We start from the raw sequence: 68,758 nt of genomic DNA, 5'->3' as shown, positions 1-68,758 counted from the left end.
CAAGTTTAACTCAGTTTATAATATCCACTTCTTGTGATTTGAGTGAGGAATTTTTGTTGTGGTGTCAAATGTGATCTCCTTAAATGTCGGAACACAATGATCCTATTCCCGGAAAGAAAATTGCACTGAATGACTGCACATCTTAAAATTGGAACAAACATTCGAAATATAATGCTTTGTATATCTGAGTACTTGAGGAAAATGTGAAAATATTAAGACAACGAAATAAGCAATTCATTAATTTCAGGGATTGACACGAAGGCATTTGCCAATGCAAAATTTAAAACAACAATTACACTCTATGATGTTAAAACTGCGATATTCGTTAGAACGTTTCCCCTTTAAACGTTTGTAATTCGGCGCTGATGAACATTTCCGCTTTTTCTTCGAAATGAACCAGCAGATTGTTTTAAACTGTGAGGTATCCCCTATTAAACACCGATTTAATTGCATGATTTTTATGGTTGTCTGGTTCTGCTTGACCTTGTGGTAGAATTTGCTTCACCTTTTTCAAATTAAATGCAGGCTTCAAAACAAACGTTTCCTTTTCTTTTTGTTTCGTCCCTCCGACTCCACTCCAACTGGTCAAACTGCTGGAGAACGGCTCAGCTTTCCCTCTAACTCTTCTTTGCACAACTGCTGCATTTTCCCCAGACAACCTGAATATCACGTGGTACAAAAATGATTCAGAAATTGCAACCGGGATGGAACATGTCAAATTGCAGAATGCAATCGGCCTCTATGAGGTTTCCAGCAAACTGACTGAGACAGAACCCGTTCAGAGCGGTACCGTTTACACTTGTGAAGTGTCTCACATCTCACTGCAGACGCCAGTCAATGTCAGCTACACTTTCAATAAATAGGGTAGGTTCATTCAATTATATTAATTTTGTTGTATTCTAATTTGCTTAGAAAATGAGCATACCACCAATCCCGCTTTGCAACAAGAGACTGTGATGGGTGAGGGGTGTTTATCCGACTAAACGTCAATTTTTATAGGGTTATCCCAGAGAGGTGAGTGTGGGGTACCTTGCTGTTTGTGGATTATAGAAAAGATTTAGACTTGAATCAGTAACTTCTCAGATGACACAGAATTTGGTGGGTGAGTTAATGAAGAGGATAACCGCAGATTGCAAGAATGAATGGAATACAATACAATGCAACGAAAAGCTGCCATTTGTTGCCATAACCCGGCGCTATTTTTATAGTTGAAGAATAAGAGAAAATTGAAAGAGGATAGAGGGGTGTTGGTTCAATGGCCTGGAAAATGTGACGTGACGTCTTTGGGATGGACTAACGGGCAAGGGGATACAGGACATGTTGAGCGGTATGAACTTGGAATTAGAGGGACCTTGTTGTGCATTTTCAGCCGGTTCCTGAATGTATCAGTGCAATTGGAAAACGTGGTTAAGAAAATATTTAGGATACTTGCTGTTCTTAGTGGAGACATGAGTTTAAGAGAGGGGAGGCTGTAGTGGAACTGTCTGAACCGTTGTTGAAGCCACTGCTCGAGTATTGTGGACAGTTCTGAATCGATATTACACCAGCGATGTTATCGGGCTGGGGAGATTGCAGAAGAGATCTACCAGGATGTTGCCTGGACTGGACAGTTTCGCTTATGAATGGAGATTGGACAGACTTCGTATGTTTTCCTTCGAGCAGAAGAAATGGAGATGTGACATGATGGAGATGTATAAAATTATGAGGAGCGAAGATAGGGTAAACAGGAAGACATTTTTTCCCCTTGATACAGGGATTATTAAGCAGGGAGACATCGATTAAAAGTAGAGAGGAGATGTGAGGAAAATGTTTGTTTCACCCAAAGGGTGGTGGGAATCTAGAACTGGTTGCCTGGAAGGGCGGTACAGACAGATATCCTCAAAACATCTAAGAAGTATTTAGATATACTTTTGCGATGCCAGCTGCTGGGAAATGGGATGAGAGTGATGAGGTGGCAATTTTTGACAAGGGCGGGCATGATGAGTGACTTAACAGCTTTTTCACTGTGCTGCAGACTTGTATGATTCTATGTCATTCAAACATTAGCTGACACCCAGGAATACCACGCATGAGTCATTTTTACACCCATTGGTTATTATTTGCCCGATCGATTAGATCACAGATTAACTTGGTACGAGTCCATCATTTTGAAATTTAAGTTTGGTGCGTCTCATTAGGAAAGGTTATTAAGGGCCATTGTGGAGACAAGTACTTGCAGTTGATGTTAGTTATGAGTCAATCCCCAACCACTGTTCGTCTGTATTGAAAATCTATGAAAGTTGTAAGTTTCATGGGAAATTGAAAAGAATTCATCTTCTAAAAAATATATTAGCAAAGTTTCTCATCCTCTCAGATACAGATATCGACCTGGTGTATTCGTTTCAAAGTCTCAGCTTTCTATATGTAAAAAAAGCTTTTCCACTCTTCGGCAATTGCATCATCAGAGGTTAGCCTCAGAGTGCCCAGGGCTCGGTTATAGTAATCAAGTTCGAATTCTAGCTGCAAAGTTAAGGGGGGGGGGGGGGGGAGTGTTGGGGAGGGGGATGGGAGCTCAATAACTTTGGTAATAACCTTTCAGTGTGGCTTTTTCTCGACTTCCTAATAATATAATATTATTATATTATTCGAAAGCTTAACACTGGATATGGCAATTGCAGCAGCTCATTTTGAGCAAAGACGAAATGTCGAGTTTTAATAACAGCCTGCACTAGAAAATGCCTGAATCCAAATCAGACAAGTCGATATGAATACTCAGACTTGACAGCGTTTGATATGAAGCCTATTTGTACAGCTATCAGTTCCATGCAAAGGGAGGACTAATTCATGTTTCAGATGTGACACTCGCTTTTCCCTGTCATGGAACTATTTAGCCTACTGTAGAAATATCAGGGACGACTCTCCATTCAGAAAAGTCATTTCCGGTTTAAAATTTTCCTTTTCAATTTCTTTTCTTTCCAGGAAAGGCTATTTTTCTTCCATGACCTGAATGTATCCTGACTTCATTTCCCTTGCCAATGAGACCGTTGGCTCAGATTTTGCCTTTGCTGCCTGTTTACCCCATACCCGAGGTGCTGTGCAGCAAATAAAAGGTCCGTTATACTGACTCTAAAATGAACAGTGATTAGATCCCAGTCTCAATTATGTTTGAATTGGCGGCACACACTGGAACGTAATGGCCTTCCCAACGTAAATGTTTCCTATCTCTTCCCAATGTCTATGCTAGGTGTAAGGAATGTGAATTTGAAAGATGTTCTTGAACCAGATAACACGAGTTGTCGCAGTGCCTTATGTAGATTGTGCTCACTACAGTCTAATGTGTTTCCATGGCAAAGGAAGTCTTTAGGAAGGCCAAAAGTATTTCGGCTTTAATTGAACGGGGAACAGAGCATAAAAAAAGTGGTGCTTTGTGTGGTGATGTGCATGGGTGCAGGGGGTAGGAGTGGTTGCAGCGTCAGGGATTTTTCTTGACTTGTCAGACTGTATTTTGAATTTTAGTCTCCACAGTGGAAAAAGTGTACAATTGCTTTAAAATCAGCTCAGATAATGTCCAGTCAACTAATTCCTGATTAAAACGGTTACCACACGAGATAAGGTGATTTACCCATTTGAGTTTAGAAGGATAAGAATTAATTAGATTGAAAGGCCGGTGAGTCTCACTTCTCACTTCTGTTGTGGGCAAAGTCTTAGAGAGAATTGTAAGGGATAGGATTTATGAACATCTGGATAGGAATAATGTGATCAAGGAGAGTCAGCATGGTTTTGTGAAGGGCAGGTCGTGCCTCACAAACCTTATTGAATTCTTTGAGAAGGTGACGAAGGAGGTGGACGAGGGGAAAGCGGTAGATGTGGTGTATATGGATTTTAGTAAGGCTTTTGATAAGGTTCCCCATGGTAGGCTACTTCAAAAAATACGGAGATATGGCATTGAGGGGGAGTTGGAGGTTTGGATTAGGAGTTGGCTGGCTGGAAGAAGACAGAGGGTAGTAGTTGATGGCAAAGGTTCATCTTGGAGTGCCGTCACTAGCGGTGTTCCGCAAGGATCTGTTTTGGGACCATTGCTGTTTGTCATTTTTATAAATGACCTGGAGGAGGGGTTAGAAGGTTGGGTGAGCAAGTTTGCAGATGATACGAAAGTCGGAGGAGTTGTAGACAGTGAGGAAGGACGTGGCAGGTTACAGCGGGATATAGATAAGCTGCAGAACTGGGCAGAAAGGTGGCAAATGGAGTTCAATGTAGCTAAGTGTGAGGTGATTCACTTTGGTAAGAGTAACAAAAAGATGGAGTACTGGGCTAATGGTCGGATACTTGGTAGTGTGGATGAGCAGAGGGATCTTGGTGTCCATGTACACAGATCCTTAAAAGTTGCCACCCAGGTAAATAGTGCGGTGAAGAAGGCATATGGCGTACTAGCTTTTATTGGTAGAGGAATTGAGTTCCGGAGTACTGAGGTCATGTTGCAGTTGTATAAGACTCTGGTGCGGCCGCATCTGGAGTATTGTGTGCAGTTTTGGTCGCCATACTATAGGAAGGATGTGGAGGCACTGGAACGGGTGCAGAGGCGGTTTACCAGGATGTTGCCTGGTATGGTAGAAAGATCGTATGAGGAAAGGCTGAGGCACTTGGGGTTGTTTTCATTGGAGAAAAGAAGGTTTAGGGGTGACTTGATAGAGGTGTACAAGATGATTAGGGGTTTAGATCGGGTCGACAGTGAGAATCTTTTTCCACGTATGGAGTCAGCTATTACAAGGGGGCATAGCTTTAAATTAAGGGGGGGTAGGTATAGGACAGATGTTAGGGGTAGGTTCTTTACTCAGCGAGTCGTGAGTTCGTGGAATGCTCTGCCAGTAGCAGTGGTGGACTCTCCCTCATTATGGGCATTTAAGCGGGCATTGGATAGGCATATGGAGGATAGTGGGCTAGTGTAGGTTAGGTGGGCTTGGATCGGCGCAACATCGAGGGCCGAAGGGCCTGTACTGCGCTGTATTCTTCTATGTTCTATGTTCTATATAAACAGCAACGTCCTGATTAGATTTGGCCGATTTCGGAAGGATGTTTTCACTTTTAGTAAAGACAAACGTGTGGAACACCGTTTGAGAACTTGAGGTTTTACATTTAAGACGGATCTGTGGAGGGCTTAGTGTGTGGACTTAATTTCCCAGAATGTGATGCTGTCTCATTTAATACATCTCAGGCGCAATTTGATTGTTTTCTGATAGACAATGCAGTCAGCGCTAGCTAGGGTAGATTAGAATATTAAGTTCAGACCAAAAGCAGATCAGCCATGGTATTGTGAAATGTCAAGGTAGATTTCACGAACTGAATAGCTTAATTCTGTTAAGCTCTTTGCTGAATGTAATGGGTGTTACTGTATAAGGTGATCGATGGGATGCTGTTCAATCGTCCTGGATGAATTACAGATGCTTATTTGTTGCTGATTCACAAGTTGACAAACGGAAAGGGTTCTGTCACACTTGTTGACTGTTCATTGCAGTTGAAGGACAGGATTTGGGGGAGTCCGGAATTGAGTTTCTAGCTGTGGTATTCCCATTTCCAAGGTGTACCTGGTTTCGTCTGTCACAGCGTTTATAGGGCAGTCAATAGTTCTAACTCAATTCGTGGTCAATAATAACACAGAATATTAATGGTGGTTATTCCCCTGAGAGTCGAGATATTTAAACTAAGGGAAACTTGCTAATCAGATTACCTATACCTACCTGCCGATCATTTATGTACATCACAAACAACAGCAGTCCCAACACGAATCCCTGTGGAATATTACTGGTCACTCTCCTCGATTTTGAGAAACTTCTTTCCTCTGCTACTGTCAGCTGCTCTCCAGACAGTTCCCTACCCAGTAGCTAGCACGCCCTGGAACAGTAGGCTTTCTCCATCAGCCGACTGAGGGGAACCTTATCAAACCCTTTACTGAAGTCATTGTTTATGACATCTACTGCCCTTCCCCCATAAATCAACTTCGTCACTTCTTCAAAGATGAACGATACATGCCACATCTTACTCAAACCTGAATGCTTTCCAAATACTTCTGCATTTAGACATTAAAGGATTCAATATCTAAAGGTAGTAGTGCATTTTAGAAATTGCCAGCGAACTGACATAATAATGGGAATTAAGTCATTGATGCAACAGTTTAAGATGCTTATTTCAAAAACACTGGGTTGAGGGCGTACAACTGTTATATTCTGCAGTTAAACAGATTCGCCTCCGACAAAAATAACCTCACTCCTTTGTCCTACAAATACCAGTGGGGGGGGGGGGGGGGGCGGGGTAGCTACGTTCGCCCGTTCAAGTATTACCGTTGGATTTTGTGCGATCTCCTGAAGTCCTTCTCGATGAAATAAACCCCCTATTCTAAGGTCAGACTCGTTGCCTTCGCATTTGCGATTCAGCTCTAACATCCAGTTTTGGATAAAGGTTATCATGACTCTGGAGCACAGTGCAATTCGGAGACACTGTGCCTAACATCAGTGCGTGGGGTTTTGAGAATGGTGCTGTTGTTGATGACTCTGCGTCAAGTGGTTATTTTCTTCCCCACCATTATTAATCCTTCGTTGTACCATGACTGCATAATGTTGTCTGATTTGTTCGTTGGGGATTAATTAACCCCATCCTTGGTACGTTGTTGTAATGTCATCTGTTGAATGCATTATTTTTAACCATGAATATGCTGCTTCTGTTAATTCCTATTGGCTCAGAGTTGATACCCAGGCTTGATTTTTTTTCCCCTGAATGGAGTAGCTGAATCTACAAATTGTAATGGAGTACAATTTTCCGGATGCTGACTATTCCCAGCGCTTTATGCTCGTCCAGTTTGGAACCACCCCATATTTCATGCAAGTATTTAAACATAATATAGATCAAATAGACTGAAATTAAGGAACTTTATTTTCACATGGCGGAATGTCGTGGATCTACATGTCTAAATGACGTTAGACATTTCTTTCTTGGCAGTTGCTTCAGCTTTGCTGACGATTTCGAGCAGTTGATTTTTGCCTCCCCATTATTTTCATATTTCAGATCCACAGCTCTTTGCTCAAGTCAATGTTTTCCTTGAGCGGATTGGATGGCGCAAGCAAAAGTGAGACTGCGAATTTATGTGTAAATGATCAGGCCAAAAGCGCCTGGATACAATTTGTTTTCTTGCAGTGACTTTAGATGCCAAACCAGAATTGTCAGACGAAATATGTCAGTATCTCGATAGCACAAAGCTTAAACGTCATCAAAATTATTCTTCCTAATCTAAAAAGACGAGTAACCGCTGGAATGATGTGGGATTTATTACTATTCGGTCATGCTGTGAACGTGTTGAAATTACTGTTATCTTCACAGATCATGTCGGGAACAATAACATCTCTTCTCTAACGTTTTTCCGTTGTTTGGGAGTTGGATTGATTTTCCTCCTCATAGTGACATGCAAACTCATGCGAATCGGTAAGAATGTTAAATGTTAAAACAGGAGATAATGCTCATTAAGTACGCTGTTCCACGTGGTATTTTCAATTTAAAGGCACTGAATCAGTTCATGATATCGTCAACTGGTAGGATCACTCAAATGGAAGCATAGAACATAGAATTGCACAGTATAGCAGCAGGCCCTTCGGCTCATCAAGTCGGTGCCGATCATTATGCCATGAAAAACGAATCTCATGTGTCTGCACATGGTCTATGTTCCTCTGTTCTCTGGGTGATGGAACACAACTCGGCACTGCACAGGAAGAAGGAAGTTTAAATTGCTGCCTGAACCGAGAATTCTATATGCCGCCTATTTCCACCCTCCTCTCTGTGACTTCTCAGTTTGGGATTGCAGCAACATTAACTGATGTTAATGTCATGGTTTACATTAAATACAACAAATTGTTTCACAGTTTAACCTGCGAGTTGTGTCCAGATTTTAACCAATCTATATCATGGGATTTGTTCTTGACGCCGATGCTTTTGGAGCAAGTGCCTGTGATATTATTTGTAACATTTTCATACGTAGTTGCAACAGAATTAAAGTACATTTTGTCTGATTTACTTCTCATTTAGGAACACGCAGAAAACTGAAAGAGTGCAATCAGCGCAATGAGCAGGTAGGCCACTGGCAGCAACTATTTAAGCTGTTTGGGCTGGCATTTCCAAAAAGCGATCTCTTTACCATTGTGTCAATTCCCTGCATGTTTGCAAGTCTAAAAAGGTATGTTAAAATTAGATAACATTTGACGGTATAATAATGTCATTTAGTGCAGACGACAGGTTGCAAAGGACCGGTTGGGTCAAAAGTTAAAAACATCAGCAACATTATTTTGAATATAGTTAATAGTTTGAGAGGACCACAATAATTACTTGAGGTTAAAGGACTAAGGGACTTAACGAGACAGTAAGGCGAAAAATTACCAAGGTTTTTGATATAGAATGTAATCAAAGGTATGATCTGTTGGACAGAATGACATGTTTCAGTGATGGGAACTTAAGCAAAATATATTGATGAATGAGGGAGTATAATTAGGAGACGGCCGGCAAGCATTGAGAAAGAAAACCTTCATCTCAACGGTGAAAGGATAAAGAGAATCTATAGTCATGGACGAGGCAAAAAATACAGAAAACCATTCTATTCCTCAAGTAATACAGAATTAAATGATTAAATTGAAACTAAAAAAGTAAATCTTCAATAACAGTCAGTTATTGATGATGAAAAAGTCAGTTGGCCGAATTAGAAATGATGTGACAGAACCGGATCCTAATGCGAAAACTTGAAGATTAAGGTAATCTGGAAAGAGTTGAACATTCAGGACGTTAATACTGCATCTTAAGAATGAATGGAGTCAAATCTTGTAATACCGTCTACAATTGCAAGTAAGAAACTAATAGTTAAACCTGCGCTATTTACAGAACAAAAGCGACATGGGATTCATTTTGGAAGGTCGATTTGAATGTAGAATACAGGGTTAAAGACACGATTCTTGACAGTGTAGAGGAACAGAGGGACCTTTGGCTCCATGTTCATAGATCCGTCAAAGTTGCCACCCAAGTTGATAGGGTTGTTAAGAAAACATATGGTGTGTTGGCTTTCATTAGCAGGGGCATTGAGTTTAAGACCCGCGAGGTTATGTTACAGCTCTATAGAACTCTGGTTAGAACACTGTTGGAATACTGCGTCCACTTCTGGTCGACTCATGATAGGAAGGCTGTGGAAGCTTTATAGATAGTGCAGAGGAGATTTACAAGGCTGCTGCCTGGAATGGAGAGCATGTCTTATGAAGAAAGTTTGAAGGAGCTAAGGCTTTTCTCATGGGAGCGAAGAAGGGTGAGAGGTGACTTGATAGAGGTGTACAAGATGATGAGAGGCATAGATAGAGTGAATAGTCAGAGATTTTTCTCGAAGGGCGGAACAAGGGGGTATAATTTTAAGATGAATGGAGGAAGGTTTAGGGGAGATGTCAAAGGTCGGTTATTTACACAGTGGTAGTAGTCAGATAAATAGAGGACATTTTAGCGACTCTTGGATAGGCACATCGATTACAGTAAATGAAGAGTACGTAGTTAGTTGATCCTTGAGAAGGATAAAAGGTCAACACAACATCAAGGGCCGAAGAGCCTGTACTGTGTTGTACTGTTCTATGTTCTATTTTACATTGCCAATAATTGACACAGATACTGCAAAATGCATTGGCTTATTTTTCGCGCAAAAACAGACAAAATGTTGGCAAATCAACTGCGGAACAATGAATGAGCAGGAAACGTGATATTTCACAGCCATTTGTTCACTTCACTTATTGTTACCCAACAAAGCAGAAGCTGCATTTCAGAGTGTCAGACTTCAACCCAAATATTGCTGTTTACAGACGAAACACGGAATGACAGAGAATAACAAGGTTTACACAGACTTGGATATCACAGGCTCGGGGAGAAGCCTGTGAAGGAAGTTAATGCAAGTTAAACTCAGGTGCGGCTGATATTTTTAAAATCCAACTAAAGAAAAATAACATGTAATAAAAGTTAATGCAATGCAAACTGACATTTCATGTTTGAATATATTAAAGTGCATTAAACCTTGGAATCCAATAAATTAATTACTAGATGATTTGGTAGCATTTGAAATAGTCATTTTAAGAAAGAACTCACAAATAGACTTTTTTTTGACTGGAGGAATGTCTGTAGCAAGGCCCATTAAGGTCAATGCTTTTAGACCCAATGTTTATCAAATAGAATACAGAGATGATGGAAGATGGAGAAGGTACAGTTCACTTCAGAAAATGGTTTATTCAAGCATTTTAGGTGGAAGAATAATGAGCGAAGAACACAACTTCACACAAAACTTACAGGTACGCTTGCACTGCAGGTTACCAATTTCCCTGAAATATTGCTCCGGTCGTTACTGTAAAGAAGACAGCCAAACGTGCACAGTGCTCCAGAGTACATCAAAGCTGTGTAAACACCGCAAGAATTCTTTAAACTTCAACAAAATCCATAATAGGAAGAAAGATTATGAACTAAACAGTTTGATTTCGAAGACTGAATTCAACCCATATCACGTCCAGAACATTAAGAGGTTGTTAATAATACGTTAATAGATCGGGAGAAACAGATATTAAGAAAAAGAAAACAGCTTCTGAAATCACCAATCATCACTAAATTGTAAAGACATCCGATATTGTACTGCTTGTTTAAAAAAAAATCAAGGAATATTGGCGCCATTAGATAAACAACCAATTATTATTCATCCTACTTCCGATAGTTATTTCAGGCAACAGCCTTAATGTGTTGAATACACTAGAACGGACATAAACTAGAACGGACATGTGCAGGCAATTAAAAAAAAACTCTTTCTGGTGTTTGTCGTTCTCCTCTTGTGTTCCGAACGTGAGCTTTGCCCCATTTGTTCAATTAGGCCCGCGCTCCATCCGTAAGGTGCAGGAGAAATGACACTTCCTGCGAAAGATGGGATCCCAGATTTCGCCCAAAGTTGCGTTCTGCATTGCTATTGTTTCTAATGGAAATTCAATCTGCAGTGAAAAATGTGTATTGGAAATTCACTTATATGATCTTAAGAAGATTTTGTTTCTCCCAGCCAACAGTAGAAAACACAGAAATTGATACCCTTTATATAAAAGTAAGGGTAAAAGGAAATTATGCTATGATGCCTTTGATGATGTAGATAGGACAAAATATACTTTAGTACACGGGTAACCTTCGATCGGATCGCAAAGATTTCAAATAAGCAGCAGGATGAAATGATTAAATTCTTGGTTTTTCCATCTCTTGATCTGCAATACATTATTCACAAATTTCGAGAAAGCAGTTATAATGGTAATCTTCTAAAGAGACTGTCAATTCCAGGGCAAAATTGCAGTGACTTGGAGAAGGGATGTCAGTTGGAGTAATTGGTTGTATTGTCAGAGCACCAACATACTTCATCATTCTTGACTGTGAAAATATTTCATTGTTTTGGTAGCTTTATCAACGAAAACATTAACGTCTGTGATACTCTGACCACTTTGAATATAAACCACTTAAACAGATTTTTGAATAGTCGTTTCAAACAGATCCTCATAATAAAAAGTTTTGTTTTTCAGATCAAACCAGAGAAATCTGACAGTTAAGGTGCATTCACCAATCCGCATAGACCTGGCATTTATACACCTTAAAGAACATATCGGATTGAATGCACAATGAATGTTGATAATAGCGTGCGTTTTATGAACAGTTTTAAGAAGACAGCAGGGCTGAATATCCCCTTCTTTATTCGGACAGCAATATACTTTAATGTTATGATATATTTGTGTACTGTAAGAAACTTGATATTCATTTCCTTCAGAATTTTCTCAGTCATTACACTGTAATGCCATGTTGATATATATATATATATATGAACAACAGAAATGTAAATCAAACGCATGTAAAGCAATATGAATGGATTATGAAGATCCTTGATCTTATTTACTGAATGACATACAATCAAATCATTACAGCTGAATTCATAATTATTCCAACACTTCATTCAACTTTATTTCCAACAGCATTACATGGGTATTGATTCATGGGCTATAAATTGTACTACAAATTTTGACATTTTGATTATGACTTTCCAAGTTTGATTTAACTCATTCAAGTTTATATATCAAGTTCACGTTTTCATACGATACAAAACATTAAACAGGTGACTCAGCAGGCAAAGACTCGCTGGTGCACTTCTGTGGACTCAAAGCTTTACATATCCATTGATACATAGCGCATTGTTCATTGCAGGCAGAAAGAATATGTGCACATACAATGCACAAATGAACAAAGTATTGGAAGATTTTGTTGGCCGATTTCTCAGAGATTTCAAATAAACCTGTTGGACTATAACCTGGTGTTGTGCGATTTTTCGATTTCAGTTCGTACCAATCTGCCTGGATTCGCAGTTTTTGAAGCCTAACTGTTAACTGTCATTCAATATTTGTGGTTGGCATAGCAATTCCATGACAACATCTACACAAGTCCGTGAACAATTGACGACTAATCAGCACTCCTCTCATCCGGTATAAATGTTGGTTTTCCCCTTGAAGTGGCATTCTTGCAAATAGTTCTGATGAGTGCAAGATGAAAATCTGTGGCAGAAAATGCCTTTTTTTCCCCTGCGAAGCTTTCAAGCCTTGTCACCTGCCACATTAGTAACTGCACCCCTCTCACATCTTTAAGGAAATCAATTAAATGGTGACACTTTACTCTCAAGCAGATGTAACTGTTCTCTATCAGTGTTTGCAGTCGAACAGTCAGCCTCTTGTCACGAGTTTCACCAGGACACGTTTTAAAAAATGAATTCAAATTAACCGTCGTATGTTTCCATTGTCCACCTTGATAACAGAAATGGCATCTTGATTCCCTCCAAACAAACACAATCTGGGCTGTATCGTTTTCCTACCCTGAAAAATGCTGTAGATTTCACGTTACGAGTTTCATTAATACAGCCAGAATTATTTTCTTTATCAAGCTTCATAATCTTCCAAATTTGTGAAAGTTTCCAACTTTGGCTTGTTTCTGATACACTTATGAGTCAATAAATAATGTCAACCACAATGGCCTTTCATCTCTTTTACAAACTATATGTTGTTCAAGATGAAGCAGGAGCTAATTATGGCACAACACCTTTCAATGAGTCAATCAAAAACACATTGCATAAGTTCTCAATGCCTTATAACGGCCATTGGTCTATGATAATATTGCGAAATTTAAAAGGTCAGCCATTTTAGAAAGGCACAAAATACATGTCTGTCCTCTTTTTAATATACAGGATACAGTATATCCCGTTGACGATAACAAAAGTTTGTAACGTCATTAGCTGGTAAAGCGATTGTCTACTATAAAGAAACAGAATTGGAATAAAATCCATTGCAGTCAATCATAAAAGTTTCAAGTTATGACTAAAAAAAAGTTTGCTTTTGACTCTGCATTATCACTGCATCATACAGGTTGGTTTATCGTTTGATCTGATCGTGACCACGTCATCCATGGCATTACTGCCCTCTCACAACTTCTGAATTTATGATAGCGTCTCAACTGACTAACATTATGAAATGATGAAGAAATTGCATGTTTTGAATAGCATGTTGTACCATGCAATTTTAATTTTCGTTAAACACATTTCTGGAACTGTCATCCTGGATATATCATCGCACTGCAAGGTTGAAAGATTAAAGGTGTGTGTTCGGAATTGATTATCATTTGTGCACCAGGTTCGCTTCCAGCTTTAGGCCGATTTCCGACGCATTGCCCAGTTCATAGAAGGCATGGTGGCTCAGTGATTAGCGTAGACTGGTGCTTCACAGCGCCACAGATTCGGGCTCGATTCTGGCCTCAGGCGACAGTCTGTGTGGAGTTTGAACATTTTCCCCCTGTCTGCGTGGGTTTGCTCCGGTTTCGTCCCGCAACCCAAAGATGTGCAGGTTAGGTGAATTGGTCCATGCAACAGTTCTCCATATTATTCAGGTCAGGGTAGGTTAGGTAGGTATAGCAGTGGGTTACTCTTTGGAGGGTCGGTTTTGACTTGCTGGGCTGATCGGCCTGTTTCTACAGTGTAGGGATTCTAATTGTAACCATTCTTAGAAAATCAGGTCCAAATTCCTCAGTGGTGAATTCACAGCAGGTCATTTTCCTTATTTAGTACCAACACAGCTTTGTGAAAAACGGGAGTGTTTTGGAGAAGAGCAATAAACACTAGATGGAATTTTGCGTGAGCGGTAATAATTCACAACAAGAACTTATTTGTCAGAAAATTTAATGTGTCACAAATACATCAAGAAGGTTACAAAATTAATTTGTTCCTTATATGCAGCAACAGTACAACATCACAAGGAAATAATGGTGAGATAAAAGCCAGTGAAAAAAACTACCTTGATTAAAGGCCCTACAGATGTCACAATAAAGCCTAACATTGACTTAATTGCAGTGAAATGCATTGAGACATCTGAAAAGAAGTTTATTTTATGAAGTGTCATCACATTCAAGGCTATGTGCTTAGTGTTGATTCATTTTCATATTGAAGGTATCTTTCTCCATGGAAGTGCAAGCAATTCTCACCAGTACTTTTTCCTGGTGAGAGGGACATCCTTATGATGAGAGTCAAACATATTTTTAATCACTTGATTTTAGAAGATTGAGAGATGATCAAATTAAAATATGTACACATCATGACGCTGAGAATATTTTTTATTTTCTTTACTCCTGTTTTATTTCATTTCCTCCTAGTTGGAAAATCTGCAACAAGACAATGTTAGTTTATGGTTTTGACCATTTATGAATGTGTTAAGAAGAAATGATTCCTCTTTCCAACTTTAATACTGTGGATGGTCAACTGCTGAGTACAGGGAAAACAACCCTCCATAGATTTTATCAGCATAAGAATTTTGCACTCACACTCAATCCATTTCGATCCATATCTCTGTTTATTAACACAAGATTCCTTGCCTATCTTGGTATGGCAAGACTCATGGAAATCAAACCCCAATATTCCTAAGCCATCACAATTATAAACATGTGATTAAGCCAGCAAATTTTGCCAGGGTTGGAGGATCTGAGCTACAGGGAGAGGCTGAACAGGCTGGGGCTGTTTTCCCTGGAGCGTCGGAGGCTGAGGGGTAACCTTATAGAGGTTTACAAAATTATGAGGGGCATAGATAGGATAAATAGACAAAGTCTTTTCCCAGGGGTCGGGGAGTCCAGAACTAGAGGGCATAGGTTTAGGATGAGAGGGGAAAGATATAAAAGAGACCCAAGGGGCAACTTTTTCACACAGAGGGTGGTACGTGGATGGAATGAGCTGCCAGAGGTTGTGGTGGAGGCTGGTACAATTGCAACACTTAAGAGGCATTTGGTTGGGTATATGAATAGGAAGGGTTTGAAGGGATATGGGCCGGGTGCTGGCAGGTGGGAATAGATTGGGTTGGGATATCTGGTCGGCATGGACGGGTTGGACCAAAGGGTCTGTTTCCATGCAGTACATATCACATAAAAGATTAATATGTAAAGTTGTACATCTCTATGATTCTATGACTCTCAATTGCCCAAATGTGCCAAACTACCTCGCTATGTTTAAGTGATTGCACACAGAAGATTTTATCTTTTCCAAGAAAATCACTATTTATGGCAATGACATGGTTTCAATCATGTTAACAAAGTATCTTGAATTATTAACTGATAATGGCAACATAGCCCCAATGGATCAGAGTGCTTCTCTCTCATTATGGAGAGACAATTAGTGGTGGTTTAACCTGAGGTGCACCGTGCCTCATATGAGAGGTAAGATTGAGAAATTGGGACCTCTCTCACTTACACTTTACTCCATTTCATAATTCCCATATATGTGCCAACGGGGAGACAAAGAAACAAGGGAAGACTCTAACATTCGGACTATGAAAAGAATTAAGAACTCACTGAATCAGAGGAGTCAGCTCCATCAAATCAGTTGTGTACAGTTGTGGGAAATAGGAAAGATGTCAATGCACTGGAGAGAGTGCAGAAGTGATTTGAAGAATGGTTCCAGAAATGAGAAGTTTCATAAAGATTGAAGATGTTGGGATTATTCTCTGAGAAAAGAAGAAGAGGAAATTTGATAGAGCCTTTAAAAATTATGAGCATATTGGATAGAGAATATAGGAAGAAACTGTTTTCACTCAAAATAAATAAAAGCGAGAGGGCACAGATTTAAAGTGATGTCCAAATGAAGCAAGAGCAATGTGAGAAATCCATTTTTTTCACACAGCAAGTTGTTAGCATATGGAATGCACACTCCATGGATGTAGTGAAGCAGGTTCAAACAAAGCTTGCAAAAGAACATTGGATGGTTACTTGGATAGAAATGTATGAAGGGATATTAGGAAATGGAGGAGATTGGCACTGCATAATAGAATTGATGCAGGGATCATGGATCAAATGGCCGCCATTGCAATGCAACAATTCTGTGATTTGCAACCCATTTTCTGAATTAATTAATCTTTGTCCAATTGGTGTATAATTTTAATGTAGATTGAGGTTCCCAATACCTTCCCCACCACTGGGTGAAACTGACTGTCCTGTATTTTCTGTGTTTACGCTACTTCAACAGAGATGTGAATTAGAGAAGCTATTTTCTGCTTCATTTCCTATAACAAAGTAGGATTAGAAGTTGGTCATTAATGTCTTTGAAATTGTTGCTGGAAGCTCAATTTCATTTGATGCACTAATGCATGTTCATCTGACATCTCTGCAGCTCTCCTCACTGTTCGAACATTCTATTCCTCAACATGAGTTCTTACCATTTCTGGAAGTGAGGTTTAAACTTCTCCAACAGAATAATTTCTCTAACAGCCTCATATTTCTTTTCTGTCTTTCATGCTCTCATCCATCTATGGAAGCTGTTCTGTTTAATTCTTTCAAACTCAATATAAGTCTGACCTGGTTCCTTATTTGCATTTTTGAACCGTTGTCTATATGCTTCTGGTACCAATTCATAGGCAGCTCAAATAGCCTTTTTTACTTCTTCATATCCTCCTAATACGTCCTCTGACAGCACTGCAAACACCTCAATAGCCCTGCCAACCAAAGTGGACTGAATTAACATTAGTCACACAGTGTCTGGCCAGTTTATCTGTGTAGGCAATTTCTCAGAGGAAATGAAAAAGGCTCCGACATCTTTCCCATCAAACTTTGGTAATGTTTGGACATATTTGGATCTACCAGGCTGTTGGTTCCGCTGAGTTTGCTCATCATCACTTCAGTCTGTTAGTTCTGTCATTTGAAATCTTTTGCTTCAGGTTCCAACTGTTCCAATTCAAACATTCTTTCCCATTCTTCTGCTTTTAACCATAATTAAGACTGTTTCAGTCCCCAACATTCTCTCTCTTTTTTCCCTTTCAAGTTAACTTTTTAACTCTATTTATGTCATTTGCAATTCAATATTTTCTAACTCCACTGTGCATGGCTGTTTCTCTGATAAACCCAACTGCTTGGTTAACTCTAATACAATTACAGCTTTTTTATTAACGATCTCAGACACGAGTCCCAAGTTTGTTTAGACATTAAAACATAGAAGATAGGAGCAGGAGGAGGCCATTCAGCCCTTCTAGCCTGCTCTACCATTATGATCATGGCTGATCCTTCAACTCAGTAGCATAACCCTGTTTTCTCTCCAGAACCTTTGAGCCCATTCACCCCAAGTGCTATATCTAGCTGCTTCTTGGATACATTCAATGTTTTGGTCTCAACTACTTCCTGTGGTAATTAATTCCACAGGCTCATCACTTTTTCAGTGAAGAAATGTCTCCTCATCTCCAACCTAAATGGTCCACCCCGAATCCTCAGACTGTAACCTCTGGTTCAGGATGCACCCACAATGGGGAACATCTCCCTGCATCTACCCTGTTTCGTCCTGTTAGAATTTTATAAATCTCAATGAGATCCCTCCTCACTCATCTGAACTCAATTCTAACACAGTCTTGTCATACGTCAGTCCCCGCATTGCTGAAGTCAGCCTGTTAAATCTTCACTGCAATCCCTCAAGAGCAAGAGTATTCTTCCTCAGAGGAGACCAAAACTGCACACAACATTTGAGGTGTAGTTTCAATAAAGCCCTGTACAAGTGCAACAATGCAACAACATATCCTTGATCCTGTACTCATAGATCATAGAACATGGAACATTACAGCCCAGTATAGGCCCTTCAGCCCTCGATGTTGCACCAACCTGTGAAACCAATCTGAAGTCCATCTAACCTTCACTGCTCCCTTTTCATCCAAATGTCAATCAAAAGACCAATTAAATGCCCTTAAATTTGGTGAGTCTACTACTGTTGCAGGCAGGAGGTTCCACACCCCTACTACTCTCTGAGTAAAGAAATTACCCCTGACATTTGTCCTATATCTATCACCCCCTCAATTTAAAGCTATGTCCCCTTGTGCTAGCCATCACCATCCAAGGAAAAAGGCTCTCACTGTTCCACCCTATCCAGCCCTCTGATTGTCTTAAATGTCTCAATTAAGTCACCTCGCAACCTTCTTCTTTCGAATGAAAATAGCCTCAAGCCCTTCAGCCTTTCCTCATATGACTTTCTGTCCATACCAGGCAGCAATCTGGTATGGAGTGGGCGGCACGGTGGCACAGTGGTTAGCACTGCTTCCTCACAGCGCCAGAGATCCGGGTTCAATTCCTGCCTCAGGCGACTGACTGTGTGGAGTTTGCACGTTCTCCACGTGTCTGCGTGGGTTTCCTCCGGGTGCTCTGGTTTCCTCCCACAGTCCAAAGATGTGCAGGTCAGGTGAATTGGCCATGCTAAATTGTCCATAGTGTTAGGTAAGGGGTAAATGTAGGGGTGGGTTGAGCTTTGGCGGGTCGGTGTGGACTTGTTGGGCCGAAGGGCCTGTTTCCACACTATAAAGTAATCTAATCTAATCAACCAAGTGAATCTCCTATTAATCCTTTCCAAAGCTTCCACATACTTCCTATAATGCAGTGACCAGAACTGTTTGCAATACTCCAAGTGCAGCTGCACCAGAGTTTTGTGCAGCAGCAAAATGACCTCTTGGATCCAAAACTCAATCCCTCCACTAATAAAAGCTAACACACTGTATACCTTCTTAACAACCCGAACAAACTGGTTGGCAACTTTCAGGGATCTATGTACATGAAAACCGAGTTCTCTCTGTTCATCTATATTACCAAGAAATATAACATTAGCGCAGTATTGTTTAGATTAGATTACCTAAAGTGTGGAAACAGGCCCGTCGTCCCGACAAGTCCACACGGATCCTCTGAAGAGTAACCCACCCAGACCCATTTTCCCCCTGACTAATGTACCTAGCACTATAGGCAATTTAACATGGCCAATTCACCTGGCCCGCACATCTTTGGACAGTGGGAGGAAACCCACACAGACATGGGGAGAATGTGCAAATTCCACAGAGGCAATTGTCAGAGGCTGGAAACGAACCTGGGACCCTGGTGCTGTCAGGCTGCAGTGGTAACCACTGAGCCACCTTATCACGCAAACTGCTCCATCTTCCAAAGTGAATCACCTCACACTTTTCAACATTAAACTCCATTTGCCAGATCTCAGCCAAGCTCTCCAGCATATCTCTGTCCCTCTGTAACCTACAGCATCCTTCAACAACAGTGTCGTCTGCAGATTTACTAACCCATCTTTTTATGCCCTCATCCAGGTCATTTATAAAAATGACAAACAACAGTGGACCTAAGACAGATCCTTGCAGTACACCACTAGTAACTGACCTCCAGGATGAACATTTCCCATCAATCACCAACCTCTGTCTTCCTTCAGCTAGCCAAATTCTGCTGCAAACCACTAAATCACACTCAATCCCATGCCGTCCTATTTTGTGCAATAGCCTACCGTGGGGAACCTTATCAAACACCTTACTGAAGTCCGTGTACACTACATCAACTGCTTGATCCTTATTCACTTGCTTGGTCACCTTCTCAAATAACTCAATAAGATTTGTGAAGCATAACCTACCCTACACAAAACCGTGTTGACTATTCTTAATCAACTTATTCCTTTCCAGATGATTATAAATCCTATCTCTTATAACGTTTTCAACACTTTATCTGTATCTGAATTAAAGATCACTGGTCTAACAGGTTTATCTCTACACCCTTTCTTGAACAAGGGAACGATATTTCTATCCTCCAGTTTTCTGACACTATTCCTGTAGACAATGACGACATAAAGATCAAAGCCAAAAACTCTGCAATCTCTTCCCTGGCTTCCAAGAGAACCTTGGAAAAATCCCATCCGGTCCAGTGGACTTACGAATGTTTACGCTTTATAGAATTGCTAACACCTACTCCTTGTGAACTTCAATCCCATCTAGTCTAGTCACCTGTATCTCAGTATTCTCCTCAACAAGATTGTCTTTTTTGAGTGTGAATACTGATAAAAAATATTCATGGAGTGCTTCTCCTGTCTCTTTTGACTGCACAACTTCCGACTACTGTTCTTGATTGGCCCTAATGTTACTCTAGTCATTCTTTCATTCCTGATAAACCTGGAGAAAGCCTTAGGGTTTTACTTGATTCTATCTGCCAACAACTTTTCATCTCCCCTCCTGCCTTTTCTGAACTCACTCTTTAGGTCTTTCCTGGCTAACTTGTAACTTGCAAGTGCCCTAACTGAGCCTTTATGTTTCTTCCTCTTGACAAGCGCTTCAACTTCAATTTCAATGGCTCCCTCGCTCAACAACTTCCTCCATGCCTGACAGGTATATACTTATCAAGGACATGCAGTAGCTGTTCCTTGAATAAGCTCCATATTTCAATTGTGCTCATCCCCTGCCGTTTCCTTCCCCATCCTCTGCATCCTAAATCTTGCTGAATTGCATCATAATTGCTTTTCCCCCAGCTATAACTCTTGCCATGCAGTATATACCTACCCCTTTCCATCGCTGAAGTAAGCATAACCGAATTGTGGTCACTATCACCAAACTCCTCACATACCTCCAAATCTAACAACTGGCCGGATTCATTACCAAAAACCAAATCCAACATGGCCACCCCCCCCTTGTTGGCCTGTCTACATACTGTGTCAGGAAATCCTCCTGCACACATTGGACAAAAATTGACCCATCGAAAGTACTTGAACTATAGAATTCCGAGTCAATATACGGAATGTTACTATTCCCCCATAAGAACTACCCTATCACGCTCGTTTCTCTTGAGAATCATCTTTGCTATTCTTTCCTTTACATCTCTGGAACTATTCACATGCCTACAGAAAACTCCCACCAGGGTATCCTCTCCTTTCCTGTGTTTATTTACAGTCCATACTACTTCAGTAGACAAGTCCTCAAACATCTTTTCTGCCACAATAATGCTATCCTTGACCAACAAAGCCACACCACCACCTCTTTTACCATTTTCTCCGTTTTTACTGAAACATCTAAATCCTGGAACCTGCAACAACATTCCTATCCTTGCTCTATCCATGTCTCCAAAATGGCCACAGCATCGAAATCCCAGGCACCAACCCATGCTGGAAGTTCAGCCACATTTTTCCAGATGCTCCTGACGTTGACGTAGAAACACTTCAAACCAGCATCTTGCTTGCCATTGCCCGCTTGTGACCTTGAAATCATATTTCCGACCTCACTACTCTCAATCTCCTGTATACTAGAACTACAATTTAGCTTCCCATCACCGTGCTGAATTAGTTTAAACCCTTCCAAGAAGCATTAGCAAATTTCACCCTAGGGTATTGGTACCCCACTGGTTCATCTTCCACCCTAGCTCCCTGAATTTCTGCCTTAAATCCCTATCTCTTTTCCTACCTATGTGGACCATGATTTGGGGCTGCTCCCCCTACCCCTCCTCCTCAAGGATCCCGAAAACACAATCAGAGATATCACAAACCTTGGCACCTGGGAGGCAACACACCAACTTTGAGTCTCTCTCATCCCCACAGAACCTCCTAACTGTCCCCCTAACAATGGAGTTCCCAATGACTAATGCTCTGCTCCTCTTCTCCCTTCCCTTCTGAACAACAGGGACAGAATCTGTGCCAGATACATGTGCCCCATTGCTTAACCTGGTAAGTCCACCTCCCCAGACAGTTTCCAAAACAGTATACTTATTGTTGAGGGGAATGGCTGCAGGGGATGCTTGAAATGCCTGCCTCCATTTCCATCCCCTGATGATAACCCATCTACCTTCTTCTTGTACCTGAGGTGTGACTATCTCCCTGTAACATCTCTCAATAACTCCCTCCACCTCCCAAATAATCTGACGTTCATCCAGCTCCAGCTCCAGCTCCCTAACGCAGTTTTCAAGGAGCTGGAGTTGGATGTACTTCCCACAGATGCAGTCAGCAGCGACATAGTGGTGACCCTTACCTCCCCCCCCCCCCCCCCCACCCCCACCCCCCACGGCAACACTCTCCTCTCCCAATTTATAGTCATTCAGGTAGTAATCTAGCTTCTTGTTTTTGCTTCCAAAATGAATAACCTCATATTTATCATAATTTTACTGCATCTGCCATTGATTTGCCCTCTCTCCCAACCTGTCCCAGATCTTTGTGAAGGATCTCTGCATCCTCGTTTCACCCTCCCACCCAAGTTGATATCATCTGCAAACTTTGAGATGTTGAATTTGTTCCCTCACCCAATCATTAATATTTATTGTGAACAGCTTGGGTCCTAGCACTGATCTCTGTGGCATCCCACTAATTATTGCCTGCCAATTTGAAAATGACCCATTAATTCCTCCTCCTTGTTTCCTCTCTGCCAACTAATTTTCTATCCATTTCAAAACACTATCCCCAATCCCATGTGATATAATCTTGCATCAGCTACCCTCCAATCTGCAAGGACTCTTCCTATAGAATCCTGGAAGATGACCACTAATGCATCCACTATTTCTAGAGCCACTTCCTTAAGTACTCTGGGATGGGGTTATCAGCCCCTGGGGATTTATTCACCTTCAATCTCCTCAATTTGCCCAGCACCATTTTTCTCAGTTCTTTGCTCTCACTAAATCTTGTAATCTCCTACATTTCTGGTATCTTATTTGTGTCCTCTTTGTGAAGGCAGAATCAGAACATGTATTCGGTTGCTCAGCCATTTTATACACTCCCCCGTTTCTGTCTGTGAGGGACCTAGATTTGTCTTCAGCAATCTCTTTTTCATCACAAATCTCGAGAAACTCTGAGCGCCAGTCTTCATATTTCCTGCAAGCTTACTTTTGTACTGTACTTTCCCTTTCTTAATCAATCTCTGAGTCCTTCTTTGATGAATTCTAATGTTCTCCCAATCCTCTGACTTATTATGTTACTTTGCAAATCTATATGCTTCTTCCTTGGATCAGACACTATCTCTAATTTCCTTTGCAATCCATGGATTGGCCCTCTTACCCATTTAGCTTTTGTGCTGTACAGGAATAAACAATTGTTGCATTTCTCCCATGCATTCCTTGAATGTTTGCCATTGCCTATCCTGTCATCCCTTCAACTAACTCTCCCCAATGTATCAAGGCCAACTCATGCCTCATATCTCCATAGCTTCCTTTATTAAGATTCAGCATCCTAGTCTCTGAATCAACAACCTCACTCTCCATCTTGATAAAAATTCTAGCGTTTTATGGTCGCTCACTCCCAATGGTCTCACACAGTTAGATTAGCAACGATTCCCTTCTGATTACACAATACCCAGGTTCAGATGTCCTGCTCTCTAGTTGGTTCTTGTACATATAGGGCAAGGAAACCATCCCATAATCATTCCAGGAATTCTCCCTCTACAGCTCTGTGGCTAATTTGATTTGCCTGATCTATGTGCAGAGTAAAATCACCCATGATCACTGATATTCCCTTATCACATGCCTCTCAAACTTCCTGTTCAATGTCATTCCCAACATCAACACTGCAGTTTGGGTGGGGGTAAAAATCTTTTTAAGCCTGCTGGGACCTTTCGTACCCAAAATCTGTTCACATCTGTCCAACTCCCAGATGACAAACTGAAACCTGTTATAAAGCAGACGTTGATTCCCCCGACAACTGAATCCAAAACACCGAGAGAGGAGCACATAATTTGTAAAAAGAGAGTGAAAATGGTTAACCTGTTTTTCAGCAACTTCTAATGGTTAAACAAAATAAATCCCTGAAAGTCACTTTAACATCAACAAGTAGCAATTTACTCAGTTTACATAAATATTGAATGTGTTGACTAAACTTTTAACAAACCGAATAAATCCCTTCTAACTACAAACCATTCCTGAATATAACAATATTCTAATGGTATGCAATTCCAATAATCATAAATCCAACTCATATAACAAAAAATATAATTTAGTCTCTCAAAATTACAGTCAGGTTACGTGTCTTCCAGAATGTTCTGTGTCTTGTCCGTCTATTCTTCTGTCAGGAATGCCTTTGCTGTCATTTGTACCATTGTTAATTAGAAGGTGCTTTCTCGAATGCATAAAGGAGACCATGAGAGACAACAATTCTCTCTCAAGAGCTGGGGGTTAGGCTGTCTGACTGCCCCTTTCTTTTATACTTGTGATGAAATATTAATATTTCTTATAATAGGATTGGTCCTATGTTGTCATAAGCCACCAGGTTTAAGTTTAATAGGATTTTGGTATTGAAGTACTTGGTTCAAATTAATTGACTATACTCAAAAGTCTTGGTTAAAAACTGCTACTTCGCCTGCGAACTGTATGGTCTATTAAAGCAAATGTTTCAATCTGGGTTCTCTGTGTACTTACAGAATTTCTAGCTGCTGTTCACAGACATCTATTGTAAATCTCTAAGCAAAGAAAAAAACACCATCTTTTAGAGGGATGTGCAATTCTTCTCCCCCACCCCACACCAACACTTGTCAAATATCAATTTCAAAACAATATGAACAATGGAAATTAGAAGCTCGGGTAGGTCAATCAATCTCTCTAGCCTGCACTGTCATTCAGAAGGTTTAACAAAATGACTGATGCGTGAAGGCAGTCCATTTGGGAGACCAAATCCAGAAGGTTACACAAACAAGGTCTGACTGCAACCTCAAATCTACATTCAAACAGCACTCCAATAACCTTCCATTTCCTTGTTCTAGCAGAATCTAACAATTCATGACTTTAAAATATTCAAGAAACTTGCTTCTGCTACCTTTTGAGGAACAGTGGTCCAAAGATTCATAAATGCCGGAGATGAAAAGGTGCATCATTTTTCAAATGGTCACCCTCTGATTTTTTTAAACTATGATTCTTTATTCTATGTTTTCCTGTTACATGAACAAACTTTACCCTGTCAAGGCTTCTTAAGATTTCATGTGATTAAATCAAACAGCCAGTTCTTTTTTGCTGCTGTCCAATCTTCTCCCACAAGACATACAGAATTTGTCATAATCATTGTTTTTTGCCTCTACCAAGCTAATTCACAGTTTATAACTTTCCAAGCAGCCTTTCAAAAGACTTCATTTTTATAGCTGAGCACTTGTAAGTTTTTGATAGGTTGGTCAAAAAATGCATTCACGTCAATACAAAACCACAAAAATTTTTTTATACATTAGATTGCTGTCTGAAAATAATACACATATGCATTGAAAGCATTGCTTCAGCATATATCAATGCACTTCCTTCAAATGTGAATTGATTTCTTTCCGTAATTTCATTCTCACTTCAATAAAGAATCACTTTATATTTTCATTATTCAGAGACATTCAAGAGTCATGTAATCTTTTCCTGTAATATCACGTTACAATGAGATTGCAACTCCAGTAATTGGAGATCAAAGATGGAGCATTGGTCTGCACTGTCTGGGCAGAGTGCCACTCCACATGGAATGTACATTAAGAATAAAATTTGAAGAACAAACTGCCAATTATTAACTTAAGCAAATTAACTAAGCCTTAGCTTTCTGGATTTGGAAAAATCAACAGGAATATTCTCACAGCAAGGGAACAAGCAGGATTTAAACAAGAGCCACAATGAAAGCAAAATGAAATATCAACTTATGCCAGAAAAGACAGTGAAACATAAACAAATTAAGGACAATTAACCAATAGAAACGTTGAGAACATTTGCCACAGCAAATCCAATAATTTCTCGGTTAAAATGTAATGACTGGAGAAAGAAAATGAAAATATCAGTATAATATATTGGGCACTGTGTTATTAGTGCAAGCGGAATTATGATGACTATCTGACAGTGTACAACCACATAAAAATACTCAATAATTATTTCAATGATTAATATGCTAAACTTTGTACAGATTTAAAAGGAATAGGGAGATCTTTTACAGTTGGAAATAATTGAGTTGTGATTTTTAGTGGTAACTGTGGCAATAATTTCATTGCTGAAAACAAGCGAATCCAGGTGCCATTACTGAAAGGGAAGAAATTAATCTACAGTTTTGCAAAATTGCAAAGGATTTATATGAGGAAAATAACAACGTAAAGTTGTTAAGAAACATAAACATCCCTGTAATACAATCTGTGTATCTATCTTTCAAGCATTTTTTATTTTGCCCCATTTAGTGGCTGCTTTTCACTGCTTCATATACTGGACTGATTTCTTGGTGTTTGAGTTTTGATGAAGTCTGGAATCATTGAACTTTAAAGCGATGTAAAGCTTGCTGTCTGTCATGCTCTGCTTTGTCTGAAAACACAACATTGAGATGAAATTAGCACTCAAGTAAATCATTCTTGATGAAAATTTCACAAAGAAATTTTCAATATCATCTCAAAATCAAGTCATGACGGTGATTATTTACACAAGTGTCTCAGGTAGAAAAGATAGTGAAGATTGCGATTCAGTGTGCTTTCTTTTATTGGTCAGAGCACTGAGTATAGACATTGGGAGGTCATCTTGCAGCCGTACAATACATTGATTAGGACACTTTTGGAATATTCTGTGCAATTCTGGTCTCCCTCCTACAGGAAGGATGTTGTGAAAGTTGCAAGGGTTAAGAAAAGATTTCCAAGGATGTTGCCAGTGTTGGAGGATTTGAGCTGCAGGGAGAGGCTAAATAGGCTAGGGCTGAATTCCCTGGAGTGTCCGAGGCTGAGGGGTGACCTTATAGAGGTTTATAAAATCATGAGGGGCATATTTAGGATAAATAGACAAGGTATTTTCCCTGGGTTGGCTGAATCTAGAACTAGATGGCAAACATTTAAGTTGAGAGGCGAAAGATGTAAAAGTGACCTTAGGGGCATTTTGTTTCACGCAAGGATGGTGTATGCATCGAATGGGCTGCCAGAAGAAGTGGTGGAGGTTCATACAATTAAACCATTTAAACGGTATCTGGTTTAGAGGGATATGGGTCAAGTACTGGCAAATGGAACTAGATCTTTTTACGATATCTGGTCGGCTTGGATGAGTAGGCCGAAGGATCTGTTTCTGTGCTATACATCTCTATGACTTTAAACGACCTGAAATGTACCTCTGTATACATTGTGATTTCTTCCTGTTGTTTAGGGACTATACCTCAGACCCAACCAGATGAAGAGCAGTGAATGTCAGCTTATCCTCAGGCATCTCTCGTTTTCTCCAGAAAGTCAAGATTAAAATTCATTAGGTTATTTTATTTTGGATTCAAGAGACACGCGTACATTCTTAACATGGGCAATTAGTTTTTTGGACTGACTTTGCAAACACTTTATAATACAACCACGATACTTAACCATTTCTCACTCTGAACTGTTTCTTGCCCGGAACATCACACTTAATTGCAAAAAGCCAACATTATTTTTTTCAATATTACTAATATTAATACAATTTTAATTTAAGGTCACCAGGGGAATTCTGCAAATTTGCAATGTTCAAGAAAAGTTTGCATGCATCAGTTCAATTTAATTAGGTATTTCAGTTCTGAGATGTGACTTCCTGTTTTACTACATTCTGCTACAAATTGAGCTTGCAGTGCAGTTTATTAAATGAAGCAAAATATAAATCTGTCTGTGTTTGTTAATAATAATAATAAAAATCGCAGGTCACATTGCTTTGTAGTAAAATTATAAGAGGCAATTACTTGAAATAAATTAGTTATGTCTTTCATTTGGAGGGGATATGGTGCAGGATTTGACTGAACGTGCCCTCATATTAACTTAAATAAATGAGCGCAATTAGAGAAAAGGAAGAACTGTACTTACCATTGATAATAGAAAATTAATTTTAGAATCAACTTGCTCCCTTATGAATAAAGGAAGGTAATTATTTCAATAGGTCATTTCAGCAGTAATAAATAAAAGCACTGAAATCTGAAGTGCATTTCCAAAGAATTCACAAGGTACACTTAATGCCAGACAGCATGTTTTAAAGTAAATTATTGATGTTTTAAGTTAGAAAATCGGTCAACTATTTAAGGAAGAACATGTTCAGGTTAATGACAATGAAAAATGCAACAACCGGGGACACTTTTGTCTGAACAGGAAATCACAAAACTTCGGTGCTCTGAAAGATACTTTTGGTCATCTGTGAGGTATTTCTCAACCATAAATAATTTTGTTTTGTCTTGTTCTGATCCACTGCTCAACAAACAATAAGACACAGGCTCAGCATTGCATCTGGATACCCGAGGACTTTATTCTGTTACCTACAAAAGTGACCAAACAGGTAGATGAGAGTAAACCGGTTGATGTGGTGTATATGGATTTCAGTAAGGTGTTTGATAAGGCTCCCCACAGTAGGCTATTATACAAAATGCGGAGGAATGGGATTGTGGGAAACATAGCAGTTTGGATCAGTAATTGGCTTGCTGAAAGAAAACAGAGGGTTGTAGTTGATGGCACATGTTCATCTTGGTGTCCAGTTACTAGCGGTGTACCGCAAGGGTCTGTGTTGGGTCCACTGCTGTTCATCATTTTTATTAATGACCTGGATGCGGGCTTAGAAGGGTGGGTTAGTAAATTTGCGGGCGATACTAATGTCTGTGGAGTTGTGGATAATGACAAAGGATGTAGTAGGTTGAAGAGAGACATAGGATGCAGACCTGGGCTGAGAGGTGGCAAATGGAGTTTAATGTGGACAAGTGTGAGGTGATACACTTTGGCCAGAGTAATCGGATGCAATGTACTGGGCTAATGGTAGGATTCTGCGAGTGCAGATTATCAGAGAGATCTCGGTGTTCACGTACACAGATCCCTGAATTTTGCCACCCAGATTGACAGGGTTGTTAAGAAGGCATACAGTATTTTGGTCTTTATTGATAGAGGGATTAAGTTCTGGAACCAGGAGGTTATGCTGCAGCTGTACAAAGCTCTGGTACGGCCACACTTGGAGTATTGTGTACAGTTCTGGTCACCGCATTATAAGAGGGATGTGGAAGCTTTGGAAAGGGTGCAGAGGAGATTGACTAGGATGTTTCTTAGTTTGGAAGGAATGTCTATCAAAGAAAGGCTGAGGGCCTTGAGGCTGTTCTCGTTAGAGAGAAGAAAGTTAAGAGGTTACTTAATTGAGACATACAAGATAATCAGAGGGTTATATAGGGTGGACAGGGAGAGCCTTTTTCCAAGTATGGGGACGGCAAACACAAGGGGACACAACTTTAAAGTGAGTGGAAACAGTTATAAGACAGATGTCAGAGGTAGTTTCTTTACTCAGAGAGTAGTAAGGGTATGGAATGCTTTGCCTTCATCGGGAGTAGATTCGCCAAGTTTAAGTCCATTTAAGTCGTCATTGAACAGACAAATGGACGTACATGGAATAGTGTAGGTGAGATGGGCTTCAGATTAGTATGACACGGCGGCACAACATCGAGGGCCGAAGGGCCTGTACTGCGCTGTAATGTTCTATGTTCTACAACAGTGCAGCTGGGATATTTTACAGAAAGATGTGAGTAAAGACTTTGTCCTGGTTTTCTGAAGACCACCAGGAAAGGAAGTTAATTTTTGCTGTACCTACCATAGAGAAGTGGGTGTATTCTACATGAGCTACAATTTTTCTGGGATGTGAGCCTCAGTGACAAGGTTAGCATTTGGTGCCAATTACTGCTTACCATTAACAATCCAATAGCAAACCAACCTCTTGGCTTACTGCTGCCCAGGTAATTTAGGTACATTGTTGTCAAGGAGGAAGTTCCAGGTTCTAGATGCGTTGAAAGATCAGGCTTTTTTTGCAATATTAGATTAGACTCCCTTCAGTGTGGAAACAGGGCATTTGGCCGAACATGTCTGCACCGACCCACCAAAACCAATCTCCCACTGGATAGTGCGCCGAACACTATGGGAAATTTAGCAATGCAAATCCACCTGACCTACACAGCTTTGTGATTGTGGAAGGAAACCAGCGGAAACTCAAGCAGACATGGGGAGAATGTGCAAACTCCACACAGAGAGTCACCCAAGGCTGGGATTGAACGCAGGTCCCTGGTATTGTGAGGCTGCCATGCGAACCACTCAGCCACGGTGCTGCCTATTTTAATGCATGGGTGTAGAATGAAGAATATTTTAAAAAGCAAATTCAAATTCACGACTGCAACTGAGACGATAAAGTTGCTGCATTAAAGACTCAAACAGCTCTGAAAATGCATTTAAAGAGATCAAATCTGCTGGACTGCATGCATTCAATTGCAGTCAAGAATCAAAAATTGTCAGTTAATTGTGTCCTCAGCAGTCAGCAATAAAGACTTCAAGTTTTGCCCAACTTGATATCAGTTATTCCTGAATATGCCCTGGCTTCTTTTCAGTTGCCGCAGATAGGATGGTTCCTCTCACGTTTTATTGATTTTGCCAATTAACAACTCATCTATTTATTTTTCAAATAGCATTGTGTGGCAGCACATTGCAGTAGCAGAGAGGTAGCCTCCAGTAAAACTTGCCTAAGGAAGACAATTTGTTCAAGCTATCTGCATAATATATCTTGCAGAAAGTGAGGACTGAGATGCTGGAGAGTCGGATTTGAAAATGGTGGCGCTGGAAAAGGACAGCAGGTCAAGCAGCATCCGAGGACCAGGAGGGTCAATGGTTGAGACGTAAGGCCATTTTCATTCTTGATGAAGGGAACATGTCCAAAACACCTACTCCTCAGATGTTGCCTGACCGGCTAAGCTTTTCCAGTGCCACCCTTTTCGACTCTGCATAATATATTCAGTTCTTTGGTACAGGCAATCACCGAACTCAGCCTAATAGGTGCGTTAATTTTGAACAGTATAGAAATGAAGGTGAGATCAGTCATCTCTATTTGCACCGTGAAACCTATCATTCAAAATAGCCAATGCAATGTTGTGCCTGTTAGCAACGTGACAAAATTATTCAGCACATTGTCATTTGTTTAGTACGAAAGAAAAGAAAGATTGTCAGCTTCAAATCTATTGTTCATAGTTAAAAATATCAGCACAATTTAACTAATACAGGTTGCATGTTTATAAATATGTTTGACTATTTAAAATAGTTGCAACTGTTTGTTAATCTTGCTACCATTTTCTATTTTCTTTTTATTCAGCTGAAATTGTGATTTTGAGAGCCAATGAAATCTTCAAGACATGTCTTGACATATTTTGCATTTACATAGTGTTCCCAGTTTAAATTGTTCAACTTAACATCGAAATAAAAATAGACAGAATAAAAGAAATTTGTCTCACCACATCTTCATGCTGAGTTGGATTCATTGATTTTTTTCTCTTGTCCTCCTGAGAAATAAAATTAACATGAGTCAACAACAAAAAAGAGTGAGAATTGGACTCATTAGAAGCTAAAAGCAATTCGACTACTTTTTGGCAATTGTAAAAAGGGTACAACAGTTTCACAATGTAGCTTGAGACATTCCGCATAGATGCTTTGAATTTATGTCTTGAGGGTTGAAGCAATGGAAATTTCTTTCAGCAATGTATTTCACGATCACAATTCTGATCTACATCAATACAACTTAGCAAACTGAAACTGCAAATGTTCTTATTTTATATTTGATGTGAATCAGGGTATATGTTTGAAAAAGGTTTCACATAAAATAGTTGTTTAAATTGTACAGTTCAGAGATTCAGCTCCCAGTCATATTGATTTGAATGAGATTTCATTTCTGCTCATGCCTTTGGATTTAAAGAACAGAAAACCCTGGCTCGTCATCACAGTCAATATTAGAATTGCAAGTGCACGAAAGCACAGCCAACCACCATTGGAACACTGATTTTTGAGGCAAAATCTGTAACATTAATATAAATTCAAAATTAGAAATAGCACTATAAAGTGAAGATATGCAGGTTTAAATGTCATAAGGATCATTCTCAATTATGTTGCCGTGCAAAAATTATAAATATATCACATAAATGCTGTGCATTTCAATTTTGTTGTCTCTTTATTTAACTGATATGCAGCTGGAAACAAATATCTGGAATTTAAAGCAACAGGTATATGATAAAAGTGTCTCAAGTAATGACAAATTTAAAATTAATGGAAATAGAGCTAATTACAATAAGTGCTCAGTTCTCTAACCTATGTCGCAAAATGATATACTATTTGGTGGGAGTTTGATTGCATTGCATGCAAATCAAAGTCAGAAAAAATATAATGGAACCTGTTTTCAGATTTGCTTGAGTTGCTCGTGGAGGTAAAGTTCAGTTAAAATAATTATAATCTCTGCAGCTACGATCCAATCAGCTATGTATTAATGTTGAGTATGTAATCACGTATGTGGCACTCTGATGATTGGGAAAATAAACAAAACTACCGGATGATTGAAGGTACATGGAAAACATAAATTCGATACTTTGCATTCTTTCTCAAGAATTAACATTGACCTTTCAGTCGTTTGCGAGTATTGAGTCTATATATAAAAAGAAGTATGTGACCTATGTTAAATAGTTCTGGTAATGTTACATGTGAGAACTACATATCGGTTTCAAACAACACAAAGGAAGAAAACTTTAATCCATTAAATGGAGTCAAATTTTGACTTTCACATAATCACATAAAATAACTTCCATAACCAATTCCTACTTATTTTTCCATTCTGAAACATATATGAGCATTTAATGTACCACATATTATAAAATGTTACCTTTATTCGTAATGGTGTAGCTGGCATTTGCAGGAAATGAGCTTGAAACATGATATACTTGACACATGTAAACTGTACCACTTTGAACGGCCTCTTGCAATTCTAAGGAACTGATGACTTCATAAATTAGATTTGATTAGATTAGATTACAGTGTGGAAACAGGCCCTTCGGCCCAACAAGTCCACACCGACCCGCCGAAGCGAAACCCACCCATACCCCTACATTTACCCCTTACCTAACACTATGGGCAATTTTAGTATGGCCAATTCACCTGCCCCTGCACATCTTTGGACTGTGGGAGGAAACCGGAGCACCCGGAGGAAACCCACGCAGACACGGGGAGAACGTGCAAACTCCACACAGTCAGTCGCCTGAGGCGGGAATTGAACCCGGGTCTCTGGCGCTGTGAGGCAGCAGTGCTAACCACTGTGCCACCGTGCCGCCCACTATAAAGATCCTCAGTTTTTGCCTGCTGTTCATTCATAAATCCTGCCAAGATGTTTATACCAAGTAAGGTTAAAGGCTTTTGGGTAAAAGTCAGATGTCCTGCACTGGAGTCTGAGAGAAGCAGAAAAACGGTCTTCAGATGGCACAGAGACAATTTTCAAAGGAGCTGGTGAAGCTGAATGGAAAATAACACAAATTAGACAAACCGACTTTTCACCGTTGGTGGCACGGTGGCACAGTGGTTAGCACTGCTGCCTCACAGCGCCAGAGACTCGGGTTCAATTCCCGCCTCAAGAGTGTGGAGTTGGCACGTTCTCCCCGTGTCTGTGTGGGTTTCCTCTGGGTGCAAGTCAGGTGAATTGGCCATCCTAAATTGCCCGTAGTGTGAGGTAAGGGGTAAATGTAGGGGTATAGGTGGGTTGCGCTTCAGCGGGTCGGTGTGGACTTGTTGGGCCGAAGGGCCTGTTTCCACACTGTAATGTAATGTAATCTAATCTTCTGCAAAAATGTATTTTTAAGTGACCAAAACAACATACTTCCAGCACACCAGTTGCATTAATTACTGTTACGAACAGTGCATGAAAATGTCACATGTATCACATTAAAAAATCCTAAAATCCTTTCAATATACCTTCTGCACTTATAGAAAAATGAGTTTTCAGACTTTGTCCTGACTTAAAATAAAATTATGATAGGATCATCAAAATGCACCTTTCTTTACAAACACAATGATGAATTTGACCTCGATACCGGGAATTTAGCTAAAACCATCCAAGTGATGGGACTGACGATTTGGCTGTTCTCGTGAGCTAAGGGACGTCAAAAATGCATAATTTTGCAGATATTCATCTTGTCCCTCTGTGTTCAAATGCAAACCAAAATACATTAAAGTACTCCAATGAATTTCTCTGCAAAAGCTAATTGCAAAAAAAAAACAGAACCAACCCATGACCAAATGCAGCAAGAACTGGGTTTGGGCTTAAAAGTTGAAAGTAACATTCATGCAACACAAATGCCAGGCAAACACCATCTCCAAGAACAGACAATCTAACTAACACGTCTTGACATTTAGTGGAATCACTATCAGTGAATCAGCAACATTTTGGGGGTTACCACTGAGTAGAAACGGAACTGGGTGAGCCATATAAATTGAACCACGGGTTGGAGACTTGGAATACTACAGCAAGTAACTCAACTGCTGACTCCCCAAAGCCTGTCCAGCATTTACAAGCTACAAGTCGGGGGGGTGTTGGAATGCTTCCCACTTATCTGTCTGCCTGCAGGTCCAGAAGCACTCAAGAAGTTTAACACCATCTGGTTAAAAAGCTGCCCACTTTATTGACACCACATTCAATCACTCCACCACAGACACTCAGTAGCAGCAGTGTGTACCATCAAGGTGTACTGCAGAAATTCAACAAGGATCCTGAGAAAATACCTACACAACCCACAATCACTAACATCTAGAAGGGCAAGGGCAGCAAGTATATGAGAACACCACCAGCTACAAGTCTCTCCCAAGCCACTCAACATCCTGACATGGAAACACATCACTGTTCCTTCACTGTCACTGGGTCAAAATCTTGTAATTTTTTTCCAAAATGGCATTTTGGGTTATTTCCAGCATATCGACTGCAGTGATTTTATGCAGCTCCCCACCACTTTGTCAAGAGCAACTAGGGACAGGCAATAAATGCTGGACTAGCCAGCAATGCCCATGTCCCAGAAGGGATTTTTTTAAATACAGAGCAGATCAGAAACTTAGTAATGTCACTGGTTTTCTACGGTTTCAATATTCTTGAACATATTTCATTTTAAATAAATGTAAATATTTCACACGATATGTCTCAATCCAGTAAACATTACTTGTTTTTCTCAGGAGCGACGTCTCTGTGTTTATCGGACACTTACCATACACAGTAAGTTGCACAGCAGTTTCTTTCGGAGTTCGCTGGTCGGACTTGACTGCACAGGTATATGTTCCAGCATCCTGGACAGTCACATTCAGAAGTTTAAGATAGGCTGCTCCTTTAACTATACGGAAGAACTTTCTGCTATCCTCCTGCAGAAAGGTCTTATCACCTTCTCTCCACCAGTAAGCGATAACATTTGAATGATCGACTTAGTCGGAGAAAGGACATAGCATGACAGCTGTTGAACTCTCTGTGCCGTTATTTGTTTAAGATCCGGATTCACTTTGGCCGAAATACCCCCAGCAGCTGCTGTCACCCAAGGACACACACCGAGATTAAACAAGAAAAACGGTCTGCAACACTCAAATAACATCATCATTCCAGGCTATTGATGCAACAGCAATTTACCATATTTTACTGTTCAACAAATTCTCCAATTTTTAAACTATTGTCCTAATTGAATGTCATATTTTCTTCCCACAAACCCACTAAATGAGTTCTGGGAATATTTGACTCGACAAAAGGACAACAATAATACAATGTATCCTTTTTACATCCGAACTAACCTTAAGTTCACATTGTTTCTTGATTATGAACAGCTAATACACAGCAAAAGAAATATGTACCTGCACACAAGATGCACAGCAGACAGACACTCCATAGTGAATGATACTTCGGCATACTGGCAGGAAAAATCTGAGACCATCAGTTGTGAGTGAGATCAGGAGAGACAAATGCTCTTAAGTGCTCTTCTCTAGCTCTAATTTAATTTTATACGTATGTGTGAGTCAATGAGCACATGACTATTTGTTAGCTGAAAAAAAAACATGCCTTTTCAAATAAGATTCGCTGTTTTTGTAACTGGAAACCGCCACAAAAATTGATGACTTTAGAGATGGTACCGAAGGTATTCTGGAAGTTTTTGTCGGGACTTGCAAGTGTGGCTGAGGAATGATTGGCTGGGCTGATACATTTGCCACTGAAATTGGGATGCTCAAAACTGAGATGGGCTGAGACATTATCGATGGGGAAGAGGTCCTTAGCCTTCAGGTTGAGGTCAGTGATTGATGATTATAGGTTTAAAGAGATTGACAGAAACACTTAACGGGGAGATGTTGAAACAGTTTAACCTAGAGTGTGGTAGCTATCTAGAATCTCTGGCCTAAAAGAATACGATAGGCAGACAACTTTGACTCTTTTACAAGTTATTTCTGTTTGGATGTGCACTTGAAGTGCTGCAATCTGCAATGCTTTGCACTAAATCCTCCATAGTATGATGTGATTTGTTGGCTCCTTGTTTGGCTGGCACAGCCAATTGTTTGAGGTTTTCAGTATCATACACATTTTAAAACAATTTTTTTAAGAAGCAACCCACTGTAATTGTAGCAATTTGATGGACAGGGAGGCAAAACTACTGCTAAACCCTGTATTGTAAGCAAACATTCGGAGCACAATAATAAACCTCTCACTGCTGTATCGTAAATAACTGAGCAGCAATGTCAGATTAATCTGCTAAAATTCCATTTCTTGTTACTTTTTAAGTCTCTAATTATCAGCATCATGTCTTTGACAGCATTTCCCTCAACCTATGTACAAGTTATTCTCAATGACTCTTGACCTTTTCAACACTAACAACAGAATGAAGGTATTTGCAACATTACGAAGGGCTACGAAAACACCAGATGGGTGTAAGCAACATTCCAGGAGTTATCAAATAACTGATATTGATCACAAATTTAAAATTGAGATGTGTGCTGAGTTAGTTATTTTAGTGTGTTAAAATAGAAATCTAATTCTTGTGATTTGTGACTTTATTTCTTTAATTGATGTGACATACAAGCTGATTATTGAATGATTTTTCCCCTAATTGTTCTGGAGCTTCGGCAACCTGCTTTCCAATGTTCCACATTCATTTTGTCAAGACAGTGTCCCATCATGAGGAAACAACATTGAGTATTTTCTGTCTCGAGCATCCATCAATTCCATGGCAGTACATGGATTCTCGAACAACAATGAAGATGTAAATCAGAGATTGTTTCAATTTGTTGTGATCCATTCTTCACAGAGATGTTCAAAAGTGTGTTTACTGTGATATGAAGGTTTTCATTTTAATGCTATAACAGGTTCGCCATGAGTATATGTTATACATATTCATTCACTTGTCTTTGTGAATCCCTATTAATGACTATCTAAATTAGTTGCTTCCTTCTGAAGTGCTCTGATAACTTAAGAGAATATATTTGCTGATCAAATGTACTATTTTGTCCTGGACAATACTATCTCCAGAATTCTGCTGCAGCTGCTGTCATCCAGGTGATGGTAAGTGGAAATGTTCCATAAAGCTATGCAATTGTACTCCTTGGATAGAAGGTAGACACTCCTCAGTCATGATATGGATCACCCCACATTAGAATAGTAATCCTCTGAGTTGCTCCTGGATCCAAATTACCTATTCCCTTCCTAGCAGCGCATTGGATGGACCTGAACCACATTGACTGTACCATGGAGTCATAGTCATACAGACCCTTTGGTCCAACCAGTCCATGCTGAACATAGTCCCTAACTAAACTGACCCTATCTGCCTGCTCCCAGCACATGTCCCTATATACCTTTCTTATTTAGGTACTTATCCAAATGTCTTTTAAACATTGTAATTGTACCCACACCACCACTTCCTCAGGAAGCTCATTCCACATGCGAATTACCCTTTGTGTAGAAAGTTTCTCCTCATGTCTTTTTAAAATCTCTCTCCTCTCATCTTAAAAATGTGCCTCTTAGTTTTCCTGCCTAGGGAAAAGACAACAATAATTAACTCCATCTAAACTCTCATTCTTTTACAAACTTTTACAAGGTCATTTCTCAACTGCCTATGCTCCAGTGAAAAAGGACCCAGCCTGTCCAGCCTTTCTTTACAAATTAAGCCTTCCATACTGGCAACAGTTCATTTCCAGTTTCTTAAGGCCACCTAACTGGGAGTAATAAATAATGTGATCAGTGATGCATATATTGAATTGAAAAAAATCGTGAATTGTACGAAATCATAGTCAGGAGAACAACTGCCAAGTATGTAAGCCAAGCCAAGATACTCTTCGAAATAAATCAAATTTAAATTCTCCAGCTGAGAATTAATATATGCGAGCTGTGTTTTATAGTCAACATATCTTCTACTACTGGAGGTCACGAGGACCGAATTAACTTGGCTTCAGCATTATGTCTGTGATGTGTGATCTTATTGGGTGTTGTAATGTTGCAGCAATGCGTGGCATTTCTGTAAATTGTTGAAATTTAAAATTTCTTTAAAGCTGTGGGCTTTGAATCATAAATTTACTCCACTGTTAAAAGCATGGCGTCTCCTACTCCTGTCATGCGTGTGCTTTGTGGTTTTTCATCAAGCAATAAATGTGACAGGATTGAATGCAGAAATGTGGTTGCTGCTCTGTGGTCAGATCATTTCACAATCTGTGAGTGGAAAGAGAGGCAGCAACTCTGCAGTTCAATGATAAAATATGTGAATAATTGAAATCTAAAACATTTCAAAGCTTGGATGCTCAGTAAGAGTATTCGTAAATTAAACAAATTATGTTCATAAAGGAATCCATGTTTCATGTGTTGAGCTTAGCTGGAGAACATTTCAACTTGCCTATACACTCAGTTGAATGATACATGTTACACAATTCACTGGCATGTAGATGGCTCCAGGTTGCACATTTTGTCAGCAAAATGACAAATCAATCCACAGCTATCAGTTACCACAGATGTCAGATTACCTTGATGGAGTGACTTTAACTTCCGTGTGTGCCTGCATATCAGCATGCAGGGTATTTGTTAACTAATTAGAAATGCAAAAACTAGTTTCCAGTAAAAAATAAGTTTTTGTTATTTGAAGAATATTTGAAGAAATAATTGGTTTTCTGGTATCTAAGAAATACTTCTTTCACCAGGTTCACCTTTGGTGAATGCCCAGTTTGAGGATCAATATTGTTAGAAACGAAAATCGCTTCTCAATAATCGCTCTAGACAAATTCAGGAAAACAAAGTTTTATTAACAAGTCTGCAGAGTTGGGCACCCTTGAAAACAAAAAGGCGCGCTGAGGCTTACAAAGTCTCCCATTATATACAGTACAAGTCCCTTCCCTCCTTGGCTCTAACGAGCCATGAGGTTCACATTCTTAAAAAAATCATTATTCTCCAATTTGCACTCTTATCACAAAGTCCGCAACAAAATGTCTTCAGAGTCTCTAAAGTTGTTGTTTTTCTCACCCTGCAGTCTTATCAGTCAAAGACTTATTCTTCTCTGTCTGTGCTAGCGGGTCTTATCAATCTGTAGCAGATGTCTCTCGAGTCATTTCCCTATCCTGCAGTCTTATCAGTCAAGGACTCATCCTTCCCTGCCTGTGTTAATGGTTTCATCAATCAAGGGCCTGTTTGTTTTTTTTACTCTGCTCACAAATTGTCAGCATTCTGCACAATTTAAACTATTCTACTTTTGAGTATATAAAATGTTGTTAGAAAAGAAACAAAAGTTTTGTCTTTTATTATAGATCAGTCTGTGGTCCAGGCACATCTTAAAGTTTAAACCGAAATTCCACCCTTTTCTTTCTTTAACATGTGCCTGACCAAGATAAGCCCCCCCTCCCTCAAGGGCCCGGGAAATCCTTGGTCTTTCGCAGCAACATCACTTTAAGTTCCCGCGTCCCATGTTGTGGAACCACCACTGCCTGGAGTCGGGAAATATTTTTCTGTATTAAAAACTGAATACAGGGAGTTAGGCAGGGTGTTACGAGAAGAAGAATCATGCCTCCCCCAGCCACCAGCAACGCCGTGCGCCACCAGCTACCAGCGAGGAGACCATCCCACCATCCGATGCCACTAAGAGGACGCCAAGATTGTACTGGCACATGGGCCAATTTCCGAATTTCATCGGAAATTTTCAAAACCGCTTTACCATTATCGTCAATTTCTAGACAGCAGTTTGTCAGGTTAAATTTCCCGCACACACCCCCCTCCGAGGCCAACAGATAATCCAAGGCAAGTCGGTTTTGATATATAGCAGCCCTCATCTGATCTTGCTGCTGAGCCAACAACTCTAGGGCCAGGGCAGTCCGGTTAGTAATGACCTCTACGACTGCTTGGAGCCTGATAATTCGATTTAACATATAGATAGGAGTACGATATCCCCATGATCCATCCTGTGCCCACGTAGCCGGCCCGTAGTATTCAATAATCCGGGCCGGTGGCCACTCATTCCCCCAATCACCGACTTGGATATCCCTTGGCGACCCACGCAGGGAGTCAAAGAGTTTAACTCCCAAATCATCGCCTTCCTCCCGGGGTAATAGGAAGAATTCAGGTCTTATTAGACCCAGGAAGCATACTCCAGCCCATCCCATGGGCAGTTTGGAATATGCCTGATTACCGCATATCCAAAATAGGCCATCTGGAGCAGGCCCTCCCTGCCTCACAACGTCATCCCACAACTCCTTTACCCCAGGGACGCCCTCATAAGGACCAGGACCACTGCAATTCCAGTATTCGGATTGTTGGCCCCGTGGCAGAGTCTGGACAGGATTATTCCAGCATTGATTCCCCTGACAACCACCGCTCCACACTCTTTTCATGCCATCGGAAGGGTCAGCACTTAGCTCGTAAGAGGAGGAATCAGAACGTAACCGAATGCAATTTTGATGATCTCGGTGTGCAATGTACCAAGCAATATTCTCAGGCCACCATACTCGCGTGGTTGCATCCAATATATTCTGACAGGGGCTAATCCCTACCTTCACGGTCCCCTTGCCTTCAATACAGAACTGGCCCTCAGGGCTGTTTGTCAGTCTCCACCCCTGGCTTTTTCTGTCGTTGTCATGAGTCCAAGTGGTTTGCAGCAATTCCCCTATGTCTAAGCTTTGACCAGTCCACGGCCATTGTTCCGACATATGCGGCCCCCCACAGACCCAGCAATTGCTAACATTTAAAACAGTGGCTATTCTAGAGGTGAGATCAATAAACAGGTTTTGTGTAACATCAGGGAGTTCAATCTTTCCTTCTACCTCTGCGTATACAGATGGCACTTTAGGGAGCACGACCGTCACAAATGATCCCGAATAGATTCGAATCCCAAGTCTTACTGTAGTTCGACATTTGTCACATCTCCCCTCACCCTCCCCCACATACAGGAGTAAACTGATCAATATCCCCACCAATACAGTCCAAGTAGAGTTCATTATTGCTGTCTTTTCAGTTTTACCGACAACGGCTTGTCCCCTTGCTCGCATGTCCAGGTGCTTTCTTCTTCGGGCGGAACAGGCCCCTTTATCCTTGATGCGTGGACCCACCCTTTTTCTTTCGTCCGAACAACTGCTTCAGTTGTTAACAGAACCAGGAACGGTCCTTCCCACCGCGGCTGGAGCTTTTCGGCCTTCCAGGTCTTAACAAGTATCCAATCTCCGGGCTCACCTTATGCAGGAGGAAGTCGAGCGGCGGAGTCTGAGCCAGGAGACCTTTCCTCCGGAGTTCTGCAAAAGAACGGGATAAGGCCAGTAAATAGGTTCGGATAAATACATCCCCCCCTTGTAGAGTGGGACATCCATCAACCTTACTCCAATATGGTAATCCGAACAGCATTTCATAGGGGGAAACCCCGACATCTCGGCGAGGTGCCGTACGTATCCTCAATAGGGCAATGGGCAGGCACTTTGGCCAGGGTAACTTAGTTTCTAACATCAGCTTAGTCAATTGGGTCTTGAGCGTGCCATTCATTCTCTCAACTCGACCCGAACTCTGAGGATGCCAGGGTGCATGGAATTTCCATTGGATACCCAGGGCAGTACAGATCAAATAGTGTAGCTTAGAAATAAAATGCGTGCCGCAGTCGGAGTCGATAGATTCCATTATGCCATATCTCGGGATTATGTTCTCTAACAACAGTCGGGCCACGGTTGGTGCATCGTCTTTGGCAGTTGGGAAAGCCTCTACCCAGTGAGTGAAATGGTCGACTATTACTAGCAGATATTTCCATCTCTGTACTGGGGGTAATTCTGTAAAGTCGACTTGGATCCTCTGAAATGGCCTAAATGCGAGGGGCTGACCACCGGCTGGCATAGAACGCATGGCCTTCTGATTAATACGCCGGCAAGTGGGGCATCCGACTATCTCTTGTTGGGCTAATGTGTATATCCCCCTGCATACATAGTCTCTCAGGATTGTATCACACATGGCTTGCACCCCCCCAGTGGGTCTGATGGTGTAATCGGTGCAGAATACCTCGGGTGATCTGTTTGTTCAGTACTTGTCTCCCATCAGGAACCGTCCACTTCCCGTTAGTATCTAGCCGGGCACCCAATTGATCCATTTTATCAATCTCCCCCTGGGTGAAGACGGGTTGTTTAGCGAGCCCTTCCCTCAACGGTATTAATGTTAACAATTGGACAGATTTTTCGACCGCTGCCCGCTTGGCTTCCTCGTCTGCCAGCCGGTTTCCCACCGCTTCCGGTGTCGACCCCTTCTGGTGACCGGGTACATGGACTACTGCAAGTTCCGTAGGTAACGCCAGGGCTTCCAACGTTAGGCTGATCATTTGTTCGTGAGCTAATTCTTTTCCCCGGGAAGTTATCAATCCTCGCTCTTTCCAGATTTTCCCGAAAGTATGAACGACTCCGTATGCATACTTTGAGTCAGTATATATGGTTCCCACTTTCCCTTCCAACAACTTCAAGGCCCTCTGGAGGGCGTACAACTCACAGGATTGGGCTGACCACTTCCCGGGCAGTTGTCCGGACTCAATCGTCCGTTTCGTTGCACCATTTATGACAGCATAGCCACTGTATCGTACTCCACTGATGCACCGGGACGACCCATCGATATACAGTTCCTGTCCCTCACCCAGCGGGGCTTCTTGCAGGTCCTCTCGGCTCTTGGTCTGCAAGTCCACAAATTCCACACAATCATGCTCCTGTTCCCCGTCTGCAGGACGTCCGTACAGAAACTGGGCTGGGTTGCAACTGAGATCTTTTGCAAAATTGAGATCGTTCCCGGTCATCAAAATCGTCTCATACTTCAGGATGCGAGAGTCTGTTAACCAGCGGTGAGCCTTTTGAGCCAGTATGGTACTAACCGAATGTGGGGAGTATACTGTGATCCTTCCTCCAAAGGTAAGTTTTCGGGCCTCTTCTACTAACATTGCCGTAGCTGCCACTGCCTGTATACAGGTCGGCCATCCACATGACACAGGGTCTAACATTTTTGACAAAAATGCAACCGGCTGACGTTTCCCTGCCCGCAGCTGAGTAAGCACACCCTGGGCAATTCCGCCGGCGCTATTAACATATAACTGGAACGGTTCCTTCAGGGTGGGTAAAGCCAATACCGGAGCTCGAATCAGTTTACTTTTAATAATATTAAATCGCTGCTCCTCCTCATCTGACCAGTCCACCTTTTGTCCTTCTTGTCCCAGTTTGTCGTACAAAAATTTTACTAAAGTGGTGTAACTTTCAATCCATATCCGGCAATACCCTACTAGTCCCAGGAATTGTCTGACTTCCTTCTTCGTCCTGGGTATTGGCATACCCGTAATTCCTGATATTCGTTCTGGCGTGATGCAGCGGTGCCCCTTACTGACTTGATGGCCCAGATATCTTACTTCTCGCTCCACAAACTGGAGTTTTGTCCTGGAGACGCGTAGACCCTGTTTACCCAGGAAGTTCAGCAGGGCAACGGTGTCTGCTCGTACCTCCTCTTCTCTTGGTCCTGAGAGTAATGGATCATCGACATATTGGAGCAATTGATTCTCCGCGTTACACCGAAATCCTCCTAAGATCTGCTCCAGTATTTGTCCAAACAAATTGGGTGACTCCGTGAATCCCTGCGGCAAGACCGTCCATCTTAACTGTCGCTTTCGTCCTGTGAAGGGATTCTCCCATTCAAAGGCAAAAAGGTTCCGACTTTCTTCGTCAAGGGGGCAACTCCAGAAAGCATCCTTCAGATCTATTACGCTGAACCATTCATGTTTGGGGGGAATTTTACTCATTAACGTGTAGGGATTAGGTACCACCGGGTATCTAGCCTGGACTACTTCATTCAACCCCCGCAAGTCTTGCACCAGCCTATATGTCCCGTCCGGCTTCCTCACAGGGAGTATTGGAGTATTGAAAGGGGACATGCATTCCTCCAGTAGTCCATCTGTGATTAATCTTTCTATCACAGGTTGTAACCCCTCCCGTCCTTCCATAGCAATCGGGTATTGTTTCCTTCTTACCGGGCCTCTTCCTGGTAACATGGTGATTTGGAGAGGTTTGATGTTTAGACCCCCTCTGTTCCCCTCTCGGTACCATACTTCCGGGTCTATTTGTTGATCATCTTCTTCGGTGAGGGCGAACAACCTTACCACCATTTCCCCGTTATTTGGTACCGTTCCGATCCCTAGTTTGACCTGCAAGTCCCTTCCTAACAAATTAAACCCCGCCGATGGCAGTAGAAGGAGGTCTCGTTTAGTAGTTCTGTTTTCATACCCAATTTCCACGTCCTCCACCACTGGGACTTGTAATTTCTGTCCTCCAATTCCAGATACCCCCATAACTTTTCCTCCTGCTCGGGTGCCGGGGGGTATTTGGATTATACTTGATCTTTCGGCTCCCGAGTCCACCATAAATGTGATCTCCGATCCTTGGGGCCCTACTTTCAAGTTTACCAGGGGTTCCTGTCGATAGTCCTGTTGCCCCAAGGGTAGGAACCCCCGACCTCCCTAATCTTCCTCCATCAGGGCGTACGACCTCACCTCCCGCTTGTAGCGGGAGCACTCCCGTTTAAAATGTCCCTCTTCATTACAATAGAAACATCTGAGTGTCCTCTTCGTTTCCCTGTCGCGGTCTCGCGTTCCTCCACTCTTCCTTTGTTCCGGCCATGGTTCTCTTTTCCTCTGCTCTTGCCACGACTCTCCCCTTTCCTGTTTCTGCCACGGCTCTCCCTTTTCCCTTCTTCCAGCTGTCATTTGTTGCACCGTTTGCATCATTATCTTTGTCGCCTTCTTTTGCTTCTCATCGCCCCTTCTCACAAACACCTTTTGCGCCTCCCGTAGTAATTCACTTAAAGATTTACTATCCCAATCATCCATTTTCTCTAACTTCCTTCGTATGTCCGGCCAGGCCTTTGATACAAACTCTACCCGTATGAGTTGTTGCCCCACGTCCGTCTCAGGGTCCATCCCAGCAAACTGCTGCAAATTCTTCCTAATCCTGTCTAGGAAGTCCGTAGGGGTTTCCTCCGGGTTTTGATGATTACCAAAGGCCTTGGTAAAATTGTGCCCCTTCGGGGCTGCGTGTCTTATTCCTTTTATCCAATATTCCCGCATGTCTCTCATGTTGCGCCGTCCTTCCTCCGTGTTCTTATCCCACTCGGGGTCGGTGAGGGGAAACTTCTGCTCCCCTCCTTCTCCCCCCTCTCTCTCCCAGACCAAGAGCGCAGCTTGTCGTATCATCTGTCGCTCCTGGCTAGAGAACAATGTTTTCATGATGGAACACATCTCTTCCCACGTGTAAGTATTCGGACCCAGGAACTGATCCAATTGTTCAGCAAGTCCCATGGGGTCCTCTAGTAGACCCTTCATTTCCCTCCTGAAATTCCGTACTTCAGTAATCGTCAAGGGAACGTTCACATATCCCGTCCTTCCCTCCTCGCCCCCCATGGGCACTTCCCGGAGTGGATTCATTCTTGCAATCGAGACAGGGTTTTGTCTGTGACCCTTTCCAGCTTGAGATCTGGTCTGTACCCCTGAGGTAGTTTGTGATTCCTCCCCATTTTCTTCCCCTTCCCCTGAATCGTCGTCACCCGAAGGCACATTTTGTGGGGCAGACGGGGTCACGTAGGGCGGCGGTAAGTGATCTAAAGGGTCCCATTCTTTCTGCCCTTTCGAGTCTTTATTAGTTACCTGCATTTGGCAAGATATCGTAACCGGTAGCCAACAAAGGGCATAATCACTTTCTTCCAGATTAACATCAGGTTTTGAATTGACATATAAAATGAGGGCTTGCTGGACCCAGTCTTCGTCAGTACCGAATCTAGGCCACCACACTGAGTCGCCCTGAATAGGTTTCTGGGACCACTTTTGACAGTATTTTACCATCTTCCTTTTAGATTTTCCCTTTCTTCCACCCTGATCCCAATTATTTAGCATTCTCCCTAACGGACTATCGTCAGGTACCCCGGGGTATGTGTCATTGTCCCTGTTTAAGCCTACCTTTCCCTTAATCGCCTTAGATCCCTTATTTCCCATTTCCAAGGACTTCGTATTTTTCCCGTGATAATCTATCACAATGTAGCCAATTCCCGGACCTTCAGTCCCGTGATCGCCCAGGTTCCTTTGCAGGCACCCCCGGTCTTTGGATTCCTGTGTCCTACGTCTCTGTGACACAGATCACAGGCACCCCGTAGGTACACGTTCCTCCTCAAACACGGTCTCTGCAAAATCCCTCACAGGCGAGCCCCAGTTTCTAGATTCCTGAGTCCCACGTCTCTGTAGAAAAATCCACAGGCACCCGGTAGGTCCCCAGTCCTCCGGAAACACGGTCCCCGCAAGTTTTTTCTTACCTGGGTTCGGTGCACCGAAATTACTCGATCGTTAACCGTCCCCACTGCCTCGGGTACACCCCTCCTTTGTTTTCCTGAGCCTCCCGGATATCACTCGCTCAAGCCGCGCGGGGCGACAAGCAAGGAATCAGGGACTGCTGAACTCGGCAGGGTGCACCTTCTCCGATATCCTTCCTCAACTCCCCTTGCGGCCGGAGTGTTGATCCCGGATGAGCCCCCAAGTTGTTAGAAACGAAAATCGCTTCTCAATAATCGCTCTAGACAAATTCAGGAAAACAAAGTTTTATTAACAAGTCTGCAGAGTTGGGCACCCTTGAAAACAAAAAGGCGCGCTGAGGCTTACAAAGTCTCCCATTATATACAGTACAAGTCCCTCCCCTCCTTGGCTCTAACGAGCCATGAGGTTCACATTCTTAAAAAAATCATTATTCTCCAATTTGCACTCTTATCACAAAGTCTGCAACAAAATGTCTTCAGAGTCTCTAAAGTTGTTGTTTTTCTCACCCTGCAGTCTTATCAGTCAAAGACTTATTCTTCTCTGTCTGTGCTAGCGGGTCTTATCAATCTGTAGCAGATGTCTCTCGAGTCGTTTCCCTATCCTGCAGTCTTATCAGTCAAGGACTCATCCTTCCCTGCCTGTGTTAATGGTTTCATCAATCAAGGGCCTGTTTGTTTTTTTTACTCTGCTCACAAATTGTCAGCATTCTGCACAATTTAAACTATTCTACTTTTGAGTATATAAAATGTTGTTAGAAAAGAAACAAAAGTTTTGTCTTTTATTATAGATCAGTCTGTGGTCCAGGCACATCTTAAAGTTTAAACCGAAATTACCTCTCACAATTATGCTGTACTAAGATGTACAGGAAAAAGAAAGCATCATATAAGCAAGTACAAGTTATATTTATTCAATCACTAACAAAATAACAACCACTGGGAATTTGCACGAAGCTCAGTTGTTCCAGTTTCTGGATACTCGGAGTCTGGGTCCAAGCAGGATGCCTGCAAACGTGACTGACTGACGAGTTACTTAGTCATAGATTCATATAGATGTGCCTCACGGAAACAGACCCTTTGATCCAACCTAATATCCCAAACCAACCTAGTCCCACCTGCCAGCACTCGCCCCATATCCCTCCAAAACCTTCTTATTCATATACCCATACAAATGCATTTTAAATGATGCAATTGTACCAGCCTCTACCCCTTCCTCTGGCAGCTCATTCCATACATGTATCACCTGTTGCGTGAAAAACTTGCACTTTAGGTCTCTTTTATATCTTTCCCCTCTCACCCTAAACCTATGCCCTCTAGTTCTGCACTCCCCCATCTCAGAGATAAAATACTTTGTCCATTTATCCTATCTATGCCCCTGATAATTTTGTAAACCTTTATAATGTCACCCCTCAGCCTCCAATGCTCTTGGGAAAAAAGCCCCAACCTGTTCAGCCTCTCCCTCTCCATGTTCAGCCCAACCCTGGCAATATCCATATGTCCGGTATGAAGTCACCTGGTGCCTGGAGCCCTTTGAAAGAGTTCACAATCTTAATTGTAGTCATGGATTCAGAGAGCTCTGAGGAACTTGCCTGTTCTGAGGAACAATTATAGTGGACAGGAAATGTTAACTCTATTTCTTTCTCTTTCCACAAATGCTGCCAAACATGCTGAGATTCTTGAGCATTATCTTTGTTTGTTACTTACCTGTCAGTTGTTACTTATATGGGAACTTTTGAGGCTAAAATTTTAAAGGCTTTCAGGAAAGATGCAGGTGTAGTTCTTACGGGATCATTGGATACGGGGAGAAAGTAGGAACTGGATAATAAACTGGATGTGCAGTTATAATCAGATAGAGGCGACCAGACTCAAAGAGCTGAATGGCCTACTCCTGCTCCAATATGCCATGTTTCGTGAGGAAAAACAAGTTCGGAATAAATCTTGCAGTATCTCCAAGCTAATGAAAATCTGACCCCTGTTTAACAGACCCCGTGCCACCCTGCTGGGCAGTCCCATCCTACTTGATCAGTTTACCTTAAACCACTCTCAGAAACTGATCCTCACCCATAGCAACTAAGCACTACATTTAGATATCTAACACTCCCACCACAGATCTAGGCACCTGACGCTTCCAACCCATCTTCCTCTCTGAAGCAAATACCGACTGTGACAGGTCCTCATTAACCTTTCCCTGCAACTCCTCACCCACTTACCAAGCTTCCCCCGATGCATTTGCTACTCTGGACCACCCTACAAGAACCGAGTCAAATTTTATCTCCACATACCTTGATTGAAAATTTCTCTTTCTGATGGAAGATGCTGTTATTTGAAGTTAGATTTGGAAGCTGCGTTGACTTCTGTTGTTGAGTATTTAGAAATTGCTTGCCTAAATGGACTAATCATAACAAGCTCTCAGAGAGAATGAAGGTTCCTTGATTTTGCTTTTATCACATTACTGTTTGTGAACCAGTGTAGCTTTCTGTACTACTGCAGTCCCTTTCTGTTTTCCCTTCGTCTCCTCAACCTGTTGAGAACTGAACTGGAATACTGTTTAAAATGGTGCTTCAAGTCATATGCAGATCAAGCTTAAGATTGCTAGCATGGTACATTTTTATGAATCTCTGTTTCAGAAATTGAAGCTAGTTACGCTGGAAATCTGTGTAGACCTCTTATTCCAGTCTGTGGTCTGTCCCAGAAGCATTTAATTCTCATAACTGTAAGAACCAATTCATTTGTCCAAATGTCAAGCAAGTTCCCAGTTACCTCCTTTGTGGTTGATGTCGATTAGATTACAGTGTGGAAACAGGCCCTTGGGCCCAACAAGTCTGCATCAACCCGCCGAAGCGTAACCCACCCATACCCCTACATTTACCCCTTACCTAATTTAGCATGGCCAATTCGCCTAACCTGCACACCTTTGGACTGTGGGAGGAAACTGGAGCACCCGGAGGAAACCCACACAGACACGGGAAGAACGTGCAAACTCCACACAGTCACCTGAGGCGAGAATTGAACTCGGGTCTCAGGCACTGTGAGGCAGCAGTGCTAACCACTGTGCCACCATGCTGCCCACATGTCGATGTTGCATCATTCTTTCTTGGTGAAATATTTATTATTTAACCAGGGTGACTGTGTGGGTGGAGTTTGCACATGCTCCCTGTGTCTGCGTGGGTTTCTTCCGGGTGCTCCAGTTTCCTCCCACAGTCCAAAGGTGTGCAGGTTAGGTGAATTGGCCATGCTAAGTTGCCCATAGTGTTCAAGGATGTGTAGTTTAGGTGCATTAGTTAAGGTAATAGGCTAGAGGAATGGGTCTGGGTGGGGTACCGTTCGGAGCGTCGGTGTGGAATTGTTGGGCCTAATGGCCTGTTTCCACACTGTAGGGATTCTATGATTTCTATGATTCTATGAAGTAGAGAAATTAAAACCCCGTTCTAATTGAACTAGCAACTGAAAACCCCAAATTACCAGACATTCTGTAACATCCTTCCTCAGACAAGACACAACCAGCTTCCCTGCCCCAACGAACCCATGAAAGAGAGAGAGAGACTGATGCAGATCACTTCAGGAGATGTACACTTCAGTGTTGCATATCTCCACAGCATCTGTGTTAAACTGCAGCCAGACCAAACAGAGTGTTATTTATTATACTGGGCTGTCCTGATCCCTCAACAAATGGTGCCAGATTGACTGGACGCAATGTCTCTAAAAGATAACATTGTTTCATTTGTATTAGTTTGCTTCACTTGTACCTTTCTCCAAGCTGTAAACAACACTTTGTACACTGTTTCTCCTTAATATGGTGTCCATTTATCTCATTTTCAGTGCACAGCCTCCTAAATAAAAGATATCTTCTGTCACAATTTCCCCACATACTCCTGGGGAAGAACAATTTATTTATCTTTCTCTCTTGCACAATGCATGCATAACTCTTTATCTTTCAGCAGAGAACTGTAAGCATTTTATACATTTGTGAAGTGTCTCTTACTGATTTTGATCTGAATGACCTAATACCAATTTTACATTTACGCCATCATAATTTATATCCTTAGTGTGAGAGGTAATTTCGGTTTAAACTTTAAGATGTGCCTGGACCACAGACTGATCTATAATAAAAGACAAAACTTTTGTTTCTTTTCTAACAACCATTTTATATACTCAAAAGTAGAGTAGTTTAAATTGTGCAGAATGCTGACAATTTGTGAGCGATAGTAAAAACAAGCAGGCTCTTGATTAATGAAGCCATTCACACAGCAGGGAAGGATGAGTCCTTGACTGATAAGACTCCAGGATGGGGGAACGACTTGAGACATCTGTTTCAGATTAAAGCCTTTGACTGATAAGACTACAGGGTGAGAAAAACAACAAACTTTGGAGACTCTGGAGCCTTTTGTTGCAGACTTTGTGATAAAAATAATGATGTTTTTAAGAATGTGAACCTTATGGCTTGTTGGAGCCAAGGAGAGGAGGGACTTGTGCTATATATAATGGAGACTTTGTAAGCCTCAGCGCGCCTTTTCTTTAAGGGTGCCCGACTCTGCAGACTTGACTTGTTAATAAAACTTTGTTTTCCTGAATTTGTCTAGAGCGATTATTGAGAAGCGATTTTCGTTTCTAACACTTAGCAAAAGGTTTAGTTTCACCACTTCTCACCAATCTGCTATTTATTTATTTTCTTTTGGTTTTAAAGTGATTGAATCATGGAACTTCACAGTAATATACCAACATGTTGTAGAGTGTCCTCCTTATTTAACACTTTAATTCCTCTGCCTTTTGACTAAAAGCGAGATACAGCACCACATACTGCCTCTGTTTGAAATCATGGGAGCGATGTTCCTGAAATCTAACATACCTCCCTTTATGGGTCAATGTTCTTAAGATTAAAAATTATTAGGTTAAAAAAATTAAACATTGTCAATAAAATTGAAAATTGACAATGTCTGAAGTCAACATATATATTAATGTACACCCCAGTCAATTTCATTTCTCATCACATGTTTGATTAGATTATAAAATAAATTACACATAGCATCAAAAACTGATACCTGCTTCACTGTGCCACAGCTGGTGAAGGTTGGTGTGTGTGCTTGTGTGTGATGTTTGTTGATGAAACTAGCCTTGAACAGTAACATGAACCACGAAATGACAATCTCCCAATAGATGCCATCAATACTTTGAAGTTTCCTACCTCTCTTGCTTTTTAGCCAGTAAGTTCAAGATACCTACTTGTCGTAACAGAATTTATTTAGCAGGGATCTGTGAGAGCAAAAGAAACCACAATACTCAAAAATCAATTGAACTGACAATAATCAGCCTTTATTGTAAATACTGCCACAATTTGGTTGAGATTTGGGTAGAGGAGGAATCCAGTTCTTTCCCTGATTCCCTTCCAAGTTTTGCGCTTTATAAAAGAAAAGGAACGCATTATATACTTAAAGTATGCTGAGCAATTACAGATTATCATGAAATGTGCGTCACCTTAAATACTGCACCTTAGTCTAAAAACAGCATTAATCACTTGTGTCTTTCCATAACTCTATTTCTATTATACGGACCTTTTGTTTAATCTAAGATTTATATTCAAAATACACAAGGAGCCGTGAAAAAGACTACTGAAGATTTATAAAACTTATGGAATTTTTTTGTATTCAGTCTGGTCCTGAAAGCTGTTTCTGACCTTTTGTCTTTTAACTTACTGAAATATAACTCAAGAATTGACCAATTATTTCCAATTGTGCAATGTTAAATGTTGCCCGCAATACCACACACTAGCCACTGGGTGAAAACAAATTCTTCAAACCCCTCTAAACCTTCTGCTCCTCACCTTAAAACCGTGCCCCTGGTTCTTGATGCCTCTACTAACAGGAAATGTTTATCCCTATATGCTCTGTCTGTGCAGCTCATAACATTATACTCTGCTGCAATGATGATAATGTGATGATATTTCAAATATTATTAACAGCTTGGGAAAATGGCAAGACATTGGATAAATGATTCATAAGAACATAAGAAAATAGGAGGAGGGATAGCGTTTCTGATCCATCCAGCCTTCCCCATCATTCCAAAATGTCATGGCTGATCAGCCTCAGTTAATGACTCCATTTAATGCCAGTTCCTCACAGCCCTCAACACTTAATCTCTCACAACAACTTCCCTCAAGATTTTAATTTCTGGCTGTTGAATGCCAATACAATTATTTCAAATAAGCAAAGTAGCTTCCTCTCATATCTCTGAATTTTCAAAAATCAATAGATCCAGTAGTTTGCCTACTATTTTGATTGAGTGCGCCTTTGGATATCATTACGTTGACCTTTTTTTGTACTTTGAGGACAAGGTTAACATTTTTTTAGATTTCTCACAGTGTGAGAAAAAGGTCCTACAGCCCAACAAGTCCACTCCGACCATTCAAAGAGCATGCCACCCAGACCTGCAAAGTTTTGGACTGTGGGAGAAAGCCCACGCAGACACGGGGAGAATGCGCAAACTCCACACAGACAGTTGCCTGAGGTGGGAATTGAACCCGAGTCACTGGCGCTGGGAGGCAGCAGTGCTAGCCACTGTGCCACCGTGCCACCATGACCCTTGTCCCCTTTGTGCGGTTAACTATGGCTAATTTCCATTGTGACGCTTTAATTCCATTGTAGTCATGATATTTTACAGCTCATTAGGGAACCAAGCTGCCTGGGATTCTGGTGCACATTCATTCCGATGTGCTAAGGATGCCTGACCATGGCGGATTCTTCCAAGTCTCCACAATTCCAGTTACAGTTTTCATTAACCTCCATGATTAACAATCTTTGACAATATTCTAGACCAGTTTGTCACCAAAAGCATTTCTGCTCTTTCTGAGAAGGCTTTAAAAAAAAAACCTTTTGGCTTATTTCCGAGGCTAATTGCTTTGAAAGAATGGGGAACTAACATCTTTAAGTTTCTCTGCTCATTGTTGGTCTCCTATACAAATTTTCTGAGATCTCAGAGAAAATAATTAAATCCCAGGTTTATGACTTGGATTTTGTTCCCATTGCAGTTTGGTGACACTCTGCAAGGTACACTCAAGTTTCTTCATTATTCAGTTTTTAGACCTGATTTAAACTTCAATGAGTAGCTTTAGCTTTGTTGTCACTTCTGCAATTTTTTTAACTGTTGATGACTGAATTAATAAACAAGCCACATGGATGTTTTCAAGCAGCTGAATATATAAAGATACATATAATTTTCTGACTGCATTTCATTCTCCTGTGTTCTCCTCAGTTGGCTGCGTTTTTTGTAGAACTGAAGATTACTTCAGAAGATGACCATTGCTTACCTATTATATGAGAAATAATATCCACCTGCAGTTAACATAGTAGTTATAGTGCAATGATATATCATGGCATACAAAGCTTTGCACCAAATGTTGGGAAATGGTATGAGAAAAGTTAGGTGATTATTTTGGACCAGCACCGACTCCTTGAGCTGAAGGGTCATTTTCCTCTGCTGTAAATTTCTAACTCTTTGACTCCGAATCTGCCCGTCTAATGGCATGGAACGTGGTTTGGTGATATCCGTAAGCCATCTCTGATTCTGTGGTTTGATTCATTTTCACTAAAACCCGTGAAGGAATTAGTCAAATCTACTGATGCCATCTACGAAAGGATGCCCGAGCAGAGCACGTGCATTATCCTTCCCCTCGCATTTGCTGCACATGCATTCTGTGAACCACACTGCTTATTGAAATAAAATCACAGAGTCCAATAAACATAATCGATATGAATGAACTTGAAAAGGTCAGAACTGGAGTAGAGTCATGCTTGATACAAAGCTGTTTGTTGCATGTTACCTGATCTCAAATCTGCTGCTACTCCAGGCTCTGAAAGATGATTGAGGCAGGTAACAAGGTGAAGGAGAGATGAAAGTGAACAATTATGGGTAGCCAGGGTGAGGATGGACATCTTTGGGGGTGACGCATTTCAGTGGGCAAGTAAAGGGAGAGAGTCTTGGGGAGATAGCTGAGGGGCAGTTTGGATTTGAGGGATTTGTGGGGACAGAGCTTTGAAACTGTTGAAGATGTTGCATAATTGTTGACAGGATGGTGGATATAGGCAGGGTATTTGGGAGAGAGAGGGCAGTAACGTTAATGGGAATCAAGTAACAGTGCTGGGGATGAGAGTGATGACAATGGGGAGAGCACAATAGTAACAGGTGGCAGACAGGGATGGTGTTGGAGACAGAGGGTGATGGCGACGGGGGGAGAGGGCTCAGTTTTCATGAATGAATAATGGGGAGAGAATAGTGATGTGGGTGAGCTGGATGCCAATGGGCAAAGGAAATAAACGGTAGTGCAATGCAGTGTGAATAATGAAAGTGTGACAGTGTTAGGGGACAGAGGGAAAATTTTGTTGGGAAGAAGAGTAGGTGATTGAGGAAGGGAGAGAAGATCTGTAATGGAGGAACGTCCAACATTTATGAGGGAGGGAAATGATCTGGGGGCAGGTCGATGACAGGGGGAGGAGGCAATAGGAATAGGGAGAGGAGAATGGGGACAGGGTCAGATTGACAATGAAACTGGGTGAAATGAGCTCAGATGGGGAAAGGCATGATAGTAATGGATCAAGAGGACACAATGATAAGGGCATAGCAGTGGGGAGATTGCATGACAATAAGAGGTAGACAAAGATGGAGTCCCAAAGCCACTGGTCATGGACAAATGGAATAGGATTGAAGAAGAGGAGGATGGTGTTGGGAAGAGGGAAGTGGTGACGGGAGAAGGGGGATAGTTTGGGAGAGACCGCAAGTGATAAGGAGAGGAAGGCAGTGATGGAGATACGGAGAGGAGGGAGGTAATAAGCGATGGGTTGGTGATGAGGAGAAGAGGATGGAGATGGAGAGAGGGGTCGTGGGAATGCTAATGGGAGAGGCAGATGCAGAGCAGCATCACTAATGCAAATGTCAGCTTATTTTGATGCATTATGAAAGTGGCAATAACTTCTGATTATGTTAGAGGAAAAGGCACATCACATCAAACAAAGATGAGAAACTGGAGCAACCATATACTGCAAGCACTTACCGTCTCTTAGCGAGCACCTCAATACATCTCTGTTTCTCTTCCTGTCCGTTGCCAACTCCTTCTATCCATCCTTCACCTCTGCCCATCCTTGTGCTCACTATCACGCTTCCACACCCCATCACTCTGCCCCCTTTGCTTTCTAACTGCCACCCGAAGTTCTCACTACCTTCACACACCTTTACGCTTCACCCCCTTGTTTTGGAGAGGGTATTGAGAAGATAGCAATACTTTTGGTTAGTGGGACTGTGTTAGGGAGAGAGCAATATTGATGGGAGAATGGGACGGTGCGCAGGGAGTTGGGGAAGGGTGGAAGATCAGTGATGAAGGGAGACCGACAGTAATGGCAGCAGGGTGTCATTGATTGGGAGTGTGAGTGACAGTGATGGGAAAAGGGAGATGGTGGTGGGGAGAGGAAGAAGGGGATCAGAAAAGGACAACAGTGGTGAACCGAAGGAGGTGATGATGGGGAGTGTGAGATAGTGATGGGAAGAGAAGGCTAGTGACGGGAAGTGATAGGTGCTGCAATCCATTATAGAGTGACTTCAGTGGTGCAGATCTCAACGTATTTCAATTCATTATAAATGTGGCAATTACCTCTGAATTCACACCACCCAGTGGCATGGCTGGCCATAGTTGACAGAGAATCAGTTCACTGAGGTTTTGTTCAGTCATGGTCATGGAGTCATACAACACAGAGGAGGCCCTTTAGGCATTAGGTTTGCACTGACATTCAGTCTAATGCATCCCACTGACCAGCACTTTGTACATAGTCTTGAATGTTGTGACATTTCAAAGATTGATCTACATGTGCCTTAACATCTGTGAGGTTACCCTCACAATATGAAGTGGACAGGGATTTCTCTCTCTCTCTCTCTCTCTCTCTCTCCCGTTCTCCTTCGCAAAATGATGGGTGCTTTGTTTCTGAAGAGAAAACTAAAGCAAAACCTAGAAATAAAGAGATTCAATAAAACAAAATGCATATTGTATCAAACAAACATAGGAAAAGTCATCTACCACACATAGTCTCCTCAACTTTCCACACCTCCAATCCTCCTCATCTGCCTCTTTGTACTAACTCAGCCTTTCACCTGTCTTCCACTCCATCCTGTGACCATTCTCTGCCCCTGTATAACTCTACCCTCCTTTGCCTTTCCTGCACCTCTTTCCCTCCATTTCTCTTCCTGACCATATCATTCAGCATCTCTCTCACTCTCCTCTCTCCATTGCTCTTTACTTTTCTTTATCACCTCTTTTCTCTCAATCTCCCTCACCCTGTATCGCTTTTTAACTTTTATCCTTGGCCTGTCCTGAACTCTCAACCTCGCCCCACTCCATCTCTCCCCCTTCTCTTCCTGCTACCTCACCCTTGTCTGCCCTCTCCTCTTCCTTTACCCACACTCTCCCATTTTCAATTCCTCTCCCTCTCCCTAGCCCTCATTCTATCCAGAGCACTATATTGTCCTATGTCTTAGTTCGACCTATCTTTTTCACCCTCGCTCTTCCCTTCTCCCTTGTCCTATCAGTGTCCTCATCCCTCTCAGCCACCATCATCAATGCCTCATTCCCCCAAATATTCCACTCCCACAGTCTCTCCATTGACTCCTTATCCTCTCCAGCACCTTTGTTCTTTCCCCATTCCTCACCCTAACCATTACGTCTCTGTCACCCGCCTGTGTTCATTCCCCAGCTTCATCTTCTCACTCACACTCTCTTTGGCACACTCACTCTCCTCCCTTCTGCCCAGCTCTCTGTCCCTTCCACTCCTTCGAGCTCTCCCCCTCCCTCATCCCCTCAGACACCTACTCCCTGATCCTCTGTCTCATTGCCCTTCCTAGCCCTCTAACCCACAATCCTCTGTTCCTCTACCAATACTCATCTGTCCCCTTCTCTCCCTTACATTTTTTCCCATCCTCTACCCTTCACTCTCTCTCGCCACTTACCCCTCTTTTCTCCATCCCTTAACTCCACATTCTGTTACTCTCTCTAACTCTCATTCCTTCCAACATCCACCTTCTGTGTCTCACATCCTCTCCACACTCTTCCTTCTCTACTCCTCTTTCTTTCCCTCTCTCACACCTTCAATATCACCCTCTGTCTCCCTGAAAGTCAATGTCTCTCACCTGAGCTACACTCTCATTTGTTCTTAGATTACTTACAGTGTGGAAACAGGCCGTTCGGCCCAACAATGGAAAGGGTACCGAGGGATAGGATTTATGAGTATCTGGAAAGACACTGCTTGATTAGGGACAGCCAGCGCGGATTTGTGAAGGGGAGGTCTTGCCTTACAAGTCTTATTGAATTCTTTGAGGAGGTGACCAAGCATGTGGATGAGGGTAGAGCAGTGGATGTAGTATACATGGATTTTAGTAAGGCATTTGATAAGGTTCCCCATGGTAGGCTTAAGCGGAAAGTCAGGAGGCATGGGATAGAGGGAAATTTGGCCAATTGGATAGAAAACTGGCTAAGCAGTCAAAGTCAGAGAGTGGTGGTAGATGGCAAATATTCAGCCTGGAGCCCAGTTACAAGTGGAGTTCTGCAGGGATCAGTTCTGGGTCCTCTGCTGTTTGTAATTTCTATTCATGACTTGGATGAGGGAGTCGAAGGGTGGATCAGTAAATTTGCAGATGATACGAAGATTGGTGGAGTTGTGGACAGTGAGGAGGGCTGTTGTCGGCTGCAAAGAGACTTAGAAATGATGCAGAGCTGGGCTGAAGAGTGGCAGATGGAGTTCAACCCTGCCAAGTGTGAGGTTGTCCATTTTGGAAAGACAAATAAGAATGCGGAATACAGGGTTAATGGTAGGGTTCTTAGTGAGGTGGAGGAACAGAGGGATCTTGGGGTCTATGTTCATAGATCTTTGAAAGTTGCCACTCAGGTGGATAGAGCTTGTAAGAAGGCCTATGGTGTATTAGCGTTCATTAGCAGAGGGATTGAATTCAAGAGTCGTGAAGTGATGTTGCAACTGTACAGGACTTTGGTTAGGCTACATTTGGAGTACTGTGTGTAGTTCTGGTCGCCTCACTTTAGGAAAGATGTGGAAGCTTTGGAGAGGGTGCAGAGAAGATTTACCAGGATGTTGCCTGGAATGGAGAATAGGTCGTACGAGGATAGGTTGAGAGTGCTAGGCCTTTTCTCATTGGAACGGAGAAGGATGAGGGGTGACTTGATAGAGGTTTATAAGATGATCAGAGGAATAGATAGAGTGGACAGTCAGAAACTTTTTCCCCGGGTACAACAGAGTGTTACAAGGGGACATAAATTTAAGGTGAAGGGTGGAAGGTATAGGGGAGATGTCAGGGGTGGGTTCTTTACCCAGAGAGTGGTGGGGGCATGGAATGCGCTGCCTTTGGGAGTGGTAGAGTCAGAATCTTTGGTGACCTTTAAGCGGCAATTGGATAGGTACATGGATGGGTGCTTAAGCTAGGACAAATGTTCGGCACAACATCATGGGCTGAAGGGCCTGTTCTGTGCTGTATTGTTCTATGTTCTATGTTCTATGTTCTAACAATCCACACCGACCCACCGAAGCGCAACCCACCCAGACCCATTCCCCTACATATACCCCTTCACCTAACACTATGGGCAATTTAGCGTGGCCAATTCAGCTGACCTGCACATTTTTGGATTGTGGAGGAAACCATAGCACCCAGAGGAGACCCACGCAGACACGGGGAGAATGTGCAAACTCCACAGTGACAGTCACCTGAGGTGGGAATTGAACCCGGGTATCTGTCTCTCTCTCTCTCTCTCTCTCTCTCTCTCTGTCTCTCTCTCTCTCTCTCTCCCACCCTCCCCATTCCTCTCCCCTGCTCTCTTACCACGCTCTCTCCCTCTCCACTGAATGTGCATTCACTTTCTTAGCAATATTCCTCTCCTCATCCATTGGTCTCTCTCTCTGCCTCACTCAGTTTTTTTGTCACCTGCCACTTTCCCCACTTCTACATCCTCTGCCCTTCCATCAATCTCTACCTCACCCTCATCATGCCTCTTCCCGTTTCCCTTGCTTTCTCTCAACCACCTCACTCTTTCTATCTCCCCCAATCCTACCCAAAACTTGTTCTCTCTGTCTCTCACCGTACCTTCACCACTTCTCTTCCTCTCTGCCTCGCCTTCCCATGCAATGTTATCCTCACCCTTGCTCATCGAATCCTCCTATCTCTCTCTTCTTCTCCTTCTCTCACTCTTGCTCCTTTTCCACTTCCAGTTGTAGTTATGTCTTCCTGTTCACTCCCACACCCTCTCTCTGTCACTAGTCACTACCACCACTTTCTCTCTCTATTTTTGTCACCCCCTCACTACCACACCCGTCTAATCCTCACTTGCCCCCTTTCTCTTCCTCATCTTATCCATCTCCTCTGCTCTTTCTACCATCACTGTCCTCCCTGTCACAGTTCTTCATCTGCGCTCTGCCTTTCTCTTCATTCCCCCAGCTCTATCCCTCTACCTCACCTTTATCTCCTTCCAATTCTTATCTCTACCTATGCCTTCTCTTGTCTCTCTCTTTTCTCCCTTTTCTCACTTCTCTCTCTCTTTCTCTCTCTCTCAACACCTCTCCTTCCCTTTCTCCCATTACCCTCTCCCTTGGCCCATCCCTCACTACTCTCCTCACCTTTGTCCTTTCTAACTGCTGTCCCTCCCTCTGACTCCTTCGCCACATACTTCTATCCTTGCCCTCACATTTCCTACCCCTCCACCACTCTTTCCCTCTTTGTTTCACCTACTCCTCTCTCTCTCTACTCTTTCCCAACTTCTTTCACTCCTTCCCCTCCCCTTCCATCTTCCCTCTCTCCTACATCATGTTTTACTATCTCATCGACCTTACCCCACTCCACACACTATTCCTTGTTCTTTTGATCGGTCTACTTTGATACTCTTGCTCAACCCCAAAATACTCCTCTCAACCCATCAACATCACTAACTTGCTCACCCTGAACTCTCCCTCTCCACATCCTTCAGCAAACACACACCCCCACCCCATACATGTGCATGGTCCCTCTCACACATTTACCTGCATTCTCCCTACCATTTTATAAAAGAAAATTGCAAGTTTTTTTGGTAACTAACAAGTAAGATAATGGCAAATGCATTGGACTCCTGGAAAATGAGGCTGGAGAATTAGGATTGGGTGGCAAAGAAATAAGGGAGAAATTGAATAGGTACTTTGTCTCTGTCTTCAGAGGGGAGGACACCAGTAGCACACCAGAATATGAAGAGAGTGAGGCAGCATAAATGAGTGTAATGGCCATCACTTAGGAGAAGGTATTGGGGAAGCTTAAAGCTTTGAAGGTGGATAAATCATGTAGACCAGATGGACTACACCCCAGAGTTCTGAAGGAAATAACTGAGGAGATATAGAGGCATTGGTATCGAATTTTCAGGGATCACTTAAGCCAGAGACAGTCCCAATGAACTGGAAAATGACTAATGTAACACCCCTGTTTAAGAAGCAAGTGAAACTATAGGCTGGTTATCCTGACCTTGGTTGGTGGTAAGATATTAGAGAGCATTATTAAATATGAGATTGAGGAATACTTGGAAGTGCATGGTAAAATGGGATGGAGTCAGCCCGGCTTCATCAAGGGAGTTCCTGCCTGACATGGTGATAATAGGCAAGTTAGACAAAGGAGAACCAGTGGTCATGATCTATATGGGTTTCCAGAGGCCTTTGACAAGGTACTGCACAGGACGATGCTTATTAAGAGCTCTTTCTGTTCATGGAAAGGCACTGGCATGGATAGAGGATTGAATGACTGCCAGAAGGCAGAGAGTGGGGATAAAGGAGTCTTTTTCAGAACAGCAGCCCGTGACTAGTAGACCTCCACAATTATCATTGTTGGGACCACAACTAGTCATGTTATCCATTAATGATCTGGACAAGGAAGTGAATGAATTGCTGGTAAGTTTGCAGGTGGAACAAAGATAGGTGTAAGGACAGGTAATGCTGAGAATGTGGGGTGCCGGATGAAGGACTTGAACATACGAGGCAAGTGGGGAAAGAAGTAGCAGATGGAATACAATGTGGGAAAGTGTGAGATTATGCACTTTGGTAGGAAGATGGGGAAATGCTTCAGAAATCTGAAGCATAAGTGAATTTGAGAGACCTAGCTCAAGATCCTCTTAAGGTTAACATTCCGTTTTAGTTGGTGGTTAGGAAGTCAACTGCAATGTTTGCATTCATTTCAAGAAAGCTAGAATACAAAAGCAGAGATGTATTGCTGACACTGTATGAGGTTTGGTCAGACCACAGTTGGAAAATTGTGAGCAGATCTAAGGAAGGATATGCTGGTGTTGGAGGGGTTTCAGAGAGGTTTACAAGAATTATCCCAGGGATGAATGGCTTGTCATATGATACAATTGTTATATTCGGTGTTATATTCATTATGTTATGTGTTATATTTGATTGAAATTTACAAAGCTGAAGAGGATCTCATTGACCTTTACAGAATACTGAGAGGCCTAGATAGAGTGGATGTGGAGAACTTGTCTCCACTCGTGGGAGAGACTAGTACCCGAGGGTGCAGCCTGGATTGAAGGGATGACTCTTCAGAATTAAGATGAGGAGGAATTTCTTCAGCAGATTGTGGTTAATCTATGGAACTCATTGCTGCAGAGTGCTATGGAGACCAAGTCATTGAGGATATTTAAAAGAGCAATAGATGTGTTCTTGGTTGGTAAGAGGATCCAAGGTTATGAGGAGAAAGTAGGAAAAAGGGTTTCAGAAACATATCGGCCACAATTGAATGGCACAACAAGGCTGAATTGCGTAATTCTGCCTCTGTATCTTTTGATCTTATGGTCTTATGGAGGTTTTACAACAATTGTCAAGGTTATCATTTGGCTAGTTTTTATTTCCAAATTTTACTGAATGCAAATTTCGCCATTTCATGGTGGGATATGAAGCCATGTCTCGATTACTAATCCAGTGACATTACTATGACATCACTAACTCCCCTATCATATGGAATGTTGCCCTTTATTTCAAAGTGAATGGAATACAAACATAGGGATGTCTTGCTAAAACCAGATAGACCACACCGAGCTAACTGTGAACAATGTTGATCACTATCTGAGGAAATATGCACTGACATTGGAGGCAGGCTGAAAAAAGTTCACTGTGTTGATAATGACATGGAGGAATTTCTTATGAGGAGAGGTTGATTAGGTTGGGCCTGTTCTCATTTGAGTTCAGAGGAATGAGAGGCAAACTTCTTAAATCCATACAACAGTGATGAGGAAACGTGGTCTATCCATGTGTAGAGTTCAGAACCAGAGGGCATAATCGCGGACTCGAGCAGTGGGCCAGGATGACAGAGTTTATTCGCTTGGGGACAGTGCATTAGTGGAATTTCTTTACCACAGACCACAGCTGAGATTGGACCTCTCAGGATATTTAAGGCTAAGATCAAATGTCTTTTAATCAGATGGGAATCATGACCGATGGTGAAAAGACAGGAGAGTGGATTAGGTCATCAACCATGATACCATTGAATGTCAAGCAGATTTGTTGGCCATAGAATCATAGAATTTCTACAGTGCAGAAAGAGGCCATTTGCCCCATCAAGTCTGCACAGACTCTCCAAAGAGATGGCCACCAAACTTCCTGATGGACATAGAGAAATGTGCAAACTCCACGCAGACTGTTACCTGAGGCTGGAATCAAACCTGGCTCTCTGAGGCAGCAGTGCTTACCACTGAGCCATCATGCTTTCTTCTCCTACATCGTACAAACTCTATCCCTATGGAGTTCAAGCTTTTGTTCAAGCTTTTTTTATGAGGTATTCTTTTCACTGAAATGCATGCACAAAACGATGCTAATTCATCTTATCAAAAATATTTTAAAATAGTTTATTACGCAAACAATTATACACAACCATGTCATGGTGGCTCAGAGCTGCCTCACAGCACCAGGGACAGGTGTTCGATTCCACTCTTGGGTGCCTGTCTGTGTGGAGTTTGCACATTCCCCTTGTGTCTATGTGAGCTTCCTCCAGTATTCCAGATTACTCCCACAGTCCAAAGATGTGCATGTTAGATGGATTGGCCATTCTAAATTGCCCATATGTCCAGGAATGTGCAGGCTCGGTGGGTTCGCCATGGGATATGCAAGGTTACTGGGATAGGGAAGAGGAGTGAGTTTGGGTGGAAAGGTCTTTGGGGGATCAGTGTGGACTTGCTCCCAGACTGTAGGGATCCATTATTCTTCTATTAAATATGATGAGAAAATGAAATAATCCAAGCTTTTCATGAATAATGCATTTTAAACTATTTGGAAGCACATGTTATAAATGTCATCCCATTACTTTACAATGCTACATAGGTATGACTTAATGGCTTATTTCAATTCCTGGTCATGAGAGTTCAATCGCCTCTCTCTTAATTATTCACACTAACATATTTAGACACTCTCAGCTTCAAATCTCACTTTCAAAGCTCTTGTTAAAGATTTAAACTGAGGTAAATTATTTCCAAATTGTCCTGAATTAACTCCTTTTTTAGCAGAAACTGCTCTACCTTCTAATTTCACAATGTGTAGGTGCGAGTGTTGGGCTGGGGTGGACAAAGTTAAAAATCACACGACACCAGGTGACAGTCCTACAGGTTTATTTGGAAGTACAAGTTTTCGGAGGACTGCTCCTTTGTCATGGGCTAATGGAGTGGTATCATAGGACACAGAATTTACGGCAAAAATTAGAGAGTCATACAATAATGCGATATATTGAACATAGATTGTTGTTAAGTCTTTCATCTTTTAGAATGGGTTGCAGGTTTCATTCATTAAAATGCGAATACCAGAATTTATTTCAAGTCGTATTCCCGAGATAACTTAAGGTTTTATTTAAAAAAGAGGTGATATCGCAGCTCAGTCAATGCATTGTTAGAGTCTGTATATGTTCTAATCTTGAATCAGACTGGTTCCAACGTAGAAATTCATAAAATATCACGTGGATTATAAAAAGTATTGACTGCCACCAGATTGTGTGAACAAACTAGAATGCATCTGCAAATACAATTCTGCAAATGCAAATTCACTCCCTTTTCCTTCTTTCTTTCGCTCTCCCTCAACCCCTTTGTTGTTCATACCCGCCAAAACTAACCTGAAGAAAGGAGTCATTTCCTGGGACAAGGCGGGAGCTGAACATGCACGTTGTGCCCGGCAGTGACAGCAAAGTCAGTGCAGGCTGGAAAGACATTGGACATGGGTCAGAGTGAGATCCGGAGATCCTGCTTCCCCGAGTGGCCAAAGGGCCACGTCCCAAAACAGCACATCAGTCGCATCCTCAGATCAACGGTAAGGCTGCATATCTGGGATTTCATTGGGTCCAAGGGAGATCTTCAACTTGAGGCGGTATCAATGAGCTCCGGAGTGGTGACAGTGGTTTTGAAGGCTGCGTTGAGCGGTTGGCCTGGAATTTAATGATTGGGGTTCTCATTTTCAATGTGGAGAAGGCGCCGGACAGTGGCATGGCACGGACTGGTATAGACTGAAGCAGATCATTCTCTGCAGCATCACGTGGGATGGAAAGCTCGAAGTGAGAGTCTGGTGGTGGCAAAGCAGTGAACAAGGAAAGTTGGACTCCCTTTAAGTTATCTTTCCTTACTTTATTCTACGAATCAAAGACTGTGGTGCTGGAAAAGCTCAGCCAGTCAGGCAGCATCCGGAGAGCAGTAGAGTTGATGTTAGGGCATGCCCGAAGTGTCGACTCTCCTGCTCCTCAGATGCTGCCTAACTGGCTGTGCTTTTCCAGCATTACACTCTTCAACTCTGATCTCCAACATCTGCAGTCCTCACTTTCTCCTTTATTCTGTAAATGGCGCTATATACGGGCTATGCTGCACACATTTCACTGTATTTTATTTTGAATGTACATGACAATAAAGGATATTCATATTCATTCATGGTCGAGCCTAGGACACTACACTGAGGAACTCCTGCAGAGATGTCCTGGGGACGACATGACTGACCTCCATCAACCACAACCATCTTCTTATGTGCCAGGTATGACTGCAACCAGCAGAGAGTTTGGTCCTTGATTCCTGTTGATTCCTATATTGGTAGGAAGTTGCTTTGTTGGAAAGTGTTGGCAGCCAGACAAGTGGGTTATCAAGGTTGAAACATTGGCATAAACATTGCGTGCATAGAGTACTATTATTTGTTACCTGCACTTGAAGAGTTATGCTTGAGTAGAAAATATTGCCAATTAATAAAATTGAGGAGGCATTGGCATAATGTTCATTTCGATGGCCCAGACCAATGTTCTGAGAACCTGGGTTAAAATTTCTCCATGGCAGAAGGGAAAAATTGAATCCAATTTTAAAATCCAGAAGTGTGAGACCATGCAACACTCATGACTTTTGTAAAAAATATTGGGATTATTAATGCCAATTACAGAATGAAATGTGCTATCCTGTGATTCAACAACCCAAAGTCATGTAGTTGACTTTTAATGGCTCTCTGAACTATCCTTCTGAGCCACTTAATTAAAGCGCAATTAAGAATAGGCAATAAATGCTGACCAAGCCATTGACACCCACATTCAGTGGAAAAAGTTATTACTTTGGGCTATTTAGCTTCACGACAGAAAAAAAGAAAGGCGTAAATACTTTTGCAGAACATGGTAAATGAAATTACAGCTAATTATTAAATGATAGTGGATTGAACAACCAATTCAAATTTTTAAAAAAACAATGAAATGTGAACAAATTTAGAAAAACAAAACAATGAAAAACTGACATATTTACGTGACACAGTCAAAACTGTGAAGATTCCTTGTGAGATTTGTATATATAATGTTTCATGCTACACTGAAAGAAAGGATGGAAGGAAATGAAAATATCAAGTATTTTCATAATGTAAATAACAGTGAAATGGTGAGAAAAATCTGGTGGTGTATGTGTTTTTCAAAAGCTATTAGAAAACAGTAATACTTTTTTTATGTGAAATATAATGGAGAGTTCAAGAGAATGATGGGTTTGTTAATATTTTGAATGAAGCTAGTTGCGATCTTGAATGATACATGTTAAACAAGTTTGAAGTCAAAACAGACTTGGTTTGTGAAATATTAAAGGAAAAAACAAAGTCAACAACTAACTTTTAAAAGTAATGAAAATCAGGAAAAGGAATACACCAGACAGAAAAGGATAGAAAACACTCAGAATACCAACATCACTTGATTTTGTCTGTGCATGTTTTAATTTAGCTGCTGATTTTCAGCACCGCATACAATGGAGTTGAATCTTTGTGTTCTGGTTTCAATGTTAACTTGGGGCCACTCAAATGCAGAGCAACATAGGTCAGTTGGCTTTTACTCATGCATTCTTTGGTCTGTAAAACAACATTGAAAATAGTTCATTATTGCTTCAAGTTTCACAAAAAGCTGAGAATTTTCCAACGTTATCCAAAAAACCAAATGGTTGTAATTAAGAAAATAATAACTATATCCATATATGTGAATAGAAAATTGGATATACCTCTGCATATATTATTCTTTCATCCTGTGGCTTAGGAATTTTAGCTTGCTTTGAATGGACCAGTTCAAGATCAGCGTATGTTAGTCAGTCTTCAGCTGTCTCTTGTTTCCTATGGAAAGTTAGGGTTTAACATTCATTAATTTATACTTTCTGGAGCCAAGAACCAAGTTTCTACAGTAATCAATGACAATTGCTTTGGCTCCTTGAGTTTGCTGGTACTTTGTTACATTCTTAACAGTGAGCATTTCTGTAGCAGCTTTTCGCCGGTGGAAAAAAAGAAAGGTGCCTGATTTGCTGATGTAACTCTATTAATTGTTGCAAACTATGAAACTTCATGGTTAAATATGTTAAAACTCAGAAGACGAACTATGTGAAATTCAGTTTCATGAGCACAACATTTGTATAGAAATCGTTCAACATTACATCTTGTTTCAAATTACAGATGCTGGGTACTTTTTACTGTAGATCCAGAAGGAATTATTCAAATTTCCTTTACAAAGATAAATAAAGTTACTTAACCACATGCCTCTTCTTTTGGAAATAAAAGAACAACTCAAAGTGAGTATAATAATATCTGGTGCATTAATTGGTTTGAAACTGACATTCCCTCACGTTTCTTTACTTAATGCATAAAATAATATGTTGATTATACTGATAGAAGCAACAATTTATCGGTAAGTTGAATAATAATGAAATAGTTCGATCACTTAGAGTGTGGAAACAGGCCCTTCGGCCCAACCGACCCTCTGAAGAACAACCCACCCCCCTACATTTACCCAACACTATGGGCGATTTAGCATGACCAATTCACCTCTGCACAGTTTTGGATTGTGGGAGGAAACCCACGCAGATAATGTACAAACTCCACACAGACAGTGGCCTGAGGTAGGGAATTGAACCTGGGTCGCTGGTACTATAAGGCAACACTGCTAACCACTGTGCCACCATGCTGCCCATTAAATCGCCATAATCATTTCAATAACACTACTTGAATTATAATAAATGGACAATGACGACTTTTAGTAAAAATGAATATGCAATCCAATTCCATAGAATATTTAACTTACACAAAATGCCATGCAGTATTTTCCAGCAAATTGTTTATTTCTATCTGAAGATTTTTTGTTGAGATAACAATGTGACACAACCGATTGATTGGGAGCCCAGTCATACAGATAGCAATGAGATAATTTCACAATTAACGACTGGTGTTCCTTTCATTCAAAGAACAAAACAGAAAAAGTCAATTTTATTTTACATATATGGTCTCAGACTTTTTATGCAATATTGCTTTATCAGAGGGAATTCTTCGTTCCCTTCAGATCTGCACTTCTGTACCTGATTCCTTGAAATATGGGGTGACATTTTACAACCTGA

General features: G+C 41.6%; 1 protein-coding gene, 1 long non-coding RNA gene and 1 pseudogene across 2 annotated transcripts in view; 1 reads left to right on the top strand and 2 right to left on the bottom strand.

Moving 5' to 3' along the window:
* The first annotated feature begins 8,045 nt into the window (after positions 1–8,045).
* Positions 8,046–12,344, top strand: LOC148147414 (uncharacterized). Its single transcript, XR_015759893.1, has 3 exons — positions 8,046–8,090; positions 9,843–9,943; positions 11,574–12,344. It is a non-coding gene; the product is annotated as an uncharacterized LOC148147414 (long non-coding RNA).
* Positions 12,345–26,496: 14,152 nt separating this feature from the next.
* On the bottom strand, positions 26,497–35,982 carry LOC148147413 (uncharacterized; annotated as a pseudogene).
* A 31,124-nt stretch (positions 35,983–67,106) lies between these two features.
* The window catches only part of LOC148147412 (natural cytotoxicity triggering receptor 3 ligand 1-like), a 13,297-nt gene continuing 11,645 nt past the window's right edge, over positions 67,107–68,758 (bottom strand). Inside the window, exon 4 of the mRNA XM_087995621.1 lies at positions 67,107–67,235. Within this exon, the coding sequence (XP_087851747.1) occupies positions 67,107–67,235 (129 nt within the window). The remainder of the gene's footprint in view (positions 67,236–68,758) is intronic.

This window comes from Chiloscyllium plagiosum, unplaced genomic scaffold (genome assembly GCF_037043375.1).
Source record: "Chiloscyllium plagiosum isolate Xiang-an unplaced genomic scaffold, Cpla_swu_hap1 HiC_scaffold_17, whole genome shotgun sequence".
Classification (NCBI taxonomy): Eukaryota; Metazoa; Chordata; class Chondrichthyes; order Orectolobiformes; family Hemiscylliidae; genus Chiloscyllium; species Chiloscyllium plagiosum.
Note: the sequence above shows the minus strand (reverse complement) of the source record. Positions and strands in the feature narration are given on the sequence as shown.